Raw genomic sequence first — 72,089 nt, 5'->3', positions numbered from 1 at the left:
CAAGAGAGGAGGAAAGAGAAAAGACAGCTCAGAAAGAAATCAGCCTATGAGAAAGTGCAGGAACATAACCTGAAAATATGATTCAAACTGTCACTATGATTAATATTTTTGGCCTTCCTCTCACCTTCTACTCATCAAAACTCCTTTTGCCTGTGGTCTTGGAACCAGCAATATCACTTACTCTTCATTCTACTTTACCTCCACGTCTTTTACCCTTTTGCTCTCTCCTTCTGAAGTTCTGCCTTGCTCTTTTTCACTGTTATACTCTCCACCTTTTCCTTTTCATCACCCACAGGCCATCTTGGTGACTTTGTTCTTCAGCACCATTCACCTGAGAGAGAAAGGTGACTTGGGTTATCCCCATGTTATCACCAAAGACTCTCTGCTCAGCCTGGTGACCATTTCTCTACTTAAGCACAAAAATCATGCCACCCTCCCCAGACCCTGTTCCTGCAGAAAGCTGGTCCTGCAAGTTTCACCTTAGCCTGAGTAAATGTGCTATCATCAACCAAAATACACTCAAGACTAAACACAAAGCTGAACAGAGGTTTGGGGGTTTCAAACCGAATTTCCCTGATTTTTATCTAATTACTCTAATTCTACTTTGGTAAATGAGGAAGATGATAGAGAAAAAGGATTCTGAACAAATGTAGGTGATTTGCAGATCTGGTCTACAGATATAACCCAAATCAGGTTTCAGAAAAACAAAAGCAAAGTTCAAACTTGCTCTGAGAACAATACAAGAAGACAGAGTAGCTTGACTGAAGGAATCTTTCCTAACACAACTGTTTAATTTTGGTTGGTTGTAACATTTATATTAGAATGATATATCAGAGCTTGGACATCGAGGAATCATAGCCGATTATTGCATTCCAAATAGGAGAGTGGAGAAATGCATCTTAAGGATTTACTTTTTTGATTTATTACTTTTCATTATCTTAAGTTATTTCAACATCTAAAGCATGAAACTCACCAGTTTGCCAGTCTGTCCTCCCTTTTTAAATCCATCAGCTGTTGTACCTTAATGTAACTTCTGATCAAGCATGTTACAGCACAGCTAAAAATGTGGATGATCAAACAATTTCATCTACTTGCATCCATAATTAGCAGATTAGGAAATAATCTCCTAAACTAATTCAACACATACCTAGATAGAAACATTCATCAGAATTTAGTATTACTACCGATCACTACAGTATTTAAAAGGGACTAGGGGAAAAAGATGGAACAACATAAGTAAAGGACAGAAATGATGATAAAAATGAACTTCTCTCAGTGCCATGCACTTCATACAATCAATTTTTGTTTTGTCTCTAAAGGATTTTCTTCTTGACAAACCTGAACTCTAGCAAGTGCTAAGGTTATGTTCTACAGCTGAATCAGCTGTAGCACCAATTTGTCACAACTGCACACACCTGGCAGACTGCTGTAGTGTTGTATTGGGTTTGCATGGCAAGGTTTTGGTGGGGGTGGGGCTGCAGGGGTGGCTTCTGTGAGAAGCTGCTAGAAGCTTCCCCCAGGTCCAGTAGAGCCAATGCCAGCTGCCTTCAAGACAGACCCACCACTGGCCAAGGCTGAGCCCATCAGTGACATTGGTATTGTCTCTGGGATAACATATTTAAGAAGGGGGAAAAAAACCCAAAAAAACTGCATCATAGAAACTGCAGCCAGAGAGAGGAGTGAGAATATGTGAAAGGAACAACTCTGCAGACACCAAGGTCAGTGAAGAAGGAGCGAGAGGAGGTGCTCCAGGCACTGGAACAGAGATTCCCCTGCAACCCATGGTGAAGACCATGGTGAGGCAGGCTGTCCCCCTGCAGCCCATGGAGGTCCACAGTGGAGCAGATATCCACCTGCAGCCTGTGGAGGATCCCACACCAGAGCAGGTGGATGCCCAAAGGAAGTTGTGATCCCATGGGAAGCCCACACTGGATTAGGCTCCTGGCAGGACCTGTGGACCTGTGGAGACAGAGCAGCCCGTGCTGGAGCAGGTTTGCTGGCAGGACTTGTGACCCCATGGGGGACCCAGGCTGGAGCAGTCCATTCCTGAAGGACTGCACCTCACGGAAGGGACCCATGCTGGAGCAGTTTGTGAAGAACTGTAGCCCATGGGAAGGACTCATGATGGAGAAGTTCATGAAGGACTGTCTCCTGTGGGAGGGACCCAGCGCTGGAGAGCAGAAGAGTGTGAGGAGGAAGGAGCGGCATAGATAACGTGATGAACTGTTCACAACCCCCCATTCCTCGTCCCCCTGTGCTGCTCAGGGGGAGGAGGTAGAGAAAATCATGAGTGAAGTTAAGCCTGGGAAGAAGGGGGGTGGGGGGGGGTATTTTAAGGTTTGGTTTTATTTCTCATTATCCTCCTCTGATTTGATTGGTAACAAATTAAATTAATTTCCCCAAGTCAAGTCTGTTTTGCCTGTAATGGTAATTGTTGAGTGATCTCTCCCTGTCCTTAGCTTGACCTATGAGCCCTTATTTTCTCTCCCCTGTCCAGCTGAGGAGGGAGAGTGATAGAGCGGCTTTGGTGGGCACCTGGTGTTCAGCCAGGGTCAACCACCACAACCATTCATATAGTTTATTTGCTTGCTAAGGTAGCTAAAAACAAGTTTATACTTGAAGGGATTATCTAATGATGTTCCCTCTGATTTAAAAAGTGTATATGTTTCCAGGGAGCTATCTCATTATTTAAACAGGGCTGTATCAAAAGCTGTGCACTGAAATCTGAGTGCTCAGCACTAGACAGTCAGGTTATTCTGGCTGGAAAAAATGCTACCAGCTGTGCCGAATAAGGCTGCAACTGAATACTACCTAGTAGAAGAAAGCAGGAATGGCTTTTTCCTTTTTTGTTGTTTTTGGGTTTTTTTGTTTTTCTAGAAGTCCAGCCGAAGTAAGTCCTTCATAATTGTTGGTTGGGTTTTTTCAATTTAAAAAAAAAAAAGTAAGAATAATCTTGGATAAAGGGAAGAAAATCCTTCCTTCCTCTTCCCCGCCTCTTCTCAGTTGCATTGATTTACCTATTATCTGACCTCCTTCTTGCCCTGACATTGCCGTGCTTTTAAGTATACATAAAAAGATGAGAAAGAAGAGGTTAGGTGTAGGAGAAAGAAACTTCAGCCTGTAAAACCTGTCTGGCAGAAACATCTCTGATAGAAGCTGCAGGAAAGTTGAAGAGCATCTGTGGTATATCAGGGCTAGGTCAGAGGGAAGAAGTTGTTAATGGTTTGCTCCACACTAGTGCTGGTACCTCTGGCCAAAATAGATCTGATGGGCCCTCTTTCTTTTAGCAGGGTCCCCATCTCTTCACCTTGGGTATGCAGCTGCATGCATTTTGGTTCTAAATGCATGCCCATGTTTTGATTCCTTCCCATTTTCCATTCTAGGCTTCTTGACTAGTTATTTGAGGCCAATACATTTGTGGTTGTTGTAGCACCTGGCAAAAAAATTTGCTCTGACATCTAAAATCTTTTAGAACTTAGAGAAGGGGAAATGATAGCACCTCACACTTTCTAGCTACACTACAATTCATGAACAGTTAAAGTAATAATCCTTTAGATATGTGCAAGTATTTAGTGTCCACAATACAGAAGTGAAAACTGTTTCCATTACAATGGTATTCAGTTTTCTCTCTCATTTGGGTAGCTGAAATTATCACCCACTAAGATTTCCTGTTAAGATAAATAATAATCCTGGTATCTACCACAGCTATTCACCATTACAATGTTAAGGTAGACTTGCAGGCAGATGAAAACTAGAGAAAAACTGTCTTTGTGAGAAGAAGAAAAAAAAAATGGCCTTCAAGAGAACTAAAAAGTATTTATTATACAAGAAGCTTTTGAACTACTTTTATTCAGCTTGACAGAACAACAGAGAATTGTAAGGCCCAGCTGCCCTTGAATTACAGACCTTGGCTCTGCTGTTGTGCAAGAAGATGAGGCTGCAACAGGTAGTCTTATGGCAGTAGGGTTATAAAAGTTGAGTCAGTCACTTGTGCCTGAATGATTTCTGCTGCATTATCTCTAGACCTAAAATGGCCTGATATTGCATGTTTCTCCCCCTATCCCTTTGCTTTCTCCTCAGAGGGTAGTTACTTGGGAACTGAGACTAAGATATAAGTGTTTTCAATGGACCGATGACTTTATTAGATGCTAGTTTGTGTTATGTTAGAATAACCTGGTCACTCATTTTAATATTTTCAATATGTGTGAAGGCATAATCTTATAACATAATCTTATAACACTTTAACTATGACAAATGACTACTTTCCTCATGTTATGCATTGCTATTTACTTATTTAACACAAAAGGCAGGTTCTTTATTTTTTTAAAACAGGTACCATATAAGTCATTTATTTTATCACCCATTACAAACTGTAAGAACTTCTTCCGAAGTACTACTGTTCAATCAGGTACCCCATGTGCCATACCTGCCTATTGACTCTCATGGTACTCCCACGTGAAATTTTTAGAAGGAACAGTTCATCTGCTGAGACATTGGTATGAGACAGATGATCGCACAGATGACCAGAGCTGGAAAATAATTCTGAGTTCATCTTTACCCTCTGAATGCCATTCCTCTTCCTAAGCCTCTTCTAATTTCCTTTCATTCTTCAGCCTTATCTGACACTTGAGCACTATGATTATGTATATCAATGTACATATTTAAAGCTCAGTGAAGTCATGGGACCCTCTCCTCTAGCTGAAGTGGGCATTGGATCAGGATTCACGTGGGTCAGCATAATATCACCAAGGGATCCTTTACTTATATGCAGACTCCTACCTCACGATCTGCCAACAGAAGTGAAGAATAGCACTTATGGGGTAAAGCTCTCCCCACAAAGGAGATTAAAGACATCTATTTATTGTTAATGAGGAGGGTACATCTAATCTGTCATAAATACCATGGAGCAAACATCCTTACAACACTCTTAGTTGGCAATCTTTCCCTTCTATTTCAAAGGTTTCTTGAGTGTCCCTACACTAAAGTGGAGCTGGAAAATTAGTGAAGTTCTTAATACTGCTGGAAAGACTCTGGAGCTGACTGGTGGGCTGCCCACAGGAGCTGTGCATAAAACAGGCCATCCTGCCATAGGCTGACAGCTATAGGAACTGCATCTGATGTAAGTGTTTCTATTCTTTCCTGGTTTCAGGTTGTTCCATATTCTCAAGACAGTTGTAGGCTTTTGCTTCTTGGAATGCATGTTGCTCTCTGTCAACTACAAAACTGGTCAGTACTGCTGCCCTGAAAGAATGGGCAGTCTAAACCAATAAAAGGGAGGTAAAGTGCCTAGCCAGGAATCACCCAGAAGGCTGGTGACAGGATTCAGGTTGCTCCAACCCTACACCACTGCCCAATATATTATACTATTTTGCCTTTCATCATTGGTGCTCCTGAGTTCTCATCCGTTTAAAAGGAAATGCCGTTCATCTAACAAATTACCGAAGTGCAGGCTGCACAGTCCTTAGTGTCTTTACATACACTTCCCTCTAGTGTTAAAAGGGAGCAACTCAACATGCTCCCTGGAGCAATTAGCTTGCCTTTGAATTTACACTCAGTGTGAACCCCAAATTTCTCTCTGCAGTGAAATAACACCAAAATAAATAGTGCCTTAAGTCTCACCGAAAAAAAGGTAAGATTCTATCATTTACTGTCTTTCCAGGGATATTGCAAGTCATGAGAAGAAACACAAAGTCAAGGTAAAAGCCATAACATATTCATTAAATTCTGTCAGACATTTGTGCACTACAGCTGTGTGTTAATATTGGACCTGAATTTCAATCATCACCTAAGACAGCACTGCTGATATTAGGAGTATTCTTAAAGTAGAATATGTTTGTGTCTGAAGATCAAGTAAGGGCATACTGACAAGTAATGCCCTTCAGCATAATAACCTTGGCAAGCCAAATTTAGAGGACACATTTTGCAAGTCTCTTATTCTAGCTGTCGTCAAACAAGTCAGTTTTTGCTAAGTCAGAGTCAAACAGTCAGAGCTTGCTAAGCCATATGCTGGCTTAAAATTTGAAATACTGTAGGATAGGCATGCTAACCTATAAACATGAAGTGAAAAACTCTTGCTAAACAAATGCTGAACTTTTAAAGAAATTTGAATATTGCAAATAGAGCACTTGAGCTAAAAGTGCATCTACCTGAAAACATCAAATCTTCTCGTGGGTTAGCGAAATTCTTTCAAGAACAAGACCAAAAGTTTCTCAATATTAAAAAAAAAAAAAAAAATCTTTATGCCTGAATCAGTGGGTGTATGATTTGACTGGTCACTTTCTGAAGCTTTTTCTACTTGGGAAACATATTTCAATTAACTAACGTGACAAAGGTATCACCTTAGCTACTCTAAACACTATCCTTATGCAGTTTGTTCTATCTTTTTACATGTTAATAAAAAAATGCTCTAATTAAACCCTTTAAAAATTGTCCATGGATGCATTTTAAGCAATATGAAGGCTCCTGCAATTCATCACAGTAAGATCAACATGAAGTTTCCAATATTCTGATGCTTCTTTCTTATTAATCTTTTCAGCTCTTATTTGGATTCCCTGTTGTCTTGCATCCCTGCAGACAAACGTGCTGATGCAAATGAATGCAAACTGTTACTATTCTGATTAGCTAGTGCTTGCTCCATCCACCTCATATAGCTGTAAACATCCAAAGAGGACCAAAGGCACAAGAGATTTAGCTTCACTATTCACAGGACTGTGTTACGATATATTCAGGAACCTGAACACAACAGTTGAGTAGCACAATCACAGAAAAAGTCTTCTGGGATTCATTTAATTAGTAAGGCTATAGCCTTGCAATTCTCTCTGCAGGGATGCGCTTGTTGCAGGTTTAAGACTTTGGGAAGTCACGTACATACCATTTGGTTCACAGTTCACATCAGACAATGAAACATACAAGATCAGGTCCTAAGTTTAGACAATTTACCTCATACAAAAAGCTGAAACAGGCAACAACTAAATCTGGATCTTCTGAAGAAAGGCTGGGCAACATTTCTTGGACTGATAATTTGTGGGGAAAAAAAAAAATTGGAGAAATTGGAGCAGTGGACTAGGATTGAATTAGCAAACAGTTTTGGTCATAAAAATGAGAGAATGGAGTTGAAACATTTCTTTTCAAGAATTCCTGAGTTAAACATGTTGACATCAGCACGTGTCGTGGTTTGATTTCTTTAAAAAAGCACATTAAAAATGAAACCTTCTTGTATTCCTGTCAGTTTTCTGGATTTTTGTTTTGATCACAAAGCTGAAATGCAATCCAGGGCTGTAACCACACAACTCCTCCTGTTTCTGACTTTCTTATCCTTATGTGGCCCTCTAGACTTTCTCAGTAATTGGTACCTCCAAACCGATAAGTCTGCAGTTTTTGTTTGTGTGAAGTATAAAATACAAAATTGTCTTGAATTCTGCAATTACAGAAAGCTGCTTAGATAAAGAAGGCAGAGCTAGAAAGACTCATAAGATGTATTTATACTTTTATATGCATATTTATACATGAAAGTGGAAAGGAACTAGTTGACTAAGGGATATGGTGGTATCAGCTGGAGGCAAATGGAGATGTTCCCTTCTCAGCCACTTTTATGAATGCTGCTTAAAAATGCTGCTATCATTTCACAGTTTTCTCTACTTATGCAAATTGTGTGGCATTTTACTCCTTGAGTAATTATTGTCAGAGGGGCATAGCTTAGAGGAAAACACTCAGCAATACGTCCCAACCCAAAATTTAGTGACCCACTGCACACAGACATTAACAGTCTGCCAAGAAAACTCCCATTGGTAATTCTCCTGCAAAGTCTCTAATTTTAAGAAGTTTACTAGTTAAGTAAAAAAACTCCGGGTGGGATTCATCTGTCTTAACTGACCCAAGGGTAACAAACTCAGATATACAAGTCTAACTGTTGGATGACATTAGTCATCCTAAATTATTAGGGCAGATGAATCCTCCTATTAGCTCAGCTATGACAGTGGCTGTTCTAGCCAGGTGAGAGACTACTCAGAAAGGTAGTATCTCTTCTTTGTGATGCACCAATGAGTTTGTGCTACAGTGGTCAGTCTAGCTAGGGAGTTAAGTCACAACAGACCTCATTAATCCCAAATAAATTCAACTGACCAGGTGGTTTTTGATGGCTAGGGTTGATGGAGGAAACTTGCTGGGTTTTACAGGTGGGTTTTGGGGGAAGGGACTAAACTATTGTTTTTTTAACAATCTAAAACCCAGTTTCAATAGAAAAAAAGATAGCAAAGATCTTCCCACAATACTGTGCTTGTGATGTGAGTTGAAAGCTTATAATACAGATTTTCTTTTCTGTTCATCCAAACTGAGGAGCAGAGAGCATTGTATTGTTAATAAAATTATAATTCAGATTCATTGCAGATCATCTTTTCCGGTTAACTATAAAAGTTTTGGCCTTCACTGCAACTACCTGAGTTTTATGTGATGTACTCTGAATTTATAATTTATGAACTGCTGCACACAATTGGAAGCATCAAAATATGTTTGATGCATCTCAGAAAAGCTGATTTTTTTTATCTTTTTTTTTTTTTTAATTGCATTCAGGAGAGGTTCAGAGAAGCTAGATGTCAGTCTGTTTTTATCAAACTTGTTCAGATCATGTCTGCAGCTGCATTTTGCTTAAGACATTAGTATGCTAAAAGTAAGGGATGCTTCTGGGTAACGGTATAAAAGTAGGTCAATATAGAAAGACATGCTCTCTGTGACAGTTTTATGACTTAAAGCAATAGAGCATTTTTTGTTTTGAAGTCTAATATTGAATTTTCAAGTAAAGATATGAAATTAATATATGATCCTTCAGCATTTGGAAGCAGTAAGTTCTCTTCATTTAAATCTGCCAATGGACTTATCAGTTCTAGGTAATACCTTTTCTAAATGTTCACAGTTAGCGGAATCACTAAATTGTCTTATTCCTTCTTTCTTCTCAAAGAAAGTTCTTGCACCTTTTCATTGTACTGACTGGTGCTATCTATACAACACCAAAGAATTGAAAATGACAAGTTTAACTATCTCTGCAAAAACTGTCAGAAGTACAACTGTTGGGCAATTAATGAGTAAGTTAATATTCATGAATGTAGACTCATATAGGTGTTTGAAAAGGAAATATAATGTTCCCAGTTGTTGAATCCATTCTTAAAGCCTGCAATAGCTTCAGTAATATAAATGCTTAAGAACTGGGGCCAATGGAGAAATAGGTGGTTAAATTACTTGTTTATTAAAGAATGTTGAGTTTATTTCACTTTTTATTTTATATTTGCTAAAAATTTGCAATGCCATCTCTTCTCAGCACGTATGGCTTATTTGGAAGCGTTACTAAGGGATTCGATTTTGAATTTGTTGACTGAAATTATTCATTTTAATTATACATTATGCTACCCAAGCCTGTTGGTATTGTTCTTGCTTTCTGCCTGTGACCAAACTTTTTTTCATGTTGAATAATGAATAATGAATGAAAGGCACAAGTCCAAGATGTTAATCACTAGCAGAAAAAATAATACTGAAATGTTTGAGGGATTCACAGACATTTGCATACAATAGACTCTAGTCACAGTAATATTTATGCACAATGGACCACATGACCACACAAAAAGCCACAAACTTTGGGCAGCACCAGGTATTATGGGAAAACTGCAGTCTCAGCTACTTCTCAGGGAAAACGCGTTTCCTGACATTTCTGGAGAGTGTTACTCTGCTTGGCCACTTCACCCACCTCTTGGGTCTTCAGATCACTGAATGCTATGAATGAAAATATCAGTAGCAGAGTACCATTCTTCTTCCTTCAAAACTCTTATTCATAAGAGGTTTTCTTGCACAGTAGGAGGAAGCTAAGACCTCAAGAAAGAGCTGTTGTCATTTCCATGGTTATTTTTCACACTGAATCTGGGTCATGCAGCTAGTATGATCTGTTTTCATTCATTATCTGTAGTACAGTAAGTTCTCAAGGCTTGAAATAGAGTGTAATCCCACTGTGCTAGGCATAGCACAGATACAGAAAACAATTGTTTCACTTCAGAGCTTACAATATAAAGAGGAATATAATTGTAAAAAAACCCTCACCAAAGTATGATACAATCAGGCTTGGCAAAATGAAGTAATAAAGACTCTTAGCAGCTCAGGCAGCATAAAGTCACAGAGACATCAACTTTTGGGTTCTTCTGTGATCTATTGAACAGCAACAGTTTTGATTTTGATTTCCTGCTTTAAAAAAACATGTCAATAGTCAGAAATTTCCCCATTAAGAACCTTAAAATTTGAATGCCTACAAACTTTACTTTTGAAAAAAAAAAAAAAAAGAAAGAAATCATACTACAGTACATAATGTGGTCCTTTTTTAAAAAAGAAAGCTACATCAGCTAAGGCCTCAGCTGGAGCACTCTGTCCAGTGTGGGCTGTGCCAATCCCGGACACAAGAAAGCCACAGACCACTTAGAGAGAGTCCAGTGATGAGCAGTCAGAGTGAAAAATTGTCTAGAAAACAGTTTTGGTAAAAGCTGATTGTTTAAATTGACACTGATGATCATTTGTACTGTCAAGACATGAGAAACTCCTTTGTGATTACACACCAGCTAACATATCATTGCCTCACATAATGACCTCCCCAGACTGAGAAAGTACAACAACAAAATGGATACACAGAAAAGGAAGCGATGAAGGCAGGAAGGCAGCAAGCTGTTTCTTTCACGAAGAGAAGAAATAGGCAAAACACCATGTTGTGAAATCCTAGTGGCTCAGCTTGCCTGCCTGAGGAATGCAGGAACAGGCTCTGGAGACAATAAGCCAGAATAAACTTTCATAAAAAATGCATTGAACTGTGCTGCCACAAGAGGTGAAACTGGAAAAAGATTAAAAAGCAAAAGCTACGAGAAAAGTGATTTTCTTGCATGCTGTCCATTGATGAGAACATTGGTGAACTGAAAGTCTGCAAACTCCAAATGTTTTTTTGCTGTAGAAGTGTATATGTCTAATGCTGAATCAGACAGCAATAACTCATCAATAGTATAAGTGCAGCAAATAAAGCAATTAGCTTATGAGCAAAGGTGAGTTTCTTTTGAAAATGGAAGAAGAGGGTCAATATGAGCAGAATCTGAACAGTGTAGCATTTGGGCAGTACCACGGGAGGCTGAAAGACTTCTTGCCTGAAGCTCTCGCTGAGGATGCTCTTGGGTGAAGAATTATAGAAAACAACACTGGAAGGAACCTTGGGCAGTCACTTAATTTTTCGTCTGTCATGCCCAATAGCAGGGTCCACAATATCACATTCTTCAGAGAGATTGGTTTAATCTGTTCTTTAAAACCCTCAACAAACAGTGATTTCACAGCCTCCTTATACAGTCTATTGAGTTCTCAACTCTCCTGTCTGCTAGAAGATTTTGCTCAGTATCTATCCTAAATTTTCTTTGCTCCAGTTTAAGCTTCTCAGACCTTGCCCTATCTCCAGTGTGTATGAGAAGTTTACTTGCTTCCCCTTTGGAAAGACCTTTAAATATTTCAGACTGTAGTTATGTCTCTTGAATTTGTCCCTTCTCCATATTAAACAAAGCTACCTCCTTCATTTTTTCCCTCCAAGTTTTGTTTTTTCTGATTTTTTTCTGATGGTTTCCTCTGAAATTTGATCTACCTTTTCCATGTTTGTCTTGATCTGCCATACCCCACATGGACACAATACTTCAGTTGAGGTGTTATTTACTGCTGACTAGAATGAAAGAAATATTAAATGGGCTCTACACTACTTCCTATTTATATAGCCTGCTAAAATTCTGTTTTGGTTTTTTTTTTTCCTGGAGAACTGTGATTCTTTCCCTGTCTTGATTTTGTGCCATTAATTATTCCTACACATATCTAATATTTTCCACTTTTTCCTGTTAAATAGTGTCCTACTTTTTAAGAATATTTTTCAAATTTGTTGAGATCACTTTGAATTCTAGACCTCTCCTCCAAAGTGCCTGTAGCCCCTCCCAGCCTGAAGTTGTCTGCAGATTTAATAAGCAAACTCTCAATTCCTCCATCCAAGACTTTAATGAAAATATTAAATGGACTCAGGACAGAGCTCCATGGAACCCTACTCAATATGAAAACGTTGCAGTCTGACAGTTAACTATTGACAGCTGCTCACTGATGACTAAATTGTCAGAGTCTTACCAATGCATGAAGAATTATTGAGCAGATGCTGTGAGGAAGATACTAGCCTAAAATTTTATAGATATGGGAAGAAAGTTTTAACAAGAAACACAAGTTGTTATTTATAATGTTCTTCTGTAATTCTCGTTTTACATCTCTAAGGTGTCTTCTTTGCATTACAGTTAATAAATAGCACTCTGAAATACAATGTCTGAAATGCCATTGAAGCACCTTATTTTTTATGCATTTGTACACTGTATATGTGATAGCCAGACTTTTTTGATTAAAGACCCTCTCTTTGCTGGGTGCAGTTCTGTTGAGAACAGAGCCACTGGCTCCCCTGTTACTGTTCTATCAGACCTATCTCCTGTGCCACAGGGTGCAACTCTCACAGGACACTTAGAAGGTGGCAATAAGATTATGCACTAGGAACTGCACTTTTTGAGAGAGTGATCTCTACATAACCACAGTCCTTACCTGTCCCTCTAACTCATAAGGGAATCTCTCTGCCTTGTTATAGTTTGACAAACTGGAGGACACAAAATGGATGAACACAGGAAAATGGAAGGACACAAAACCGATGTACACAAAAAAGCCTGACTGAAAGTCACTCAGTATCAGTAGAGGATGCTCAGCCCCAGAAGGCAGTACTTTCCATAAGTACCAAAGCTGAGTGCTGCTGGGTACCCCTGTCCTCCCCAGCCTAACAGCCCACTCAGAGTGGCAGAACTTTGAACTTCAAAACTTTTATCAAGATGCACAGAAAAGGCTCACAGGAAAGTGTAACTCAGGCAACTGAATTTTTTTGAGCATGTATTATTCCTCTGTGAGGTTTTTGTTCCCCCTAGGAGACAATATGGATGAACAAGATAGATCAGGATTCAGGCTAACCAAATTATAAGTCCAATTCAGCTGTTCCTCTTTTTCCTTCATACAGCTTCCTTCACTACCACATGTGACAACCAGATACCCTTTTTACCCATCTGACACTACTCCTCTAAGCTAAGACAATACTGTTGTTCCCACTAACAGATGGGAACTGAGATAACTATCTGGAAATGGGGTTAGGTGTTGCAGTGCTGAAAGCCACAAAGCTCTTGCTAATTGCCTGGACCCTGGACAGGAATTTGCTGCTCAGAAGTGCCTGAGCAGCGTGTGGGGAAAGTAAAGTATCTCCAAATAGGGTTGACAAGACCCACTATACTGGATAAGGGAGCTGCCTAAGATAGCCATTAGGAAATGCTAAAGAGAAAGGTTTATCTAAACTCTAACTTTTTCTAGAGTTTTGATGCCTAACTCCAGGATCAGGGCAAGGACTCAAAGTCCCTCCAAACTAAAGTATCTATGTCAAAAGAGCATTTAAGATCTGGAACTCTCTTTCAAGGGACAACGCCATCCTGCAGATAAGAACAGGATGACATGGATTTGATGCCCTCCTTGACCAAGGGACCCCAGTGATTTGGGATGAGCACCTGGGGTGCACCATAGGGTCCTGGGAAACTTCGTAATTGAAATCTGCACTTCTGAGGGTTTACCTAAATGTTTTGTGGCTCACACTCTTAAACTAATATTGAGGCATATGTGACTAGCCCAAAGCCACACAGCACGACCTAGAACAGATTGTCCAGCAACAGTGCCCCATCCTGTCTGACAGTAATACCAGATAGCTCTTTCTGGGAACATTGTAAACGCCGTCACACACACAGCACCTCTGAAGTCAGCAGTGTAGATGCAAGGGACTGCCTGCAGCCAGACAGGGTCCCAGTCTGCACGGCACCAAGCTTTCCTCCAGAGATGGAGACAAACGGAAGAATTTCACGTGCCTCGTTTTGTACAGTTGCTCTCCATTAATGGGGTTGGTTTGTTTCCAGATGCTTTCCACTATAAGACTTATTGACTAAATAACAAAATGTACATATGTGAAATGTAATGGGGAATAATATCAGCACAGTTCATGCATCACCAATTAATGTGACCATAGCATCCACAACATATGGTTTACTATCAGACAGATAGACACACCTCTGGAAGCTCATATTGGTGATTTATCTCCAGGTAATTCCCCTTCTTAATTACCAATATAAAGTACAGTAAGACATATATGAAAGTACTTCTCATGTCCAAATAGATTCCCGGTGGCTAGATGAAGGTTAAAACTCCTGTTGGCTAATTGCCTCAATTTAATACTGTTAGCAGATGCATTTATAGTTTTAAAACCCTTTTTATGATGTCTAAGTAATTGCATCAATTTGGCAACCATCTACTTAATTTTAAACAGCTTTAACAGAATGCCTACAGTTGAAAACAATTCTTGTCAATGCTACATAAATTGGCTCATTTTAACTGCATTTTTTTTTGTGAAAGGGGGCAATTTGAACAATTACTCTGCATTGAAAACAGCTTTTGTCACTGCTAAATTGAGTCACTTGAACTGTTATTTACATGTGCTATAAAATTTTATTTACTGTCAAAGGACTTTTCTTGCAATTGAATTTTCATTGTAACTCTAGATTTTGTTTAGAGTGAAATGGTTAATTTATTGCCTTTTATTATTCACTCCTAGTTGGCAGCACAGTGATTAGAAACAGACCTTTTTTTAATAAAATTAATCTCCACCCAGCACTACTCAGGTAAAAATCATTACCATTATTCACTTCCAGAAGTAAAAGGACATTTTTTGAAAGGTGGGAGAGTCACTGATTGAGTTTTCGTCATCTTCCATCTCAAAGTCTAGCTTCCCTCAGCACTTTGTAGCCATTTCCATTAGGCAGCCCTTATATTCACTGGTTTTGACAGGTTTTTGTTGTTGACAGAACTGCCAGAGTAGCTGTAGGTGCAGCAATTAATCTCAGACAAGATGCAAAATATCCACTGCTCATTAGCAACTAGCTAGTCCATGAGAAAAGACACCCCCATCAGTACTGACATTAGTTGTGTCACTGATATATCTTCACAGATGAATTCAAGTGGTTGTCAAAAGTGCCAGCCTGCCAGCTTTGGTGAGTAAAGCCTTATTTGACTAGAAAAAGATGTTATACAGCCTGTTTTCTCTGCACTGCCCTTTCAGCCTGCATCATGGATCAGTGGAGGACTCATCCAAGATGAACGGTTTGTCCTCTGACCACTTGCAAGGTCCCCTGACAGAGGGAGTCTGCTTGTGTCAGTCACAGTGGGGCTCTGCACATGGGCTTGCCCACATTAGGAATGGACATCTGTCTGATGAGTAGTTGTCTTGTCTGACCTCAGAGCTGGAGTTGAACTGATAATTCACAAAGTGAAAGGTCTTAATAAAGAGAGGGACTGCAGTAGTTGTCTGACATTTTAAAATACCAACTAGCCTCCACGGTAATGCAAAATGATCATATTTGGTTCAGTGAAGGAGTTGGGATTTCATGTGGATTTCAGCATCCTTGCACCCAGTACAATGAGGACTTTTTTGCTTGTCCTGGAAGGTGATGGGAGGAAAGCTTGATTGTGCCTTGGGCTAGTGGGTGGATTTACTGACCTTTCTAGATCCCCTTCAAAATGATTTTCTCTGATAATTCTTCAGATTATTCTACATGCATCCTCTGTAGCGTACCCTGTCTCTTGCAACTTTTCTTCAGTCCTAGAAGTGCTTTATCCCCATTGCCTTGAATGTGCTGTGAGCCCACCCAGTGCACACATCTCTACCTCTTCTGCTTCTGGTTGACAGTTTCTTCATTTGTTTCTTGCAGATCCGCATGCTGTTTCATTGATTTTCTGATCACACACACATTCTTTTCACTCATATTATAGGTGCAGCTTGTGGAGGGTATTGTCAAGGTCCTTTGTCCTCATCTTCTTGAGGCTGCTGTCTCAGGGTTTTGCTGCAAATTAAGCACAGATCTCTGTTTGTTTTCTTCAATGCTGTGGTATGAATGATTCTCTTGTGCTAATGGCAGAACTGTCACAGGCAGAAGAATCTGTTGTGTTTACTCAACAGCAGCAGTAGCAAATTGCTATTATTCGGGACAGTTTTACATTTCTTTAATGCCATTATCTGTTTTGCTACCAGAATCCCAAATGTTTTTCATCTTGGTTCCAAGGACTTCTTTTACTTTTTTTGACTTTTTTCCTGTGTTGTTGCAACTGTGGCAGCAGAAGAGCCAGATGCCATCTCTTGCTTTCAGTTTAAAGAACTACAGCTTTTTCCTCTGTGCCTGGCCATGCACAGTCACCGTGTAGGCATACAGAGACAGGTATGCTTAATTTTTACAAAATAATGACTTACTGTGCACATTTGGGAATTTTCCAGTGAGTCAGACTGATATAAGGTAGGTTGTTTTGTTTTTTGGTTTTTTTTAATCTCTGTTTACTATCAGATCAGAATTCAGTCTTAAGCTGTATCATGTATTAAAAAAATGTTCTTTTCATAACCACCCACTGAAGTTACTCTACACCAAACAGTGAAGCTAGTTGGCATGGCAAACCAGTCCATTAATTCTGAGTCTTTAAAATGTTTTGCAGTTCTAGGCTTCTTCCTAATTTGCTGAAAATCTGGTGCACATTTGGGAAGCTTTCCTATACACCACAAATCTGCTGTCTGTTACAGGGTACCACGTAGCCCATCTGCATGTCTGCAGTATACAGGCTCACAGTACATACTCTTCAACGTGTACTGGTCTCAGCCAGAGGATGATTAACCTCACGTCTGGTGTTAGACAGAGGGCCTTCAGCTGAAGTCTCTAGGGGATGATAATGAAGATTTTTAGCTTCCAAAATGTGAAAGGTAGTTTTATTTGAGACTAAAAGAAAATCTTTCAAATATTTTGCTAAAAAGGGAATTGTACTGAACTGTCCCTTGAGGTGGAATATGACAGGCATAGTCATATAGCCATAATATTGATTCAAAGTAATTTTTCTTTTACTGCCCTGATAACTTTCAACCAGAGAGGCTAGAAAATTAAAAGAATTCTCCCATCTCTTCCCCTAATGCCCAAATCACCAAGCACAGATTCTCTGAGGAAATTATTAAATGCACTTCTACACTTCCGTGAAACATTTTGGCTTAAATGAAACATACTTGGGAGACATTTTATCTAGCAAAAGTATTCTGAACTGCTCTGCAAACCTGGTACCCCCATGACTGGAGTCCATTCAAGTGGAGAAGCTTACCTTCCTCTTTCAAATGAGCAATATTCTCTGAAACTCAAGAAACTCCCCTAGCCACCCTGGTGCTTGTCATCAGCTCCTCTGTGCCTCCCTCTGTTCCTAACCAAGCACTTACAAAAGCTACCAATGCTCCTCTACTCAAATGTAATAACCCATGTTTATGTTTGGCCCTCTTTGGATGCAGGCAGGGCAAGACACTCAAACAGCTTTAGTAGCATGGGAGGATAATCTGCAGCTGTCTGTGGATATTGTGCAGATATCCCTTTCCATCCTCCTGGCCTTCTGCACCGTTAATGCTATCAGCATGAGGATACTTCTGCCTGGCATGAGAAAGACTAACAGGTTTAGGCATCACAGGCCATTCCCAGTGCAGTGTACATAAAGGTCCTCTAAAAACAGTATGTGCTCCCATAAGCAAAGACTGAACCATGACATCTCTGAACAACTGGGAGTGTGTAGGTATCCTTGACACTAACACCTTCAGAGTCCTTTGTTTTGTAGCTTAACACTATTAAAGTATTGCTTTGTCTTGTATAATTAGATCTAATTTGGATTACACCCTTGAGGGTTTGGGGGGTTTTTTTGTGAGACACTGTGGTTATTTAAATATCTTTAAATCTTTAGTGAAGTGGTGTTTTAGTTTTTGCAGCAGGTGCATCAATTTCAATCTTGGCAATTAAGCATGGAGCCCTTGTCAGACTCATGAGGCTGCATTTCAAAGACAGCAGATAGCTGAGAGATGGGAAATGAAAGACTTTGATTATTGAATGGTTTCTCTGTGAGCATTTCCATTTGTAGCATCTATATTTGAAAGCCACTTTAGTCAAACAGGTAATCTAAGAATATCCTGGAAAATTCAGATAGGGACTGAAAAGCCCAAATTAAAAGGCAAAGAAGTTACAGGAATAGAAGTCCTCTCTATGTCCTTGTCATAGCCTCCTTAAATGGTAAATGCTTTTACATCTGCATGAATGGATTTTAATTAAATGTATTCATAAATAGAATACTGAGATGACATATTTAGTTGCAAATACAATCTGTCAGCAAACAGCATCTGGAAGAGTTGGTGCTCTGTCAGCTAAAGCAGATAGAGGAAGCCTGAGCCCCTTCCCCTGTGAAGATGAGAGGGCTGCTACCTCTGCTAACTGAAGACGATCCACACAGTCCCTTATTTCTCCAAGTTATGCTGAAGGACCAAATCTCTGATCTTAGAGCCAGGCTGACTGGATTTCAGTAACAAATTGCTGATACCCCATGTTTGAAAACTATTCCAAGAGATTGTCCATCTATCAGCATCCATCAGCTGAGGCAGGAAGCCTATCCTCCCTTCATCATTAGCTGGAAATGTCTTCATGGCAAATAAAAGAAGATGCAGATATATGCCAACAAAAAAATAATGTGGACATCTGTTGCAGGCCTACTTGCATTTTAACATCATGGACACCTGTTAAAGAATAGGATCATTTTGAATAATAAATTTGAACAAGCGAAGGATGGCACACAAGATGGATGGGCTGTGTGCCAGTACCACCACTGACTGCCACACTGCACACACAGCCACCTGCCGTGTATGATGGGGGTGTTTTAAGCCATGCCAAAAGAATGGCTATTTTCAGTATTTTTTTTTTTTTCATTCTTTCATGCAATAATACTTCTTCGACTGACTACTTTAAATCATATCCAAAATGTAATACCAACCACTGCAGGTCATTCATTCTTAAGCACAAAAACTCCGTTGAGATTTTTCCCTCAGTTTACATATCTGAGACAAAGTGAGTTTGCACGTTAACAGGCTGTAGGTGTTCACCTTGGTACGTGGTGTACAGTGCACATTATCAGAGCAGGGCTTGCAGACTGACGCCTCTGAGGTCCACTGTCCTGTAAGAATAGCACTTACCACGTCTGCATGGGTATGGGAGAAGGGAAGAAAAGCATAAAACTGGGCCCAGCAGGGATCTGGCAGGTTTTTTTGTGTAAGATACTAAGCAATGAATAGTGACACAAGGGTTTTGAAGATTACTTTGGTAATAAGTGCAGGTTTTGGTACATGTATTTAATTAGCATGAAGTGACACAGGCAGTAGGTCTACATTTTCCAGGAGAGAGCTATTTACTAGGCACACCAACTGTTTCATGTTAGGCTAAATCTGAGGGGAAGTTGTCTAGACTCAGCATTGCATTCCTCCATTCATTAAGACAAAGTAAGGCCCTTCCTGAAGTCTGCCCACCTTTCTGCAGTTCCTTTCTTCCCAGACCATGAGTTTACTTATCATCAGTGCTTTAATCTCTTCTTAAAAATAAGCACTCTCTCCTAAACCCTTTTGGATTTTACTCAACTGCCTAGCTTCTTTGAATGTCTTTCCTAACAAAACAAAACAACAAAAATAATTAATTTTTGTAAACTCGAATACACCATACATCCAGACCTTGAAAAGATTGCCATATGTTTTTGAAAGCATATACAGGCTAATAAAAGCCAAAGCCAAATACATAGGGAAGGGATGGGAGATAACATTCTGTCATCAGTGTCGGGAGAGAGATAACATATAATCCCAGAGACTGTGGTGTATTTTAATGAAAAGCATTTCTTAACAGTTATAATGTTTGACCTGTAGCCCTTTATTAGTCTTTTATTATCCATCTGGAGTGCTAATTACCTGTAACATTACCTTGAGTCTTAAATACTTCTAGCTGATTTGTCTTTGTCTCAGAGCATATTCTTAAACAAAAAGAAGCAGAAAAAAGCAAAAACAGGAACCTTGAGCGTTATTACGAGTGCGGTTATGTGTGGTTATATTGTGTCCATCCTTGCCGTGCAGCACAGTGCAACTTAGTGCTAGAGTAAAATGCAAGGGTATGTGCTGTAACTTTGATATACGTTACTGGTTGGGCCCTGCATTGCAGAGCTACTGACCGCATGAAACTGCTGAATTCAGCTACAAATTCAGTATTTATGAAAACTGAGCCTCAGAATGTGTATTCTTATTCCTAGATATCTAGGCATATCCTTGGGGAACTGGCATCCTTTTATATTCTTTGTTTATCTGGTGAGCTGCCAATTAGGCTTCTGGATCCTATTAACAATTGCTAAGTGGCATATGTGACGTTTCTCATGGAAAAGATTGCAGTGAATACAGCCTGAGTAGAGCGGTTCCCTTCCACAAAATTTTCATTTCACCAGTAGCCATAGATTTGCAATCATATTCCTGTTATGGTTCATTAAAGGCACAGAAAAGATGTAGTTGGATAAAACTGCTTCAGGCACTAGGATTAACAGAAAAATATAGCCCAGACGAGCTGGGGGTGTGAAGGGGTTCAGTCTCTCAACTGTAGACATCAGCACATCAGTTTCTTAATGTATACAAAACCACACAACTTCCATGCAGAGTGTTGTCATTTCCATTTCACAGGTGGAGAACATAGGCACAGTGAACTTTAATTGGATTGCACCCCACCCCAAGCTTATGTCCAAAGTAAGTAAGTTCATCTTAAAATAAGGCAACTGTCCTTTTAAATGTAATGCAAGCTATGCAGAAAACATGCCCAACTGCTTTAAATGCACAACAGACAGAACAAGACAGCTCTGAACACCTCCAGAGAGCAATTTCAAGAGCCTAAATTAGGAGTTTGCATCTCTCAACTTCTCAATGTACATAAAGACTCAAAGTGCCACTTGTCCCCGCACAGCTGAGCAGGCAGCCAGCTAGAGCCGATCAATAGCAAACACTAAGTGCAGGCCCTCAGCCCTGCTCTTACCATATGAAATGCAGCAGTGCCGCTGCCTGTCTTCCCGCATGGCAGCCTATTGTCCGGGGACCCTTGCCCAGCAAAGGCAAATCCTGAATCCAGGCTGCCCACAGCCTGGAAGAGTTTCTGCCCAAGCTCCCTGGTCCGGGGAGGGTACCCATGCATTGGAAGACGAGGAATTCATGGTGGGAACACTCCTCTGTCTCCCTGCTCAGTCCAGACCACTATGGTCCCCACCAGCTGGGGAACGTAAGGCTTGAGCTGGGAGAATGGCAGCTTGAGAGAGTCTGATTTTTACTAGAGGGTTACGCTCTTATTAGAAGGTAGCAAAGTCATGTGATGTCTTGCACTCTTTGGATTATTTCTGCTTTTGTCCTACAAATGTCAGATGCATAAATACTCTCATAGATAGGTATGACTGACCTGCAAGTGGTATTCATGAAGTAACCTTATGCATCCAATTGCTTCTGCCTGATAACATGACTTTCCTCAACATATAACATTACTTCATTGCTTGTATTTTGCAGTATCTGGGTCTGTGTGTCTAAATAAGATCTTTGTCTCTGCTGTGGTACAGCAAGGCCAGTATGGGCATAAAGATCTGATGACTCTACAGAAACCTACAGAAACCTACAGAAATTCTACTATATTAGTGGCTGTTATAAAACTAGTGGGTGGATATGCTGTTTTTCCTCTTCCGAACTTTGTGGTTCTCCTGCCAAAGGGATTACCCCAATAAATGGGCACATAAAAGAAACCAACACTTTGTTCCTTTTTTCCAGACTACTGTAGCATTTTCTTCCCTTTACCACACACCAGAGAGAAATTAATCTCTTTCAGAGGCTATATTGGTTTTGTTTTCTTTTTTACATGCTGTCTTGCCGCAGAAGGACTCCTGTTTTAGCAGAGGATGCTCTCTGTTTAACCTGTAGCTATAATGTCTCTCTGGAAATATTTCTTTCATGCAACAGGGTGTTTGACTTGGCCTTTTAGAAGCTCCACTGAAGAGGGAATTGAAAAGAAAGCCACTTTGATAAAGCAAACAGTTACTTTCTTATGATCACTGCCTGTTTAATCTGTTTAATAACAGAGGAAAAAAACAGCTGTGATTATTGCAGAGGAGCACAGATGGATAACCAGCCATTGTTTAAAAAGTAAAGATGCAAAGTAAAACTTCCTGGGCAAATCTTGAACTTAAATTGAAAAGGGATCTGGTTGCTTTTCACAGCAAGGTCAGTATATTTTAACTTTGGGTTTAATATATATATATTTAGAAGTCTACAGAATGGCAAAAACTTACCAGAGAGCCTGCCTGATTTCTTTATTGATATAAAAATATATTGATAACTGAATAACTACTTGATTAATATAATAAGACTGGAAAACTTAATTTATCCTTGTAGTTCTTTGATTATATTAGTTTATATAATTAATGGCAAAACCGTGAACTTTGGTGCATACCTTTTTGAAATTACATTTGTCCCCTTTTGCAACATTAACTTAGTGCCACTGACTTCTCAGAGAAGGCAGAAAAGTTAATTCCTCACTCACAGGACTTTAAAATATCATACTCTGTCTGTTGGTACTTCACTGCCAGTTCATCTGGGCCAAAAATAACAGTGGTACATACTGTATTTTCTGGATTGGAGCTCAAGTTATTGGAAACATAGGAAGACTCAAGTCCTGTCTGCTAACCTTAATTATTCTATAAAATATCTTGCCGTAATATTTGATTATATGAATTAATTCTAAATAGCAGTTTAGGTTTCACTTCAATGCACACAGCCTGATATACAGATTAATGAAAAAGGAGGCATGATAATACTTCTACACAAGTCAAAATTTCAGCAGTATTTCTGGCACTGATAGACTAGCTGGTTTTGTCGGCGGATCACTGGATACACCCACCAGCAGAATATTTTTTTTCCCAGTTAATTAGCTGTATAAAACAGGAAACATATTTTTAATATATATGAAAGACTAACTGAAGATGTTTCCCAGATGGAAGCTTCTCAAATTCCCTGATGTCTCTTAGTTTTTGGCAACTTGTCCATTTTCCATTTTAGAACAATTTCACATCTTCCCACCCACAGCAAAGAATTGATCTCATTTTGACACAGATTATTAAAGATGTTGTGGATGAAATCCTGGCCTTATTGAAGTCAGCAGGCATTTTGCCAGAGATTTAAGCAAAGTCAGGATATTACCTGGCTGTCTATAATGCCTGGAGCTTTATAGTAAAACTAAAGAAGTTGTTCATTTCTCCCATCAGAGATAAATCTGCTCCCCTACTCAACAGTTCAGGTCTTTGAACCATGCAGTAGCTTCTGAGATAAAGCTCCCCATGACAGGAGAGAGATGTACAGGTTTTTAAGGGCCCTCCCACAACACACCATTAGTTTGTGGAACTTACTTAACCTTACAAGACTTTGCTGAACTTAAGGAAATTACTGAATAGTTATAAAGTTTATATGAATATCCATAATAATTTTAGTTAAATAAGAAAAGTTTGGAAGGATCTAAGCTTTCAGGCTGTGGACTACAAAGAATATTGGCAAGGGTTATTTGATCACAGTATAATTTCATTGCATCTTCTTCAGAATCTGCGCAACAGGGAGGATTGCAAGTAATTGGAAAAAGTATTAGAATTTAAATCTGCAACAATTATTCACCTATATCCCTATTGTTCTTACTTACCCCTTTGAGGTTTAATATCCTTCACTGGTTTCTTGAAATAACACATTGGAAATACATAGATTTTAAATATGTACTGGTCTCCTGAAACATGATAATGACACGGTTGCCATTATTATTCCTAATAATATATTTTTTACTTCTATTCTGATAAAAACATAAGGAGATGCAAAAGTTCTTGACCTGTAGGGGAGATCACCAAGTAGAGGCAGTTGGAAAATGGTTTGCTAAAGCAACGTAAGAAAATACTCCTAAGACAGCTGAGTTCCCTCCCTTCTTCAGTCTCTTAATAAAACAATGATCCCCAGGAGAAAACTTGTAGAAAGAGACACTGAGGCCAGGCTCCCATCACCAGGTAACTTTCAAGACTGTCTGAATATAAGTTAGGATTTCCCTCTATTGTGTTAACACCTGTGAACCTGGCTCAGGATCCCTATTATGCTAGACATCATATGTGCAGATAACAGACTGCTAACGTTATCTTTTGGTATAAGGCTGAATGCCTGCTCGGAATGGTCACCAGGACACATTAATCAGTACCAGAATGGCTGTTCATCCCAGCTAGCATCTTACATGTAATTCCATGGCCATACTGACTGTGGTGCTTCTCAGAAGCAGCTACGGCACATGAACAGATAAATCACCCCATTTGCTCCATCTGTGCAGGCAGACAGTTGTTGCTATGCCATATGTTCAAAGACTCTGACTGGATTTTACTGTGCGTGTCATATAACCATCCTGTAAACATACAGGGTACCTGTTTGGGATAATGGAGACCCCTCCAGGAGTATTGTGCCCATAGCTTCCAAAATCCTGAATGCAGTCCTGACAGCTATTCAGAGAATTTACAGGTCTCTGTGGGTAGTCAAAAAAAAAAAAACCAAACAAAACCAAATCAAAATAGATGAGATGCTGGGGTAGGAAGCTGCAATTTAAAAAAAAAAAAAAAAAAGCAATGCAATTTAACAGAAAAATGAATCTTTGTCCAACTTGTTTCTGACTAAAGGATGTCAATTTTATCATGATACAACAGGCAGAGGGAACATTGTTAGTTTGAATACATCGGTGATTATAGTCTGCAAAATGGCAAATAAGAAGATACCCAACACTTTATTTGTGTTTATCCAAAATGTGCTAGAGGTATTCTAAATAAATGATTCCCTGCTTTGTCTGAAATGGCCTGAGCAGAGACAGTATTGATCCATCCCAAACCTGTGGGCTCGTTCATCCCATAATGCCTGAAGCGCCAGCAGGATCTGCCTGGTACGTGCTCTATAAAGTCTGCCTCACAATCAATTACATCCTCCACCAAACCTGTGTGTCACTGTCACACTGCAAACAAAGTCAGCTCTAGTGAAAGCTATTCTTTTTCCCCTTCTTTGAGTATTGCATGATTGTAGTTCATGTTGCAAGAAGGGACAACTTGTGTTTTACAAAGGTATTTGCTAAAAGCCACCATTCTAAGATTATGTATAAAAAATAATCTAATATTTTCAAGTAATTGTGAAGAACTAACAAAGTCCCTGCTTTCACTGCTTTTATCCAGTTCACTTAAGATAGGAATAGACTTTCCATAGAGTCCAAAGAGTTCGACTTCTTCTCTGTTTCTCCCAAATTTTAAATACAGAGCTATGGAGTGATGGTTCCTTTTCTTTTCCCTGAAGAGGCAGCATTTCAGCAAACTTACTGGTCTGTCCAATCATGGACATAGCATACACTCTAACAAACTGCCAAGCAGAGTCCAGGAAAGCCTACAGAAAAAAAAGTAGCCCCAAGCCTTACCAGAGATTTATGTTGTTTTAAATAGATTTATCTTGTTGCAATACCTGAATTTCAGTTCAGGGTCTTTCACAAGCACAAAGGCAATGGCAAATCTCACTATTAGTCTCAGAGGAGAATGATGAAGGTATATCAGCTGGTGGCAAACAGAACAAGTGAATGATTCTGGATAACCAATTTCTCTTTCTACCACTCAACCCTCCTAGCTTGCAAATACATAGCTGTAGTATCCATCCTCAATGCTGACTGCGTTATCAAGAGGAGCATGAAGTTTGCATTGCATAACTACTGCGTTTTGACACCTATAGATATATATATATTCACATATCTATATCTCAAAACGCCTTAGTTTATTTTTCTCCTCCTGAAAGGAGAACAGGGCACACATTGCATTGCTTACTGCTTTTGGTATAGTGCATTTATCGGGATAATTTCTTCAGATTAAGTTTTGCATTACATTTTTTAAATATTCAGCTTCTAATAGAGAGTAGAAAAGAAAAACAAGCAGTAAAACTAGTAGTCCATTGACTTATAAAGAAAATTTCATTTCTCTGTGACTGCAAAATAATATCTGCTGAGTCTCTACGTGTAACCTCAGCTAGAGCAAATGAGTGGTAAAAAATATCTTTGGTACATACATATCCCCTTGTTACCCCAAAGCTATCTATTTCAGCAATATCTAGGACAGCAGTTTAATAAACACAGCAGGACATAAATGTCTCTAGGTGCCAACGAAAAGAAGTTTCTCCAACAGACAGAAAAGAGTTCTTCTTGGCTATATCAACTCCATGTTATATGTATGTTAAAAGGATCATCGCTTGTTGAAAAAGAGACTGAATCAAGTGGATAATACTCAAGGGACTGTCAGATTAACAACCCCAAAGGTATAAATAACAGCTTCTGTTCAGTTGCTGAAACTTCCAAAACCAAATGATGGTTCAATTGTAAAAAGCATGTGCAATTTATGCACATTTTGGTTTTGTAATCTGCAGATTCTGAAGTCTTTTTCCTTGAAGTAGACCTGCCAAGGACCTAGGCAAATGTTATTCCACACATGTAGATTGTTAATGTTTCCGTTTCTACAACCAGCACCTGGTTAACAGCCAGCTGAACATGAGCCAGCAGTGTGCTCAGGTGGCCAAGAAGGCCAATGGCATCCTGGCTTGTATCAGGAATAGTGTGGCCAGCAGGACCAGGGAGGTGATAGTGCCCCTGTACTCGGCACTGGTGAGGCCGCAACTCAAATACTGGGTTCAGTTTTGGGCCCCTCCCTACAAGAAAGACATCGAGGTGCTGGAGTGTGTCCAGAGAAGGGCAATGAAGTTGATGAAAGGTCTGGAGAACAAGTCTTACGAGGAGCGTCCAAAGGAGATGCAGTGGTTTAGTTTGGAGAAGAGGAGGCTGAGGGGAGACCTTATCACTCTCTACAACTACCTGAAAGGAGGTTGTAGTGAGGTGGGCGTCAGTCTCTTCTCCCAAGTAACAAGGGATAGGACAAGAGGAAATGGGCTCAAGTTGTGCCAGGGGAGATTTAGATTAGATATTAGGAAAAATATCTTCATCGAGAGAGTGGTTAGGCATTGGAACAGGCTGCCCAGGGAAGTGGTGCAACCACAGTCCCTGGAAGTGTTCAAAAAACGTGTGGATGTGGTGCTTAGGAACATGGTTTAGAGGTGGACCAGGCAGTTAGGTTAACAATTGGACTCAATCTCAGAGGTCCTTTCCAACCCTAACGATTCTATGATTCTATGACAAAAAACTATGGATTTGGGGAGATTAATAAATAAGAGCTTTTTCTGTGGACTGGTATTGTTTTTTTTCTCACCCACTCAGTATTTAACAGAAGTCTTTGCAAAGAGAGTGAACACAAGTCCATGGAAGAGTTGAAGGTCTTTACTGTAGACTGTGGAGACATTTGCTTAAAAATTTTTCACATTCCCAAATCTTTTGTGAACACGGACAAACTCTTCAAGTTTATTCAATAGCAGATTTCACAAGCCTCCTCAAACATCTGATAGTGTGATTGCCATAACACCTTGAAACCCTTGCACTTTACATGCGTGCCTCACACCTTGCTATAGGTCAGTGAGCTTTCCTGCACTCTGCCAGGCACAGGAAGACACATCTACCTCCCAGACTCCCACACCAGTAATTTTCAAATCAACCCATGCAGTTTATATGAAAACATGTCCATCACTCTTAAACACTCCCCAGCCTAGAGCAATGCTCTGGGGAGTCAAGGAGTTGTTAGGTTTCCCAATCTCCTACTTCAAAAGGTGGTAACATATGCAGGGAAGGGATGGCTTGACATTTGAAACTGACCTTAAAAATAGCTTTATCTCATCACAGGCTAAGGTAAAAGCAAATAAAAGTGCTTATTTGCTAAACACAAAGCAGAAAACACCATTTGCAAAATACAAAGCCACACGTGCAGAAATGAAAATAAATGAGCGCTTATTTGTAATAGTTATCCCACACTTCAGTAAGGAATTTAGCAAGTTATCTAATGCTGATGTTTTTCACCACAACAGCCCTTCACACCGTGCTGTGAAACGCTCAGACTTCAGGCTGAAGCTCATTAATACATTATATCGTATATTTAAATCAAAAGTGCATCAGCTATCATACTACATATATATATATATATATGAGTATGTGTGTGTGTACCTGCACATGTATTTTTTACGTCTGTTTTGTTGCTTTAGACGAAGAGCAGATACAACAGTAACAAAATACTTTGGAACAACTTTTGGGGTGAGCTGTCCCTGAACCCTGTCTTTGAGGGACAAGGGGACAATGGCCTGGTTTTCCTCAGTTGTCCTCCTGTTCCCTCCCTTCTGCTTCATTCTTTTCTCAAACAGACCCTGCTCAATATCAATATCCAGAGAAATCCACCATCCATCTTACTTCACCGAGTAGGCTGCCTGTTGCCAATTGCCTCTCATCCTCAGGAAGTAGCTGATAGAACCATTCCCAGAAGGAAGGAAAAAGCTCTAGGATTAATTACTCTCCAGTTAAGTGCAGAAAACACATTTTCCGTGACATATTTATCATCTCACAATATTCAAAAAGGCTAACATCTTGCACTCTAAATGGAAAGCCAGGGACTCTATTCTAAGAAGCCTGAATCTTGTTTCAGATGCAGCAGCGCAGAGGTGATAGGGAAGGACTGAAAGAAGGAAGATGGAAGTAGAAAAAGGTAATCGCATCGTTTGTCAGCAGAGTTTAGCGTGCAATATGGTGGGACAGAAATGAGGGCTTGACTCATGTTTTGCTCAAGTAGATCTCCTTATTCTTTGTAAATGTCACAGCAGAATTGAGTTTTGTGGATAATCTAAAGCCAATGTCCTATTTTCATTAAAAGCAGTAGGAATCTTCCCGCTGATCTCCGTGGACTTTGGCTGAAGCCTCAGCAGCCTGGCTCTGCCTCACCATTTCTGTCGGGTTTAAGCCTGGCAGCCAGAGGCTAGCCGAGGAGGCAGTAAAACAGTTCCATGGCTCACTCACCTCACAGGCTGGTATATTAACTTAAATTGCCACCCATTTCTGTTGAACGCAATACCGAGGCTATGATCTGCAGCGGCTACAGTGCAGGGCTGCTGTTGGTCCTAACACCTATGCTGCGAGGAGATCAACTCTGGCAGAGAGGTGGCATGAAGAGCTGGGCAAAAGAGCTTCCTTAGCTGCAACTGCTCAAGCGCCATCAAAAACATCAGTGGGGATCAAGAATGAGAGGCCAGGAAGGTGCAGCCCAGTGTGACCCAGCACTAGTGGAGCCCTGCATACAGGAGCAGCATCGGAGGAAGAGCAGGCAGTGGTTAGTGAAGCAGACAGATGAGCATCATTAGGGAACAGCACAAAAAAAGGAAGCCAGATGAAAGGGATGAGGGAAACAGTCACATAAATCTTCACCCCCTTTGTGTATCATATTAATTTGCATGGTTGTTATTTTTGTGAGGACATATTTTTTTTCCCGAGGAGTAATCTGTCAGTTTTCATTAGCCCCTGGGCCAGCAAACCTCAGCCAGCAATGATGACCTCCAATTCTCCTCCCCAAAAGGTGCCATTCCCGCACTTCAGGTTTTACACAGCATGTTTCGCTGTTTGCACTGTCTAATAGAGCAGATTGGCTGCACTTGATGCAAAATAAGGGACTTGAGCCTCAAACAGTGTATCTGTGACTCCACTGACTTCAGTGGCGTTTCACTGATTTATAACAGCTTGGCATCAGGCATTGAATTTTATTGCATTAAAAACTAATGGCAAAGATTTTACTCTGCCCATTAAAAATCCTCTGTTAAAGACTTAGAGTACAACAATTAAATGTAATTAAAACTATCGACTACAAATATCAATATATTTTGTTCTGTACATTGTGAAAATATCTCTTGCTGTTCCCTCATCTTTCATCTCTTGTTTTAAAGACATTGATTTATTAGTTTACAGCTTCAGTAAAGTGAGAAAGCCTGATGCTCAGACTTCTTACATGTGACTTCTGAATCTCATTTCTCAAATGTACTGCACGATTATTTTGACAGTTATGCTAGATTTAATTAGGAATCAGTTTTCCAACAGTTAACTACTGCAACATTATTTTGTTACCGTTTCCCTCTGTTATGCTTAGTTCAACATAGACTGAACTACAACTTTGAACTTTGTTTCGGTACATGTAAGGCAGTATGACAGCTTTGACTTTATTCTCAGTGAAAACCAATTAATACATACCAGTAAGAAAATTCTTAGAAAAACGAAGTCCTTTTGAATGATAATCCCTCCCCTCAATAAAGCCTTCCTTTTTCCCCAATTCCTTTAATTTGCCTTTTTCACAACCTATAAACCCACCTGTAAAATATTTCATGATATAAAATACATAAATATAAAGGCAAAAAGGGCTTCAGTGCCCTTACTATAATTTGACTTCAAACAAATACTCTAAAGGAAGCTTTTAAGCAACAAAATTGCAAATGTGTATAGGATTAATTACTAATCGTTTTAGCAGTATCTTTAAAATGTTCTTTCTCCATTCCTATATTTAAAAAAAAATGTTTTCAGAAAGAATGGTTGGTTCTAGCACTATAGATCTTTCTGAGTAGTCTTTATTAAATATTGCTTTCTTGAAGCATTAAAGGTACCATTCTACCTCCACTTACAAGCCATTCAGCTCTGATTTTCGTGTAATTGATGCAAATGAAGCATGTAACAGTGGTTTGTCACATGCATGAAAAACAGCTTTAGGACTTTATAGTTTTAGGAGAAATGAGAATGAAGACAATTTGAGAAGTTAAAGAAGGTTAAGAACATGTTGGGTGATTTCATTCTTTCAATGCACAAAAATACTTATGCCTTGTCTATCTCCAAGCCTGAATCGATATGCTAACATTAACTTTTTGCAGATAAAATACCTTTACTTCCTAGATTACCCAACAAATAGATCAAGTATATTAGCAGCTATATGGATGATATCTAGAATAGGTCATGTGCATTTGCTGATAGTTGTGGGCAAAACACAAAGCACTTCTGGGTCTTAGGCACATATTAAAGCATCACTATATTAACTAAAAAGTATCCATAAACACTGAGAAAATCTCAGAGTGCAGGGAGGACTGTGTAGAGTCAAAGAAGCAAGACCTGAGGTAATAAAAAGGTTAAAAGCTCACTGCCTGGAATACTTGGCTTCCTCACAAGGAAAACTAACAAAATCAAGCTCTCAGGTCCTGGAAATAGAACACAGCCCTCCTGAGTAGTTTATAATGAAAACATATTTTCTTCCATTTAATTTCATGGCAGATTTGCTTTACAGTGCCAGTAATCCACCTTTCTCAAAGATGATGCAGTTCTGTATGGCAAGTAAAACTCACTTTTGACCAAGCCATTTCTCCACTCCTCAGGAGGTCCTCTGGCAAACCGGTGGAGTTTTCTGTACAGCACAAGGGAATAAACCGGATGATAAGCAAGTGCATGATAAAACTGTTTTCCTTCACTCAGTATGGAAGCTGAGGTTGTGGAAACATGAAAGGTGTCTTAATATGTCAGTCTTCAGATTAACACTCAGCTCCAAGATGCTCTAGGCATCTTCCATCTGCTGCATACGAAGCACCAAGGAAATAGGCAGAGTGATGGTTTGGGAGCTGAGCTTTGGAGTGCCGAGGAATGGGACTTTTGATCCAAGATGGCACATACTGAAGGCTGTCAGATATAGAGTGGTATCACAGGCTCTTAATTAATCTGATCTGGAAGCTGAATTTTGTGGCATGGTGTATAATATTGAAATTTACCTGGACCATCTTGATAGGTTCTTTGTGGAGCACTTACAGACCTCCAAACAGCATGAGTACAGCAAAAATACTTACAGTTAATCCACATTAATCTCTACAGAAGAGAGGACATGTTGGGCTCTTTCTTCCTTGTGCCTGATGACCTGTCCTTCTAAAAATCTGATTAATTTTGACCTTATTCAAATAGGCAGGTAGCCAACTACATGTGAAGTAAATGAATGTACACTTGTACATCCAATCAAAGTAGCTGCATGTGTGTTTGGGGTTTTGCACGGATCAAGACCTAGTGTGTGGATTTGGGTTAAAGGTTTAAAAATAAAGGTAAAGCGTAAGTCTTCAAAACCCAGTTTACTCCTATCTAGGGACTGAAAATTAATGACTGTTTTCCTAAAGGTCTCATTTTAGCTATTTTTTCAAGAATACACTTACATATTGTCCAACAGATGACAAGAAATCCCTTTCGTCTATAACTGATATACATTCTGCCACTTCATGCACTAATACATATCTTTCTATGCTGTCTTCTGAACTGTAGAGGCATCAGATCACCTCTTTGTTAGCCAGAAAGTTGTATTTCTGGGTACAGAAGCAGCTCTTTGTGTGAAATCTACTCATCCCTAGGATTTCTGTGTCCATATGCAAGTAGAAAGGGGAAGAAAAGCTGACGCACAGTATCTCTCCACTAGGCTTCACCACACCTGCCAAAACCAAAAATACAGCTATTTGAGTGTTTTAAAACACTCCATTCAAGTCCTACTGCCATAAACTTGGGGGAGAAGAAGACAGCTGGTAATAAAGACAATAAATGGTCTTGATTGCCTTGGAATGTACTCCAGTCTCTTTTTCAGATTGGAGGGTACCCTCTACATAGAATATAAGGGGGACAACCTTGCTTAGAGATTACTTATAATGCTATCAGCATTGGGGGGGACAGTGTGATTCAAAACATGGAAGCTCTTTTATTCTTGAATCTCTGTAATAACATTCTTGGTCCAATATGGCTGTAGTATGCAGCCTCCAAATCAAGTGACATGCTGCAAACTTGTATTCCCTGTCCTTTAGTTGGTAAATAACTTTAAATACCAGCCGTGCATGTGCCTGGTTTTACATTGAAGGATGGATTAGGGAAATATATTGACTTGTTTTCCACTTCAGTGAAAACACTTTCCATGCAACCTATAGGTAACAATGAGCAAAGAGTCAGGCAATGCTGCTTAACAAACCCACTTACTTTAAGTGCACTTATCTGTAAATACCTTATTCCTGAAAAAGCATAATGCCTACATAGATGTATCATAGTGCTTCCATTTCTGAAACTGGAAAGCAGATAAGCTACCCTCCTTGGGGACCATTTTGCAAAATTATGTGCACTAGGTGCAATCTGGTCCACTCAGTCAAAAAACAAAAGCATTTTCTAAATGCCTATCTGTGAGCCCCAGGGATGAGTTGTCTCTGGCAGCAAGGATTAGGTATTCAGAGATGACAGAGAAATTGCCTCCCTCTTTCTTCAACTCACGAGTGCTGAGCTTTGAATCCATCACAGGATTTGCTGGACACTGCATGAAAAGCCATGAAAAGTAGAATCGTCCAGAGCAGCAGTTCTCAAACAAGGGCTTAGGTGCCCTAAGAAATATTTGAATTGCTATGAGGCCCCATACCTTGTCCACACTACCGTGGCCTTGAAGAGCCTTTGGGAAAATCTATGCAGAGGCGGCTAACCGTTCTGAACATTTTTTTCAGTGCAAATTCAAATGCTTCTGCTGACACAGCCCCCTCCAGAGGGGCCAAGGCGACCAGTCCACACCCAACAGCAGCAGGGCAGAGCCTGTACCACTGGATGTCACAGGACTGCCTGTCCACTCTCTTAAAAGCTGTGCTTCTTCAAAATCTCTCGGACACAAGCAGTGATCCCAGCCCCTTCCTTCATCAGCCCTAGTGCGCTCCCATACCGCAAGGAGAATTACCAAACCGTGCCACAAAGAGCCTGGCACCTGGCTCACCCCGAGCGGGGCAACTACACGGCAGGGCAATAGCCTTCCTCATCCTGCTCCCTCCCCTTGCCTTTCCTCCCAAGTGAAAAGCAGAGACCCACAGATGGCTGCCACAAGCTGCACATCTCCTGTCCTTTTTGCCTTTTCAAGCCAGCAGGCTTGCAAGGCTCAGCAAGACTTGAGCCTTGAAGGGCCGGCTGGCCCCAATCCTCTTAGCGGCCACATGGCTGTGGTGGCATCAGCTTTCTTCCCTTCCCTACCAACCAGCAGAGACCTGCTCAGCAGCCACACCTGGAAAGGCAAGAGAGGCAGCATTTGCCAGAGCTAGTCGGCATAGAAGTCACAGTCACACAGGTAGAGAAAAGGCTAAGAAAAGCGGGGGGGTTGGACGCTGTATGCAGCACACAGCTGCTGCCATTGCCTGCTGCTTGGCTTTGCCCTGGCTCTCAGTCTGCTCTTCCCACCCTGCTCCCCGTTCTCCTTCAGGCCAAAGTTGCTGACATGCTGGGCACTGGCTATAGAGACTATGACCATGAACAACCCCCACAGAAGTGCTCCATTTCCAGTCTAAGTGCTGACTACTTCAGACCACATCAAAAACAGAGGGCAGAACAGTTTGGGTCATCAGGGAATGGCTTTATGCCCCTTTTAGAGGAACTCAGGGGATGGGAACCAGCAGAAGGCACCTTTTCACCTCATTCTGCCTGCTGCCTCACACCTACCGCCCACCTGTCTTATCCACATACCCAGGCTGATTTATGAGAGTCTTCCTCCACAGAAAGTCCACTTTTCAAGAAACATTTGGCTACTCAGCTTGCAAATGCTCATATTGCATGGATAGCTCTGGAATGTATATCTTCTCACTCAACTGACCATGCTGACCAAGGCAAAGGAGACAAAGAAGTGCTCTGTATTCAGGCTGAGAACATCCATAATCATCAGTTCATGCCATGGGTCAGCTGTGTTGCTCATGTTTATCTATTTTGAGATTGTTGTGACAGAATAGTGCTACTAAAACAGGATCTGTTGCCTGCCCAATCTTCAAACAGCTGGCTGAATGAGCCAGCAGTGTGCCCAGGTGGACAGGGCGGCCAATGGCATCCTGGCTTGTATCAAAAACAGTGTGGCCAGCAGGACCAGGGAGGTGATAGTGCCCCTGTACTGGGCACTGGTGAGGCCGCACCTCGACTACTGTGTTCAGTTTTGGGCCCCTCACTACAAGAAGGACATTGAGGTGCTGGAGCGTGTCCAGAGGAGGGCAACGAAGCTGGTGAAGGGTCTAGAGCACAAGTCTTATGAGGAGCAGCTGAGGGAACTGGGGGTGTTTAGCCTGGAGAAGAGGAGGCTGAGGGGAGACCTTATTGCTCTCTACAACTACCTGAAAGGAGGTTGTAGTGAGGTGGGGGTCGGCCTCTTCTGCCAAGTAAGAAGAGAGAGGACAGGAGGAAACAGCCTCAAGTTGCACCAGGGGAGGTTTAGGTTGGATATTAGGAAAAATTTCTTCACCAAAAGGGTTGTCAAGCATTGGAACAGGCTGCCCAGGGAAGTGGTTGAGTCTCCATCCCTTGAGGTATTTAAAAGACAGGTAGATGTGGTGCTTAGGGACACGGTTTAGTGGTGGACTTGGCGGGGCTAGGTTAACGGTTGGGCTTGATGATCTTAAAGGTCTTTTCCAACCTTAACAATCCTATGATTCTATAACGCTCACATTCTGTGAGAGAGCAAAAATGCTGCAGGCCATGCCATGAGGCACATCAATAGTCTTGGCAGAACTGGGGCTGGGGAAGGGACTGTCTCTGGTATACACAAGCTCATTTTTTCTCACATACCCATACCACTTGGACTGCATTTCTTCTTCAGCATTCCTTGTTAGCCCAGTTCCAAACTCCCTTTTCTTCTTGGGATCCTGTATGTGGTGCCGCAATGAATACAGTGCCCTCAAGAAGTGGGACATGATGTTTTTTTTCAAGGTGACTTCAGCACTGAGAAGACTGTGGACTATGCCCATTTTGCCAGGAAACAATTTAAGTGCAGAGAGAATGGGAACAACAGGACAGACTGTTCATCTTGTGCAAAATCCACACAAAAATGAGTCCAAGACCTTCCCAGACCTACCTTGGAACTGACTAAGTCCGAATCTGGCTCTCACATAAGCCAAGCCATGCAAAATGTGCTAGTGCTGCAAAGGGGTTAAAGCCAGGACAGGCAAGTGTGAGGTTGCTTGCCTGAGTTGCAAGAGAAGACAGCTGTCCTGGCAGGGGGCCAACCGAGAAAGGCAGAGCTCAGTATTTTTGAGGGTAACACCATTGCCAGTAGGTCACAAGTAATCTGGAAAGGCTTCCGTTGAAAGCTGAAAACAGGACAGCACCCAGTCTGTCCAAACTTGACACACTGCAGTCCGTCATGGAGCCCATGAGAGACTCCACCTATCATGGAGACCTTGTGTCTGTGCTGAGGGAGAGATGTGTGTCTCCTCACAGATGTCCTGTTCCCATGTCTTCTGCAGTGAAGGAAGAAAGTTGTTCCACCCTGTCCCACGCCCTGGTAGCTTTTAGATGACCATAGCTTCCGAGAACCTGGAATGCTGTTTTCTTTTTGTTCACCAGTGATGGTCAGTCTATGCCTCTAGCCTGACTGCATGACGACATGAATCATTTTATTTAGACCATAATGCAACACCATCTCTTGCCAGGTGTCCTGGTTTCAGCTGGGATAGAGTTAATTTTCGTCTTGGTAGCCGGTATGGGGCTGTGTTTTGGGTTTAGGATGAGAACAATGTTGAGGATACACTGAGGTTTTGTTCTTGCTAAGTAGTTGCTAAGTGGCGCTCACAGTGGTAAAGGACTTTTCAACTGCCCATGCTCTGCCGGGTGCACAAGAAGCTGGGAGGGGGCACAGCCGGGGGGGAGGGCTGACCCAGACTGGCCCAAGGGCTATTCCATACCATATGACGTCATGCTCAGTATATATAAGCTGGGGGAAGAAGAAGGAAAGGGGGGACATTGGGCATGATGGCGTTTGTCTTCCCAAGTAACCATTACATGTGATGGAGCCCTGCTTTCCTGGGGATGGCTGAACACCTGCCTGCCGATGGGAAGTAGTGAATGAATTCCTTGTTCTGTTTTGTTTGCGTGCACAGTTTTTTGCTTTGCCTATTTAACTGTTCTAATTTATTTTACTTCAATTATTAAACTGTTCTTATCTCAACCCACGAGTTTCCTCCCTTTTACCCTTCTGATTCTCTCCCCTATCCCGCTGGTGGGGAGTGAGCGAGCGGCTGCGTGGTGCTTAGTTGCTGGCTGGGGTTAAACCACGACACCAGGGATAAAATTTGATCATATCACATTTGATGACACATGATGTTGTTCTCATTCATTGTCTCACATATCTTAAAACCATCCTTCCCCATAAGTAAGGAGGAGGTAAGGACATCTCTCCTCACACTTCCTTGCTTTCAATATCCTGTCCTGCATCACTCCATGCTGATGACCTCTGGCTCTAGCCCAGGTTTGCAGGCACTCCCTATAAGAGAGGGTGTCAGTGTGTTAGGTCCCAAGCACAAAAATACAATGGAGAGATACCATGGCTCCTGTCAGTGTACCCCAGGATCTTTGAAGGGAAAAGTATAAATGTGTCCTGCTCTTTGAAGGCATTTGAGTAAGACAAATCCATAGGAAGAAGTGCTGCACAGACATACTGTATAGGCTGCCACATATTGACTCCAAGGCATAGACGGGCCTGGAAACCATGGCACAGAAAACTAATGGTCAGAAGCCAGCCATAAGCCTTGCATGCTTTTAAACCATGACGCTATGGCCTGAGTCAGGCAGAGTTTGTTATGCAGGCCCTTGCAGGATCACAGTGTGAGTGCTACAGAGCAGACTGGGTCATAGCAAGAGGCAAAAGAGCCTTGCGGGAGATGCCAGCCAAGGGTACAGTCTGTTCTGTTTCACAAGCCTTAAAATTTTGGGGTCGCTATACACAATTCTTGTATATGTTCTATTGGCCTGCTTGAAAGTCTCGTGACAGCCGGTACATACACCCTGTCCTAAAGCACGGAACAGAGGCATTCAATTTAGTATGCTGCTCAGGTGACTGAAGTACCAGCGTTTTACAAAATAGCTTATTCAGGAACAAATTATGTATGTGTCACTGCTCTCTGCAATAAATGTAGAAAGTTTTATAGTGCACTTGATAAAAAACTCGACTTTGATTCGGTTTTTTTTGTATCATTTAACTAAAATTTTATGTTCATGATTACTTTCTAGAATACGCAATGCAAATGGAAAAGAAATATGGGGAAAACTACATTGCTAGCAAGAAAAAAATATTAATAAATAAAATGTGCTGGAAGTAAAACAGATGGTTGGCACCTGGTGGTTCTGTATAGCCCTGGGTGACAGTTAAGCTGTTCCTACGCTTGGAGAAGGAAAAAAAGGGAAGGGAAACACATCCGTATCACTGTTGCACTTGTGATATTTTAGTGCTTTTGACATTGTGGGGTCCGGGGTTACTACCTGTGCCTAAACTGAAGGTTAGTCCTAGTTCCTCAACTGTCCACATCCCCCAACACTGCTCTTTTCCCATAGCCTGGAGGATGTTGTGCATGTGGGCCACATTACCACCATCACGCGTGCTGAGGGATCAGGACCTCCCAGCACAGCATGGCACTTCGCACCTCCCAAGCAAAGCCAGAGCACAAAAGCAGCCTCTGCTGCTCTGTCTTGCAGTCAGCTTCTCAGGAGTGCTGAGAAGTGGAAAGCAATCACGGTGTGGTCACTCCACATATCTCCATGTCCTCCCTGCTTCTGAAACACACCTAGTGCGGATCCACCCAAGGCACTACATTATACATTGCTGTCTGAGCAAGGGGACACTCCCTGCAGAGGCTCCCTTGCAGAGAAAGTTTGTGACCTCTCCAAACAACTTTGCTCAATACTGTCTCCAGCGGGCTAGATCTCTGTAACACTTTATGGCCATATACCATCTCAGAAATAGGGTGTCAGAGTTGTCAGGCAGCTACAATTCATTTTTCCCACAAAGCTATCGAGTGTGACAGTAAACACTCATCTTCAGCTAAGCCTGTTTTGAAAAATGACTTGAAGGCAAGTTCTTGAAAAACTGACAGGCTGTTTCAAATGGGAACAGTGAGGCCAGTGCCTGTGCTGATTTGCCTTAGGTTCAGATACAAGGTCACGTAGTAGGAGAAATGAGAAAAAAAAAATCAGCATATGCTGTATAATAGGATAATTTTAGTAACAAAATTGCTCATTCTGATCTCCTATTCACAGAGATTCATTCAGCCAACCTGGGTCCTAACCTCTTCCCTCCACAGGTTGTCTTTAGCTTGCACTGGGACTTAGTGATGTGCATGCCACATATAGGAAGTTCACTTCTTTGGTCGCCTCCCAGGGAAATACTACATTGAGCAAAGCACAGGAAGGATAGGAGCCAGCACCGCTTTTCTCACCAGTGCTGTCTTGGAAAACTGGCTGGTTGCAATCAATCTGCGAAGGGGTTGCATCCGCTCCCACAAACCTCCTGCAGCAAAGGGGCAAGAGAGGTCCAGATTAAGGAGTGATGCAGTAAGATTTGATACGGAGCTCCTGTGCCAGCAGCATGACCTTGCATGCCATGACAGTACGTTGGAAGGATGAGGCACTACCATCAAAAAGCACAACTACAGGAAGGATACTGAGATCACTGGTACAGAAGTGGCTCTTCTCTTGTGTTGTATGCATGACTGCAATTCCAGTGCATTTTGCGATGGCTCTACTACTTCAAAAGTCCATGCACAAAGACAGCATTCAAAATTCATCACCTTAGCCATCTAATGCTGGTTTTTCAGCATACAAAATATCACTAGATGTATTACACGTCAGATTGTGGAAGGTCGTTTCCAACATCCCATTTCAGGAACATCCACTATTTACTTATTTACTGAGCACTCAGCACTTAACACATAGTCAAATTATTTTCATGTACCCATAGAAAAATTAGCCCCTCTGGCCAGACTTCTGCGGGTAATACTGCAAACATTTATGAACAAGCGCTATAACCTGACTATCATGCTTGCAGTAGCATTCCTGGGACACTTGAGAAAGATTTTATCAGGTCCGTGAAGTGTTATGTTTTAAGCAGCTTATCAGAACCACTAGACTAAAATCATCCTCAAACAGGCATGACAAAAATTGTTGCTGTTTTTATAGTTCATACACTTAAGTGCAAGAACTGCATAAACAACTTACAACCTTTTTAATACTACAGTAATGAGTTGATTTACCACATCTTTAGACCAGCATCCTAGAACTTTTCCCTCCTAGATCTGCAAGTAACACTTGGCCACTGAGCATCTATCTTGCATAAGTTTTAAGTCTATCTACTATTTCTTGACATGAACTTTCCATACTTAATAGAATTTCCAAACTCACAGAAGAATTCCCATCAGAGTGCTTCTAAGCGAAGCACTAGGAAGCAGCTATCTGTAAGATGTTAGCAAAGCACCAAAATTTAAAAAGTGAATTGCTCCTTTAATCTGTTTCAAAAGAACTAATCCTACTTCAGACCCCAGCTATATTAGGCTGTATACTTGAAAATTCTGAATGGAAAGAGTAGTCCAAAAGCACTATGAAAATTATTTCATTTACAATAAAAATGCCTAGGAAAGCCATGAATTTTGGGGGTAATAATGTCAGAAAAGATGCACAGGATCTCACCTGCTCTCTCTCTCTGTATTTTGTTCTCTGTTGAAGAGGGAAAAACATTCGCTGCAATTTGAGAGTCTTTCCTTTCCCAATAGAGAAGGACAGGATTGTCTAGAATTTGCTTTATTTTTCAGTTCCCAAAGAACAGTCATATGAATCATTTACATTAGTGACTGGAAAAACTACATAACTACAGATATACGACTTCAGTAGTAACTTCTCAGCAATCGGAGTACTGGAAAGTGTTCTGATTAACAGCATTTTGTTCAAATAAGATGCTTTTAATTATGGTTTTAATTGATTATTGATACTTAACTACAGGTGTCTGCAGGGAAAATATTATGCATGAATAATTATATGATAAGTTCAAAAAACCAGTCATATCTGTTTTCACTGTGCAGTTTATTCAGTTTCAAATTAGAAAAAAATTATTAAGTATTTGACAATTCACATGCATAAACTCAAACATTTCAGCCCAAAAAAGTATTGATTTCTTTCAGTCTTATATTAAGGCGTTCAGGAATTTCACCTAGGCAGACAAATATCTGGATTTTTAAAAAAAGAACCAAAATAGAGAGACAAGCTATAACTCAGTTTTACTACTGTTAACAAATACGACCAAAGTGAGTCCTGGTAGTATGCAGTTGCATTCTTTATCTTTTCAGTTGTGTATAGATGATAGGAGTCAAAATAATTGGGAAAGAGTTATCTTCAGCACAAGTTTTCTTCAACAGTGTCTTGATTTGGAGTGCTGAATAAGCCATTGTAATGTTATGTCTGCCAGGACAGATAAAACAAAATTAAAAACTCAACAGCCTGTTTGCAGAGTTTAAAAGGACAACAGAACACCAGCAGGTTAATACAAATTAAAAAAAAAACAAAAACCACCAAACAAAAACAAACCCCAGAAACCACAGGCTCTCATTTACACTTAATTAAAAACTCAGTACTTAAAACTCCAGGTAGGGTTTTTTCCTGTTGTTTTTTGTTTGTTTTTAAATTATGTGCACTTTGTGTTCTTGAAATATGATGACTGACATCAAGTTCTCTAAGCCACAGATGAAGAACTATTGGAAAAGCAAAGATTTACGATGACTGTAACATGAACTGTAAAATCCAGACTAGAATGAAATGCAGTGTGAGAACAAAGGCAGAAATACATAACCAGAAGGAAAGAGAAGGGCAAACATCTGACAAAGCATTAAGAAGCCATTTAGGTAGGTTGTAGGAGTCCAAGGTCTCCAAAAGACATGCAACACTGGACTAAAATTTGATAGCTGAAATTGGTACCCTGCCTGATACAACCTAAGGCATTGGGCTGAAAACTGCAGCAGTTCACAAACTGATTCATAAGCAGCTTAGATGTTTTTGCCTCAAGGCAGTAACATCTGTCACCGAGGTAGGAAGGATGTCAGGGGGTAGCAACAGCTCTAGCTCTCAAATTTAAATTTGATGCCACAACTGTCCTAAGTTCAAGACAGCATTCTATGAATATCCTGGCAGACCACCTTAGGCACTGAGACTGCAAACAAAAGCATGCCATGGCATCTAAAACAAAGCTAATAATGATAACGCTAATCTTCCACAGTCTCTCAGGACACAGAAACTGGCAGCCTTACACCTACACCTCCTGATGAGACCAGCTAGGCTGCAGTTTGCACTGAAAAACAACTATCACCTCATTCAACTGCATTGGCATCAATAAAAAATGCAGAGGAAGACGACAGCTCCCAGTCTCCTCCTTAACAGCCTAGTAGTTTCATCACTTTAATAAGCTAAATATATTTTCATTATAGTTTTCCATTATATTTTCCAGTCCCTTGATCTCCCTAGGTTCTTGCCCAACCTCTTTTTAGTTTCTCAAGGTCTTCCTCAAAATACGGCACACAGTGCTCCAGCAATGCCCGCACAGTTCCAAACACACGATATACGCAGTCTGCTCTCATTTGTTATTTCTTTGGGCAAATATTCAGGAACCAGGTTAGCCTTTCTAGGCACAATGTTACACTGGAAGATACTTGAGTGATTCTCAGTTAGGATTTGAGTCTTTTTCATCACTACTCCCAGGACTTCCACAAGTAAGTCATCTACACGGTTCTGTATTAGTGATCATTATTTTCATTATTTTCCATTTCCAAATTTTAGCATGCTTTTTTGCATGCTTTTCTCCTTCAGGCCACCCATATAAATGAACCAGGATCAAAACCTATTTTCTCCAGGATTGTTTCAGAAATTAAGCTGTTTTTACCAGTTTCTAGTCACAATACCACTTTTTAAATCCTCCACTGCAGCCTTGCAAATTTGATGAGGATGAAGCACTGCATTTCTAAAACCTCAATCACCTTCACTGCCCTTCACCTATGCAGATAATCCGGACTATGTTGTCTTGCTCAGTCTTTATATCCCAAAGTCTAATCTTCCCCAGTGTAACAGCACATTTTGTGTGTTTCCCTCACTCAGAGATAACTGTTACACCCCGAGCTGCAGCAAACCTGTGTCTGGACTCCTTCAAACCAACATACCCAAATTGAGTACACCATTTCCAAGAGAAGCCCTCACTGCCTAACACATCCCTGCACACCGCTGAAATTTTCCCCAGCTCTCTGAAGCCCAGATGTCATGGCATAGTCTCCTCACCACTTCCACTACCTGGTCCTCTTGTCCTAGGATAGAAATTTCCCTTGCTGCTGGGAGAAACTGGTTTTCTCCCATTCCCACTCCCACCGTCTCTCATTCAGCTGAGCCCTATAGAGCTGCCCAGCTCTTCTAACGAGTCTGGCTTCCTCAAGAAGCAGCTATAAATATCTACCCAGGCTGTATCCCTCCCATCCAGCACCACTTGTCTCAGCAGCGTGCAGGGAAGAAGGGTGACACAGAGGCAGCATTCCCCCAGGCAACTGCTGCTGCTGGCTCAGCCTGTGCTTCCCCCCTTTCTCCTGCTCTGCGGAGGGAATGGAAGGGGAGAATGTGACAGAGGAAAGGGACAGGAAAGCAGAGGAAAGTGGGGGGGGGGGGGGGGGGGGAGAGAGAGAGAGAGAGAGGAAAGGGCAAAAAGCAAAGACAAGGTGGAAAACAACCTCACTGAATTCAGGATACGCTCTGCACATCTCCAACAGGACAGAAGCACTAGTCCCTCAGTTTGAGGAACGCTACCATACAGCCACATGCATGCAAGGCCTGCTTACAAAGTAAAATCATGCATGGAGCAAAACACTTACCAAAATTCATTAATTATTCATATTCAGTTACTATTTTTTCAAAAGTAACACAGTTTTTGTGAGGGATTCAATTACTTTGGGTTTTAAATATGCTTTTCCAAGGCCCCATCAAATTAATTTCTTAACGTCTCCTGGAACTAAATAATCCTACAAGTGACTTTTGAATTACACATAATTCTATATTAAAACAAATACAATTGCATGCAATATTTGCAACAAAATCTTTCAAAGTAAATTGAGATTTTCAGTTATATATTGGAGTTAGATATTCAAATCTCATTAACATTTTTAACATCTGATCCAAAGTACAAAGTATACACTGACGATGCTGTAAGAAAAAGAAGCTTACCAATGTTATCCTTCTCTTTACACGAAATAGAATAGCAACAGATTTCTCTGTCTTGAATAGCTGAAAGGTTTCTACAGAAAAAAAATTATAAAATAAGTAGTGTTATAACTCCACAAAAACTGACAACAGAAATTTACATTAAATTACATGTTTTCTGCTTTTTACTCAGTGGGTTCAGTTCTATCCTCAGATATTAAATTTTTAAAATATGCTATGGCACACAAAACCCTCACATTTCTTAAATGATAAAGACTAAAAGGATATAAAGTCATTTCACAAAAATTCAAATTTCTCATTAAGTCAGTATAATAGTGAATAATAAAAACACAGAAATACATGAGCTAAAAATAACATTTTGTAGTGGCAACCAAGTAACATTATCACGTCTTCGCATTCACCTTTTACTCTTTTCATTTAGAATTCAGAGGTTTTATCTGTAGTAACTGTTATGATCAAATAATAGTACTCAAATGATCACACCATTAATCTTCAGGATGTTTATTCTATCATACGTAAATATATCAGATCTGATTCCTATTGGAAGGATGCCTCTACATTTAGGAAGAAACTGATTCTTAATTAACTTCTGTTTCTTTCTGGGAATTTCCCTATCCCCCTCAAGAGTTTCTGAGCACTTACTTTGTTATTTTTTCATTTACTTATCCTCACACAAGTGACACAGACATGCAGGAAACAGATGGGGAGCGAAGGCACTGAGAAGGAAAGAGTCTTGAGATCACACAAGAGACTCTAATAAAGAAGAGAACTAAATAGTGACCTCCCTGGACTTCGGGAGAGTAGACTTGGCCTCTTCAGGGATCTGCTTGGAAGAGTCCCATGGGATAAGGCTCTGTAGCAAAGAAGGGCCCAGGAAAGCTGGTTAATATTCAAGGATCATCTCCAAGCTCAAGAGCAGCCCATCCTAATGAGTCCGGAAAAAAAGCCAAGAAGCATAAGTGGATGAACGACAAGCTCCTGCGAAACCCAGTCACAAAAAGGAAGCATACAGAAGGTGGAAGCAGGGACAGATAACCTGAGAAGAATACAGAAACATTGTCCAAGCATGTGACACAGTTAGGACAGCCAAAGCCCAGCTGAAACTGGATCTTGTGAGGGATGCCAAAGGCAACAAGAAGGGCTTCTATAAGTACGTAAGTGACAAATGGAAGACAAGAGAAAATGGGGGCCCATTGCTCAGTGAGACAGGGGACCTGGTTATGCAGGACATGGAAAAGGCAGAAGTACTGAATGCTGCCTTTGCTAGCAAGATTAGCCTTCAGGAATCCCACGCCCCAGAGACCAGGGGGAATGTCTGAAGCAAGGAAGTGGTAGCCTTGATGGAAGAGGATCAGGTCAGGGAATACATAAGCAAACTGGACATAGAGAAGTCCATTTTCCCTGGTGGGATGCACCTACGAGTGATGAAGTTGCTGACTGATGTCATTGTAAGGCCACTCTCGATAACCTCTGAACGATCACGGCGACTGGGAGAGGTGCCTGAAGAGTGGAGGAAAGCAAATGTCACTCATCTTCAGAAAGAGCCGGAAGGAGGACAGACCAAGGGAACTACATGACAGTCAGCTTCACCTTGATCCCTGGGAAAGTGATGGAGCAACTAATCCTGGAAACCGTTTCCAGGCACTTGACAGTCAAGAAGGTGATCAGGAGTAGTCAGCATGGATTCACAAAGGGGAAATCATGCTTGAACAACTCGACAACCTTCTACAATGAAATCCACAGCTTGGTAGATGAGGGGAGAGCAGTGGATATTGTGTACCTTGACTTCAGTAAGGCTTTTGACACTGTCTTGCATAATATCCTCATAGACAAGCTGAGGAAGTCTGGGCTGGATGAGCAGATGGTGAGGTGGACTGAAAACTCGTTGAACAGTTGGGCCCGGAGTGTGGTGATCAGTGGCACGAAGGCTACTTGGAGGTCAGTAACTAGGAGTGTACCCCAGGGATCAATACTGGGTCCAATCCTGTTCAACATCTTCATCAGTGATCTGAATGATGGGGCAGAGTGTACCCACAGCATGTTTGCTGATGACACAAAACTGGGAGGAATGGCTGATACGCCAGGGAGTTATGCTGCCATCCAGAGGGATCTCCACAGGCTGAAGAAATGGGCTGACAGGGACCTCATGAAGTTCAACAAGGGGAAGTGCAAAGTCCTGCCCTTGGGAAGGAACAACCCCAGGCACCAGTACATGCCAGGGGCCAACTCCTCCGGGAAAGCAGCTTTGCAGAAAAGGACCTGGAGGTCCTGGTGGACAGTGAGTTGAACATGATCTAGCAATGTGGCAAAAAAGGCTAATTAGGAGGAATGCTGCCAGCAGGTCGAGGGAGGTGATCTTTCCCCTCTACTCAGTTCTGGGCTCCCCAGTACAATAGGGATGTGAAGCTACTGGAGAGTCCAGTGAAGGGCCACTAAAATCATTAAGGGACTGGAATATCTCACATATTAGGAAAGGCTGAGAGAGCTCGGACCATTTAGCCTAGAGAAGAAAAGGCTCAGGGGGGATCTTATAAGTGTGTACAAATATCTGAAGGGAGGCTGTAAAGAAGATGGAGCCCAGTGACAGGACAAGAGGCAATGGGCACAAACTGAAACACAGGAGGCCCCCTCTGAACATAAAGAAACACTTTTTACCTCTGAGGGGGACTGAGCACTAGCACAGGTTGCCCAGAGAGGTTGCAGAGTCTCCATCCTTGGAGATATTCCAAAGCCATCTGGACATGGTCCAGGGCAATCAGCTCTAGGTGGCTCTGCTTGAGCAGGTGGGTGGACAAGATGACCTCCAGAGGTTCCTTCCAACCTCATCCATTCTGTGTTTCCTAAGTCCCTGTTTAGGTGCTTAGCCTTTGGACCAGGCTTCTATACTGAAACTTCACTTCCCACTGATTAAAATTACGTGATTTGAGACATAGACTCCTATTCTGCAAAATTAGTGCTATACTGGCCATTTTTACAAAATTGTATACTTCCTTTACAATTACCCTTAAAATGCATCAGTTTAGATTAGTTTCAGTAATCTATAAGTATATGCTTTGGATAAATGCCAAAAATATCTGAATTGCTCACATTTACAGACAGTAATTTGAAATGGTTCTGTTCTAATGCTATTCAAGCATTAAACTGACACTACAATGTACTCTGAAAAGTGTAAGTAAGTGAGCCTATTACTATCTATAGCAGTTGTATCTTCAGGGATGGGAAAACAGGATTATCTGAAACAACTTTATACAACCGAAATAATAATCAAGAGAAGTTCAAATCTACTGCAGTCAGTTATCAGCCTAGATTGCTATTTCAACTGCCAGCAGAGCTCGGAGTGGAGTATCTGAGAATGTAAAATGGAATCTGTTATAGCTGGTTATTGCCACAGACTACCAATGATTTTCTCTTATGTATCAAATTTCAGTGTTTCAGCTTTTCACACAGGCCAGCTACTTACAATTTCTCAATTAACTGCTTTTCATCCAGTGCACCTGGGAGGTCTCTTTTATTTCCAAGGACTAAGACCTGAAAGAAATCATTCATATTCATGTTAAATCCAGGAGCAATAGAAGTTTATTTTTATCTTTAACCCTTTGTTGGCATTATTTTGGATCTTGCAGTCAAGAATTTAGAACACAATAGCGGACATATTCAAAATGACCAATGACTGTAGGAGCATGATGGAAATCCGGCTTCTAGCCAGGGTCAGATGCTGGATGCACACCCTCTGAAAACTGGATCCAATTATTTCTGGGTGTATCAGTATCAGAAGTCTCCTCTGGAAGTGAATCTCTCCATTCTGGATGGCTTTATGGGATGGGGTCAGACTGCACCAAGTGGATTCCTTTTGCATGCAACTAAACCTGGAGGAGAGCATGCACCAGGTGCACTCAAGCCACCAATGAACATTCAATCCACAGGACCAGACTAAAAGAAGAGCCCCGGAAGTAAAGGCCGGGTCCTCAAGACGCAGACATGATTCTCTCTACGATTTTGCTCCCCTGCTTCTTAATGTTGACATACTAAACAGCCGGGCATCCAAACCATGTATCACCCAAGCACCAGTCACATGACTGATTCCTCTCCCTCCCCTTTGAGCATCCATGGTAGAAATCACAAGGACAGCCATCAGGAATTAAGTCTGAGAAATGCAGAAAATTGACTGAATAGATGCTGGAACTTAAGAGTTCCTACGTAATACTTAAGGCTTCGAGCGTAAATTAAGATCAGATGAATGGGTTGAGCACATTCTAAAATAAAATAAGCAATGGAAGGTTTTTCTAATTATGATTGCATTATTGTTTTCCAGATGCGTTACAATTCTGAGTCAAGATTATCCCATTATTTCCCATGAATCTGGAACACGTTAAAACTCGTTATTTGCAGTCTCAGATTAATACAGCTACCTTAAAATCTATAGTGCCAAAGCCCAAGTACAATAAATTGAAGGAAGTTCAATACTCGTTACTACCTATGAAGCAAAAATAAGTAAAAAATACATTACTGCACCTTGGAAATTACTCTGCTGGTCAGCCTGGGCAATTGGAATGTGATAACATTTAAAGGAAAGGAACTTAATTAAATACTTCTGAAGATATGAGACACCTATCATTTCAGGAAGGAAAAGTGCGAAGTAAAACAGGATGTGAAGGCAGTACAAAGGACAGACAATGTCACTCGCCATGAATAGCGTGACTGTAGATTTCTGTAGGATTTGTTCGATATCTACTTAACATAAAAAACCGTAACAGTAATAGCAAATCTTATAAAAAAGACGGAGAGTCACTTGAAAAATTCTCTTTTGAGAACAGATATGTGCGAACTTTATTCTCACAATGATTTCATGTTGGCTGTCTGTCTACTCATCCTCAGATGACTTTGATTACTTGCACTGGCCAAGCGTCCAAATATTTGCTTACAAAAAAGGGGCCAAGCAAAAGCCATCAAGTTGTGAATAACTTCTTCCTGATTTATATGTACCATTGATTTCTTTCTTATGATCAAAGGTATGAACTCTCACTTGGTGATGTCAGCATCAATCATCAATGCTAACCTGATTGATTCCTACTAGCTCTACATCAGCAGAGTACATTTAATTAAACAACATTATTCTCCACGTCCATAATTCCTCACTAGAATTTCAGCAGAATATACTATTATTTGACACTTCCTACTGGAGAACAGATGCATATTTACATTTTTTCCATACAGTTTAGTTTGAAAAACTAAGAAGTCAAGAAAAAGTCAGGACACAGAAAAAGTCAAGCTCCTCCACAATCTCTGGAAGCAGAGAACAGTATTTGATATTAATGTCTGCCAACCTTCAGAAAGACAAGTCTCACATGCCTTAAGATACTGCCAGAAACATACCTGGGTCACTGATTCAAACCCAGCCAACAAGGGGACTGACTGGAAGTAACTACTGTCTGATAATGCCACATGTGAAAATGATTTTTTTCCAAATCTATTCTGGCCTTTAGACTAGAAAACATACAAACATACTGCAGCACTGATAAGATGTTGCGTCCTCTGAAAAAATGTTACAATAATTTTTGTAAGAACGCTCAGTGTATCAAGGCTGCACCATATTTAAGCTAGTATTTTCAAGAGTCCAGAGGAACCAATTCATGAGGATTTAGGCTACACTGTCCACATTCAGGTAAGAATAATAATCAAAATACTTACTGGAATTCCATGCAATTGTGGCTTATCTATCAAACTGTGTAGCTCATTCTTTGAAGCTTCTACTTTTTCTATGTCTGCTGCATCCACCATGTAACTGCAATGGCAATATAGTTATTTATGGTATTGTCCATTACTTGCAGAAAGTTGCATTAAAACATCTGAAATGTGACAAATATATTCGCATTGACAACGGCATTAAAACAATTCTGAGTTGTATAAGCCCTGCATTTATTAATACAGGAAGATACAGAATTAAATACAGGCTGTAGGGAAAAAATGGCCCGGAACACTCAATTACTTATATACCTGGGCTGCTGGATGTGTAAAGCACGCTATTTTTATTGTGTTGGGTCTTCTTATGTGATTGAGGTGGACAGGAAGAAAAGCATATCTATATTAGCAATATATTTTTTAAAATACATTTTCTATGGGCATACACAAGAAAACTTACACAACTGCATTGACTCCTCTGCAATAACGCTCCCACATGCTTCGAAACCTTGGCTGCCCTCCAATGTCCCATACCTGAAAAAGGTAAGAACACCCCAACCCCGAAACTTTTTTGAACTACACAGTGCAAATAGAACAGAACAAAAGAACTCTTACGTGCAGCATGCAGGCTGTATTGACAATGCCTAAGTGTAGGCGGGTTTTTAAGTGACCTTCCTCAAGAATTCATGAATTCTTGCAAATACACAGTGTAAAACCCATAAAGAATAGCATCATTGTATGAAAACAGTTATGAAGTTGCATTTTTTATGGGGCTAGGGAGACCTGAGTTAAGAATGCATCAGGCCTTCAGCAGGATAAAGACAGATATTAAGTAAATAAAGAGTTGGTTGGAGAGCAGATTGAGTCCATGTAAAGGACAATATACTCTAAGGAGCTCCAATACCTCCACAGCTCTCCCATTTGTTCATCAGATGTGCTTTAAAAGACGCGTGGATTAACTGATCAGAACCAGAAAGGAAACAGCAGTGTAGGGTAGGCCTGAAGTAATTAATCAGTGAATCTTAAGGAAAGGAAGCTCAAATTCTGCTTAGGATTTTATAAAGCTCCAATCCTGCAAATACTTATGCATGCTATTAGTGTCCGGCAATCCCACCGAATTCCTTATCATTAAAAGAATAGCACATTGTGTTTCTGTACAGGAGTTATTCTGCCTTGCTTGCAAAAATTCAGTATTTTTGGTTGATGACAATAATCTTGTTTCAAAACTGTTTCCAAGATAAAAATACCAGGGAAAGGATCTAAATCATGCAGGCAAGGGCTGCATGCCGATGTAGCTGTTGCAGCTACATCCAAAGACAGTTGTGTTACAAGTGACACACCTATTAAAATAGTGATGAATACTGAAAAATAAAAGGAATGGATTTGTTCCTATGTCAAGCACAAAGACAAGTAATTATTTCTTATTTTAATCAGATTTAGCTATCAAAACAGTATGTACCATGTACCAGATCTAGGAGGCATATCCATTACAGCACAAACTAAATTTGGAAGTAACATACACAGAAGCAAAATTTTCTTAAGAGATGTTTTCATATTTATACTTTATAAATCCAAACTTATTAAACCTGCTGTGGCAACAAAGACTTGCACAAACGAGCGAGACTTACTAGGCCCTTGGGATAAGGCCTTTTTCAATTAATGTGGACTATATTTTTAATTCCACAATCCATAAATCATACTTATGCATTCATTTCTCTATCATTTTCAACACCTTATGTTCGTATTTTAGAAAGAAATATTTCCCAATTCACCATTAAGATCATTCCCTGATTGATATCTTACCATTCCTTCTGGCATAAAATTAGTATATCACCTAAATGTAGATTGCCTTTGATCCCCTTTATAAGATCAAGAATTTTACATATGAAAGAGAGTTGAGTGAACTTCTGACCATGAATTGGGTATCAATTATTATCTGCAGTGACATGTGAAGCGCTGTTTCAAAAGTTTTTATAAAATAAACCTTTTCTTTTAAAAGCTTGAAAGAGATGAGTATACAGTTCAGTATTATAGTTAGATGACAAACCTCACACCAACACTAATTATTCCAATAACTCATCAAGACCTTGGAACTATCAGTAACCATCTGGTGCACATCTGTGTGTCTGGAAAAAGAAACTAAATTATTTTCTTGATAGATCAGAGAAGAAAGAAGGGGAAAGAGGACAGCAAAGGCCAGTAGTAAGATTAGATTTTTGGAGACCGACAGCGATTATTCCTGGTAGCCACATAAAACTACAAGATGATGTAGCCTGGACTAATCACAAAATAAATAATCCAAGATAAAGAAATACCAGTTTTGTCCTTGTTTGATGATCTACTGTATCTATACTATATTAAATTGCACTGCAGAACAAGTATTATTTTCATTAGGAGAAAAAGTCACCTTGAAACAATGGAAAGATAAGTCATTTCCAGTCAGTTTCCCTAATAAGGCTTACAGCTCTTCATTAAAGTACAACATGAAGGACACAAGATAGACTAGGTATCTTTAATAGTGCTTGGGAACCCAGTTTACATCAATATATTAAGTTATAATTATCTGAAATAGGGAAAGAAAATAAATGCATGAAATTATTTAATTTAACCATAGCACTTTCACAGAAGAACTGGAAATGGACTTACGACTTGCAACACAAAATGGCTGAGTATCATCTTCAACTCCTGAACACAAGTGCAGAGACATTTTAATGAGAGGGGGTATTTCTCAATGATCAGGGTATATTTGTCATTTTATCAGAGACACAAGGTACAATGTTGGAAGGATCAACAGGTGGATTTTAAACAGGACACAAAAGCAAAGTCTGTTCTCAGAAACCATTTTCTGAACCTCGTGCTGCTTACCTCCACATTGTGTTCTAAGGCAGGAGGGCACCAGGGAACCCATCTTTAGAGATAAGACTGTAATCCCTTCAATCAAGATGTAACACACCTCTAAACAGAAGGAGCTAATCCATCCTAGCCTCCACATTGTGTCCTCCCTGAAGCAGAAAGGCACGATTCTGTGTGACCAGACGCAATCCTTTGAACCGTCTTTTCACATCATCACGAATCAGTCTCTAGACATCAAAATCCAAGAGATTCTGGTGAAAGTAGGCATATAGAAGTTATAAGTTGTAGGCAGAAGGAATTGGAAGACTGCATTGGAAGACTAAGGGCAAGGAGACCAGAGGCAAGGACACTGATAACTCAAAACAGCAGATCAATAACTACTGTAGTGATTATTAATTTTGCTTGTCCTTGAAGAAAATATAACCATGAAAGCAAAACTGAGTATTTGCTCAATAGCAGAGAAAAGCCAGGAGGATGCACAACAGTGTGTATGCTGGGAAAAGGTAATCTAATATTGATAGATTAGACAAGAGAAGGACATTCTCCCATGACAGATTTAACCCTGCAGAGCAGTTCCCTGGCACTCTCCTTGTGTGCCCCCCTTGCCCTCTACCTCTCAAGTCTGAGCAATCCTGACAGATTCCCAGCATTTATCAATGAGACAAAGCTGCTGAGGACAGAGCTAACCAGGGGCAGCATTTATGGTTCCCAGGTGTCCCAACAGGATGTTGAAATAAAAGACGTTTATGTAAACTACAGATAACTTCAAGCTGGAAGTGGATAAAAAGAAAAGATCAGAATCATAAAGTATCCGGAACAACTATAGGGATGGTCTGAAATAAGGCAGCTGAAATTTAACACACACAAGTTCAAAATGCTACATTTGGACAGAGGGAACCAAATGTACTAGCACAAAATTGATAATAACGAGGTAGAGGTGCAGGACAAAAAGCTTGAGCAGATCACAAACTAAATATGTGTTTCAACAGTGTTGCAGATCTTAAATGAGCATGTACTAGCAGAAGCATCTTATGTACAATTTTGGAAGTATGTACCGCCCTGTCCTCAGTGTCAGGGAGGGTCTGGTTTTGAGCATCAGTCTATAGAACAGACACCGACAAATTTGAGAAAGTCCAGATGAGAAAAGAAATGGTGAGAAGAGATTTTGAAAATATGACCTATAAAGAGGGGAGGGGAGAGCAGAACCATAATGTTTCCCAGGAAATGGCTGCTAGATATAAAAGAGAAGAAAAAAGCAACTCAATTTGTGATGACAGCAACTCATGTCAGATATTAGGAAAAAAGCTTTCTAACACTTAGAGTGAAAGAACATTGTACAAAACAAGGGATATTGTAGAACCTTCTTCATGGAAGAACAAATTTTAAGAAACAATTACCTACGATATTTAGGTAAATACCTGACTCACCTCAGAGCACAAGTTTGGTTTAGATGATTCCTTGAGGTCAACTCTTGGTCCTCATTTTTAGGAGTCCTAACAGTTACTCTGAATGACTGGTGAGACATTCAACACTGCCTGTTCTGACTCAGAACATGGCTTCTGACCCCATGTCTTTCTCCCAACCACTGTAGGGGTTCCTATCTAACGCATGATCCTGTCTCACACTCTGCAGTGCACAACTCCCAGCACAGATACAGTCTCCAAGGCTTCTATTCCCAAGCTATCAGATGGGAGAGTGCTTTCATACTTTTCCTTCTTAGTTGATCATTGAGTAATTCTGAATATGCTCCATACTTATTCTCCGAGCCACTCTCTAACCCTCATTTAACTCCTTTTCACAGAACCACTGAGGCTAGCAAGGGCCTCTGGTGATTGTATAGTCCAACTCGCCCTGGTCAAAACAAGGTCACCTAGAGCAGACTGCTCCAAGGATGGAGACACCAGAACCTGCCTGGTCAATCTGTTCCAATGTTCAATCACCCTCACAGTAAAAACACTTTTTCTTACAGTTTAAATGGAATTTCTCATATTTCAGTTTCTTCCCATTGCCACTTGTCCTGTCACTGGGCACCACGCTAAGTCTTCTGGCTACTTTGATGAGATCCCCCTGAGCCTTCTCTTCTCTAGGCTAAACAGTCTCGGTTATCTCAGCATCTCCTCATGAGAGATGCTCCAGTCCCTTAATCATCCTCATGGCCCTTTGCTGGACTCTCTCCAGTAGCTCCACATCCCTCTTGTACTAGGGAGCCCAGAACTGGACACAGTACTCCAGGTATGGCCTCACCAGTGCTGAGTAAAAGGGAGGGATCACCTCCCTTTACCTGCTGTCAAAGCTCTTCCTAATGCAGCCCAGGATGCCATTGGTGTCTCTGCTCAAAGCAAAGGTACACTGCTTGCCAATGGTCAACTTGGTGTCCTCCAGGACCCCCAGGTCCATTTCTGCAAAGCTGCTTTCCAGCCAGTTAGCCTGTAGTGGTGTCTCGGGTTGATCCTTCTCAGGTGCAGGACTTTTTGTACTTTCCTTTCTTTAACTTCATAAGGGTCCTGTCAGCCCGTTTCTCCAGCCTGTTGAGGTCCCTCTGGATGGCAGCATAAGCCTCTGCTCTATCAGCCACTCCTCCCAGTTTTGTATTATGAGCAAACTTGTTGAGGGTGCACCCTGTCTCATCATCCAGGTCACTAATGAAGATGCAAAACAATCCCTGGGGTATATCACTAGTAACTGGACTTCCTGCTGTGGATCACAGCCCTTTTGAATCCAGCAGTACAGCTTTTCCTTACACACAGATATCATAAATCACTGCGACATCCCACAAAAATTCTTCTTTATAAAAATAACCACCTTGACTTGAAATCAGCCCAGATATGGCACAGCCTTTTCAGAGCGACCCAAGCTATTACAGAATAGCCAGTACTTGCTGAAACACTACTGGAGCTATACAGGCAGTACACACAGAGGCTTGCATTACTGCATGACACATGAGACGGTGACATGACAAGTAAGGTGGCTTTTAGTTGCTGCTGAATAGCAAGATGAAGCATTACAAAGTAAGAGGATTCTGTTTCTATGAGGATGTTTGGAGACTTGGAAACTCTACTGTCCAGAGGAGGGAAGAGTGCTGCAACGAAGGAAGCTGGAAGAGGAACGCGCAGAGCCAGGATACTCCTCCTCCTCCCTCTCTGCCACATCAGAGCAAGTAGCAAGAAGCTTGGCTTTGCCCTCCAGCAGACCGGCCTGCACTGGCCCGGGCTGCAGCTCCCGTGGAAGGACGCTGGCCTCTAGTGGTGACAGCTGGCGTGACCGCAGTCCAACCTCTGCAGCTCCAGTCCCCTGAGCAGCTGCTCACTGCTCCCTCCGCACTGCAATATCCAGGCGGGGTACGGAAACTGGCTGGCAGTGCTATTTGAAGAGAGTAAGCTTAAACGAACTGCACGAGCAAGGAAAATGAAGCTGCTACATTGCTTGTGCGTACGCATGTTTTGTGTTGCTCTATTACTTTTTTATCAAAAAGACCATCGCTGTGAGAATTAAGGTTGATTAGTTGGAGCTTGACAATCATTTAAAATAACAGTTCGCAATGCATGTCTTCTGAGGGTCTCGAAATTTGTTTTACTAGAAGAATTTTTTCAGCTACTGTCTAGCTTATTGAACAGTAAATCTCATCAAAGCAAAAAGATTATTAATACTGAGCTAATCCAAAAACAGAGCAATCCCATCAAAATCAAATCACTCAGGAAACAAAACTTGCTTGGAATTAAAATGCCAAATCAATTCACTCATAGAATTTTTTGTCATTATAAAGTGATAGCCATCAGTTTCATTATGAACTTCATCAAAATAGTTTTAACAGATCGTATCTTGTAGTACCTTAGCTATTTTGATGCTGGAAATCATTCTGTAATTTAATACCTCAACCACGATCTAAAAATCCATGATGTTTCCTGCTTAGACTTCAAATGCTGCCTGGTAAAATCCTTTCTCTTTGATTCCTTTCTTTGGAACTAATAGGCGACAAGTTCTATGAAATACACTGACAAGCCAAAATTTGACAATTCATGGTTAAAGCTGACAGCTTTACGTTTCTGATCACGCTCAACTTTGATTAAAGAGCACATGAAATTGGCATTTTCCTACAAAATGTTTAGGCCTGCATAAATCAGTGTTTTTCTTTCAGTGTAGTTCAAATAAATACTCATACACACAAGCATGCCAGTGATGATACTTTTATACTCTAGGATTAGAGATTAAGTATGAGAATAAATCTGCTAGCTTCTGGAAACAACTGCCAAAATAGGAAGAAAGTAAAGAAGACCGTGGGCTCCTTAGTTCTTGTTGCCTTCTGCAAATGTATGTAACCTAGAGACAGAACTGTCGTCCAGAAACCAGGCAGTGACACTGCACTACCACAGTACTTCCTTCTTAGTGGCCTACCCCAAAGTCTGGCAAAAAACAGATAAAGGATTAGGATCACCTACTTGTTGGCATTGTTACTTTTTTTGCCTAAGGTGACCAGTCTTAGCCTTCTGGAATGCCATTTTTTCACTCGATGACTTTTTGACTCAGTTTCTCAGCCTCATTCTTACAGTAAGTTTAATTGATTCTGCTTTGCAGTGTCCCCTGAGACCTTTGAAAAAGGCCTGACACAAGACCTATCTGCTTACCATGAAGATCATTCCTGTCATGTTTGAAGGACCTCATAGGTTTAGTAAAATAACACTTTATGCAGAAATTTTAATAATAGCTGACAGTTGGATATCATAATATTTCTATGAGAAAGGTAGCCTGCTTTGTTGGGATAAAAAGGTCAAAGCAAATTTCACTCTGAATCCTTGTTGACCAGGCTGCAAATAGCTCATCAAAGGATTCCAGCAAGAAGCATCCCCCTCACCATTCTTCAGTCATCAACTTACCACCAAATGTCATTCTTCTCACAGGAAAATAATTTTAGAAACTTTATCTAGGAATTAGGCTGTAAGATTTTAACAGCCTACCTAGATACAGGAATAGTGACGTACAAGTACTTCATCTTGACAGGCTTTTAAGGAAATAAGCATCTATACCTAAGTGTTATATTCCCCTACACCTCTTACTTTCACTGTATGCTCTTCTAGCAGAGAGACCATGAGAACTGGTTAAGATAAATTATTTTCCTGTGCACATTGGTTTCCAAACCAAGTATCATTTTTGAAACTAATGAACATATTAATAATGTTAGCATTATCCCCTGATTCTTAACAACTCTATTATAACAACTATATATAACATGGCTTTTGAGATCAAAGTGTAAACCAAGGCACGGTTCCACAGAAACTCACACCTCCTCCCTGCATGAACTTGATCTTACAATATCATCTGTGCTGACAACTCCAGTCAAACTTATTAGTCATTTCCTTCACCTACTTGAACTCAAAAAATACTTTAGTTTGAAGACTGTCTACTTGTAAATGACTTTTGTTTGCCCAGCTGAATGAAACATCAACAGCTTTCTCATTTTCTTCCACATCTGACAATTCTGTAGCAGCTATCCAACTATCCTTATGCTTTCTCTACATGAACTCTAAATCATGGCCTTATTGTTTCTATGCAAAAGACAGAAAACAAGGGAACTGAAAGGGAATTCCTATTCCTGTGGATTATTTATGAACTATGGTTGAATCCGGTAACTTTTGCCGGATGCCTCTCCAGTGGCATCTGTGAACTTCTTTGATCAGTGGTAAAGCAAGGCAGATGTGACGAAAAGTGTATGAAACTGACATTTAGGAATAATTAAAATAGAATCCTCTCCTGGATGAATTGGGAAGCATTGCTAAAGCTCAAGTGGAAGGTACTGCTTCAGTACAAAGGTACTCTTCTGAAAGAGAAGGGAAGGCTCAGGCAGGAGGACAAAGAACGCCTGCATGCCTGAAAGAACAGTAAGAAAAAAATACCTCTTTGACTAAGTGAAAACTTACGACAGTTTGACTACTTAAACTGAAACAAACAGCTTTTGCTTGTGAGTCTGCATTTGCTGCTTCATATCACAATGCTAATCACAATTTTGCCACTGGTCCCGTTCTCCTACACATCTGCCACTGATGTAGAAGAGGTCAAGAAAGCATGGGATAGCCTTAGGATGCATTTGGACTTGTAAGGCAGTACCTCTGATGTTCCTGTTGTAAATACACTATTTGATTTGCTGTCATAGCTAGTGTACATGTTAATTTGTGCATTATAAACAGAATCCTGGGGGAGAAAATCTATACAATTAGCACATCAATCAGACTGTTCTTCTGATATCAATGCCCATTGACTTCTCCATAAATTCTCTTTCACAACTAATATGAATCATGAATTAATCATAAGGACTAGAAAACTTAACACCATCCAAAGTTCGTAAATCCTAACAATACAGCATTAAACATTTATTTTTTTAAAATACTGTCACTGGTCCATCTGAATCCACTATCAGTCTATGTGTGCATATTGAACCCATAATTCTTGCAGCCCTCTAACAACAGGCTATGTTAGTTGTGCTTAAAAGTTTGCAGCTACCAGAGTGGAAGGATGAAGGAAAACTTTGTTTTTCTCACCAAATGGAGAGCGCTTTCTTCCTGTTCAGATTCTGTGCTCTATGGTGTTTTGCAGCTAAGTCAATCTATCCAGGCTGCCCCCAAAATGAATGATTTTGCATGTGTCTGTATCCTGCTTAACCACACCATGGTGGCACCAGCAATTACGCAGCAGTTTGGGAAGTACACTACTTTTAGGTAATTTGACTGGGTAGAAGCTAACATGGGGGTGGGTTTGTTTTGGTTGGTTGTTCCTTTTTTCAAAGGTTGCTTTCATTTAGATCAGTTGGCTGATCTGACTACTGCTTTGCCATGGGATCACCGGTGCTGATGGAAAAGGGGTGCAAGGGTGCAGAGCCAGGCTTAAAGCAGAAGGTAAAACCTCACACCATGATCTACTTAAGCTGATTGTAAAAGCTGACCTTTAATTCCTGACACCTCTTGCAGTACGTGCTTTTTTTGCTACAACATATTTTAATAAAAATATTAATATAATAATTTGTATTTCTTTTAAAACATTAAATTGGACATTTTCTCCTACTATCACACAAAAGCTGGTTGTTCAAGGCTACAGAAAGGCATTCCCTACTGAAAAAATTCTCTACTGAAATTTTTGTATCCTGGAAGGACATGCTTTTTACTTCAAAGAAGAGTTTGGCCACATTGCATTGAGTATTGTAGCGCTCATCGTGTGACAGTTTGGCTTTTTTAAACTCACAAACACATGCACACCATCTACACTGAAAAAAAAGTTTAGGCTTCTATCAATCATTTACCTTTCAGGAAATGCGTGAATTAAAAATGCTCATACGATGCTACTTTGTCTTCTTGATCACCTGCTCTGTCATAAGATTGAGGTCTGATTCTCTCCCAAAGTAGGCTCTAATCATGTACTTATGATAATGATCATGCACAAAGTCATGGTTACCAAGGCAATAATGATTCTCCCCAACTTTACTTTTACTCCATTTTACATTTTACTCCATTTTCCTTTCAAGCCTTTCACAGTCTTTACTGTGGACCTAGTTTTAAGATACTCACCATCATTTATTTTTGGCAATCTGCCAAAATGTCCTGGGAAATTAAAATCAGACCAAATCATGGGTAACGTTAAGAGTTTTTATCTCAGCCAAACCTGACATGAATTTCGAGAGGGTATATGGGAAGGAGAGTTGGGGTGATGATAGGAAATAGTTGGGTGACATTAGACTTTCAATTTCAGTAGATTTCAAAAGACTGGCTTATTAGGTGCTGTAACGTATAAGCAGTTGTAGAGGAACCTAGTGATTATTCTGCAAGCCTGTAGCAGAGACATAGATACACAAGTGAAATGTACAGCTGAAGGCCCTATGGTCATGTGAAATTTTGAAAAAGTATATCAAGAAACTAAGACCAGAAACAGACAGGCAGTCACAGTATCTATATCCCTACGGTCATTTTAGGTTTAGGTTTTTTTTAGTTCAGCTTTAACATCTCCCAATCAACGGAAGTCACTTATCCCTTTTACCACCCTTTACCTGCTCACTGTTTAAAGCGAGCGGGTAGACAGTTAACAACTGTTTATATTCACATCACAAGTCATTTCAGAAAATCCTCCCTAGGTTTAGGAGTCACACCAAACCAGAGGAAAAAGACTATCTTTAGAACTGAGGGAGAAAGGAGAGGAAATGAAGGAAAAGGAGGGAAAAGTCAAGGTAAAAGCAAAAACCTATATTGCCTTCACCTAATTTTAGATACACGTTATGAATTCGATCTAGACTAATCAACCAGGCTCCTTGCATAATCAAACAACAGAGAGACCTCAACGCTACTGGAGTGATTTGTCTATATATTGATGCCTATGGTATGAATCACAACCAAACTGGCATCATCTATATTTCTCTACAGGCCTAAGAGACGGTTCCCTGACAACTGACTTATATCAGATGTTCTATTTCCATATAGCTCACATTATGCGAGCTAAACTGCACTCTCTGCTGAGATGCCTAAGTTAGGAGTGACGTTGCTGGAGATTTCAATTAGAGTTGTGAGAGGGGGGGCGAGAGAGAAGACAGAGGCACCTGCAGGAGTCAACTCAGCTCCCTTAACACTGCAGAATTTTATGACCTTCCTAACCCAAAAGAGTGCAACAAAGTTTGTGCCTGGCATGGATACCATGAAATCAAACAGATTAATGTAACAGAGAAATATATGACTATATGCTTTTAAAGTTATTTTTGAGCTAGAAAAAGAGATAAATGATCCTATCACCTTAAAAGAAATTTCCTACGCTTTCATATTCCAAGTTGAAATCACTTTGTCTATTAGTTATACACTCTGTATTAATTCAAACATGCACACCTACCTTTATGGTAACGTTTCCTTTTGTTATTTTTCTCATATTGAAGCCTACTGTAGGAATCATATCTTCTGTGAACTGCCCTGACTAGGATACAAACAAAAAAAAAATTATATTATTATAAGATAGTTGATATACAGCAGATGAGTTTCTCATTTGCAATCTAAAATTTTTATTTTACAACACTGTAAAATATGACATTAATTTTCTACAAGAGCACTGGCCAGCACTTCAATTAATGCATTGTCACACCAAGGAAGACTGTTCATTTCAGTCTCTTTAAACGATCTTTTATTCTCCTCAGCAACAAAGATCACCCCAGAAATCACGAGACTTCAGATAATTCTTCATCTGATCCCTAAGCAAACCAGAAAGCAGCATGGTCAAAACACAGAATCACAGAATGGTTTGGGTTGGAAGGGACCTTTAAAGATCACCTAGTCCAACCCCCAGTATGATAAAATATGATAGAACTGACTATATCAGGATTTTTCCCTGTAGTTCTTCACTACTGTTACCAACGGTTTAACTCCAAATGTAATAAACAGTGAAGGAGTACTCATGTAGAGAGTACTACGTGCAGACCCTTTCCTTCTGAGTAGGTGACAGCAGAGGAGTCCTACTGTAGAAGCTAAGAGAACACCACTAAGACAGAAAAATACAAGGTACTAACTCAGCACACCATAAACCCAAACTATAAAGCCAAAGTGCTGCCTCCTCCCCCAGTTCAGAGAAATGTTTTTACAAGACAGATGCTTGTCATCATGCCAACAGGAACCTTACCTGCATCTACCCACTACAGAAGACAGCTTTTGAGGAGAAAGGTGAAACTCAGATCTACATAGACAACTCATTATTCATTCCGCCTTTTCAAAATGTATCATTAACATGGTACTGTGTCTCCTAGGAGTGGTGCATTAAGATATGCAGATGGTTACTTAAAATTTATGTCTACACAGAGGCCCAGGTGCTCTCTGCAACACACACAGTAGTCCTGGTTTTCCAGTCATCCACAAAGGACAGCAGGACCTTAGAGGCTTGCCATTGCTCTTCCATATCCATCTGCCCATATTCCCTTCACCCATCTCATCATCCCATGTGCCCTGGGGTTTTTTTGGAAGAAAATACGGATATGTGGACAAGGAGTGAAGCAGGCATGCTCCAACAGGTCCCTCCCATCTGAGAAGTGGATGATCAGAGCTTCAGGGTGCACCAGAGCAGCTACATGCCTCACAGTGCACACACTGCTACCAGCTACCCCTAATGCTACTGCTGGTCTCTATATGCTTTCTGCAACTTTCCTCTTGACGGTTTGTGGCAGAGTGGGAATATGCTATGCCTCCAGTCTGTGTTCACAAACTAAGATTAATTATTTTTAATCTGAGACTTTAAAAGGTGTATAACCTTTGACAGTTACTTGATCCTCTCACAAGATTTTGGGGTTTGGAATTAGATGCTTCAGGCAAGAAACAACTTCCATCAATTACTTGTTCAACCTTACCTATGGGAACCGTCTTGCTAAATTCTGCACTATACATCTTCCCCATCTTTTGTTTCTGGAAGTCTCTTTTCTCCCTCGTCTTTCCTTGCTTCAATGACTTGTCAACAGCAGTAGGAAAAGATAGTGAAGACAAATGCACCTGCAGTTTCATACAGATACACATACCCAGCAGTGACAGAAGTTTTTAATTGGATGGAGTACGACAAAGCCAATCAGTAACCATCTCCTGTAGCAGGTACTGGCCTAATTTGTTAAAATACATACTACATTTATTTGTAGAGGACAGACATATAAACACATATGAACACACAAACCCTGAGAATGTAGCATCGCTACACAAGCACAGGAATGCCTGGAAAAACAGCCAGCCAACTCAGGAGGCTACTGTTTAAACAAACTCACAGAAAGTCAGGATTTGACTTTTGTTAGCGAATTATAAACCACATGTAATATGCTCAACTGGAAGACAAAAATTAAAAAAAAATCATCATAACCGCTCTGGTATTGGGGATATAATGCAAAGAATTACTGTCCCCTTTATTGGTCTTTAGTCTTTTCCTCTAAAAATTTTCCATCCTGGTTGAATGAAACCAGCTACAAAGAAAGTGTTATATTTACAGTTCTTTATTTTCCCACACAATGAAAAGAAAGTAATATGTTGACTCTTTTGCCAGCATTAGTCCAAAACCTCTAATTACTGTCTTTTGTTTCAAGCCCTGTAAGCATCATAAAGTAAAAAATCTGTTCCATTTTGCTTCCTAAGGAAGTTTTACATGACAAATTACCTATTTTTGTGAATATTCAAGACGTGCAAACAAGTTTATTGTCATATCTCACTAAAAAAGAGATTACATCCTGACACAGATGAAAACAACTGATGTTAAGAAGTTTGTAATGTCCTCTTTAAATGTTGCTGAATATTGAACTGATAATTAATACTGCCATAACTCCTTACCATAACAACCATGGGCCTGATTCTACTCCATTACATCAGTGCACATCCACAGTAAAAGGCAGTGACGTTATCCAAGGTTTCCACTGGTAACAAGAGGACTAGATATGGCTCAGTCTCTTCAGGGAGGAGACTGTCTCAAAGGGTGTTTATTCAGTGTTAGCATGATAGAATCTCTGAATACTATTGCAAAGTGGAAAAAATAGCAATTTCCTACCATTTTTTTTACGATCCATTGCAGATTGCATTTTAAGTAGCCACTATTTTGTGACAGTTTTTTTCATCTCGTCACACTCTAGCCACACACACACAAATGCACACAGAGTTCTCAATCTCTTTGCCATCCCATATCAACTGTATTCAAGAGTAAGCTATTATCCATTGCCTTACTCCCAAATTCTTCAGCCACCCTTCTTCAGGGATTATCATGGTGTGTCATCTCCAGATTGAAAGATCCAAAAACTACAAAACCTGCAATCTGTGACACTCCCCAAGTCAGAAAACATGGATGTCTTGTAGAATATTCTTAAGCAATATGTTTGCTGGCAAAACCAGACCTGCAGTAACAGCAGTGCTCTGGTATTCAAGATATTAGCACAAGAGAGACAAACATATGATGCCATTCCACAGGTGGTGTATCATAAATAAGCAGACAAACATTTACACATACAAAGTCTAATACCCCACACTACTGTTAGAGGTCTCTGAACTGCTGTGTTCTTCTTTGCTCTGTTTATGAAATCAATCCAAGAAGCAATACAATCTGTCACGCCTTTTCCCCCTTCCTCAGCAAAGCCTGCCCTTGGGAGATGAACACTTCCAATGGGCATGAGGAGTGCTGAGGCCCGTGCTACCAGGATCACGAGGGTAACTAACTAACTAAAATACCAGTTCCAGGTATTTTCTGTTTATTGATTGCTGATGTCTCCCAGCGCATACCTTCATTGCTTTCTGTACTTTCCTTACCCCACTTCTTTTTCTCCTTCCTCTCTCCACTTCTTCACTAACCTCCTACTTTTCCCTTAATCCATAATCATATATGAAAGCAAACAACAAATATCGTATACTCATGTTTGTCATTGTCTCAATCTCTTTGACTTTAGGCCATACACCTCCCAGTCTGGTTTTGACTCTTGACCCAGTAACTTTTCAGGATAAGGACTGAAGAACATCTGGAAGCCCGTATCTCATGGCAGGTGAAGATGCAATACATCTAACAGCAACGATCACCTCACAGAAAAGGGTAGGTCCTGAGAAGTTCCATGATTAGTACTAATCATATTTAACATACATATTTGTTTCCATCTTCCGATGGAAAGTAAATCTTCGGGATGGACCCAAATGCAGAAGGGCGGAGAGCATAGCAAAGAAAGATGAGGAATGTATTTCAGCATGGCAACAAAATGGGAAACGTCATGGTAGGTGTCAGCATCAGAGAGGAACAAGGCTGCAAGGCCATCGTCACAGTGGAAAGGGAATGCCAAAATCAGGCTTCAGTGCTGGCAAAGAGCTATCAAGGAACTGTGGGAGGCATCAATATTGATGCAACTGATGGGAGGGGAGAATTCAGTGACAGGAGAGTTGTGGCCTTGGAGGATGCACAACATATTGTGAGTGATTTTGGGATACACTGGCCGTGAAAAGCCAACTCTGAATCACGGGCAAGAGTCCGTGCCCAGGAACCGGCTTTGAGATGGGCACGCTTCACAGTCAGACGCAGGAGACATTTTCTTCCTCCCTCTTAAAACAATTTCACACCCATCCGAGCCCGCTGTGAAATTCTCCAGGTCGCACAAGCTGCAAGAGCTGCCTCACGCCCGCCGCCCCCCGCCGCGCCGCGGGACCTCATGACAGGAGGCGGCTTCGCCGCCGCCCGCGGAGGCAAAGCCCGCACTTGTTGCCGGGGGCAGCGACGCGAAGCGGCCGGCTCGGGGCGGGCGGTCCCCCCCCGGCCACGGCCGGCCGCCGGGCCGCCGCCCCCCGCCTCACCGCCCCGCGGCGACCCCCCCCCCCCCCGCCGGCCGCCGCCCTGAGCGCCCCCCGCCCCCGCCCTGCCCCCCCGCCTGGCCGGCGGGCGGCCGGGCCGCGGCAGCGTACCGCCAGCACGGTGAGCAGCGTGGTCTTGCCCGAGTACTGCAGCCCCACCAGGGTGAGCTCCATCTCCTCCTTCCAGAACAGCGAGCGCAGCCACTCCAGCAGCCGCGCCACCAGCGCCAGCATCCCGGCCAGCGCCCCCGACCTGCGGCAGGCGCCCAGCCCCAGCGGCACCGCCTCGCTGCTGGGCATGGGAGCGCGGGGCGAGGCGAGGCGAGGCGCGGGGCTGGGGACGGGGCCGGGGGTCGGCGGCGGCGGCGAGGCTGCGCGGGGAGCCGAGCGCCAGGCAGGGCCCTCACGTGATGGCGCCACCGCCCTTCTCCCGCTGCCACTTGCTGCAGGCAGGGGAGGGGTCTGGTTCGGCTGGTGCCGTGCGGTGCCGTGCGGTGCGGCCCGGTCGGCGGCGGGCGAGCGGCGGGGGCGACCTGCGGGGGGCCCGGGCGGGGGGGCGAGCGTGAGTCAGGGCCGGGCGCTGGCCGGGGGCGGGCGGGGAGGCGGCCGTCGTGTGAGGTGACGGAGCCGCCTCCGCAGCGGGGGGCGGGCGGGGCGGCTCCCACACGAAATGGCGGGCGGGGCCGGGCCCCGGGCGGCAGGCGGACGGGCGGCCCACGAGTGTGAAGGGCCTGAGGCGGTCGCATGAAGGCACCGCAAGCCCAGGGAGGAGCAGGGTGGTGCCGGGCCCCGCGGTGGACGGATGTGGCACCGCGGGGATCGTGTGAGGTGAACAGCTGGTCCCTGGCGGGAGTGTGGCGGGACCGGGCAGCCCGGCGTGGGTCTTGACAGGATCGATTTTACAGGTCCTTCACCTCTAGTGATAGCGGTTCTCACGCCCCTGGGACCTCCGCTCTTCCCATGAAACTCTTCTTGAATTGTTCATCGTGTAGGGACAGGCTTTGAGATCCAGGGCTTGCCGTGGTTTTATTTGGGTTCTTCTCTGACAGTTTTTAGAGAGTCTCCCTTAGCATGCTTCCTTGCCTCAACAAAAGACACTTGTGATAGTGGTTTTGGATAGCGGGCAATGACGGGACATGCCGCTTCACCAGGAATCTTCTGCCTGCACTGGATAAGCAACATTTAGTGTGTAGTCTTGCCACACAGCATTAGAGAAGAGCTTGTTTTCCTCATAAATAAAGAGCTAACACTTAGGCAGTATCCATCTGCCAGTCTCTGAAGTTGTCCCTGAAATTATATGTGATGCTCTAGAAGGTTACAGTGCTGGTGACATTGATTGATGAAGGACTTTCATACAGGTATAAAGAAAGCACTGCAAAAATATAGTATTGAAACTTATATTGAAACATAGCAAATTCATCAAAACATTTTGAAATTTGTTTTTCATGCTCTTTTTAGAGACGTAATTCAGCATTTTAGAGAATGAGATTTGTGACAAACCTCATTGGTTACGTCAGTCAGACCACAAAAACTGGAAGCTCTTGTGACACTGCTGTCAAGAGCGATTGGTTCTGGGCTAGCTGTAAAGGTGAAAAACTTTATGTCTTTTCATGCTCTGGTTGTCAATACTGTCAAAATGACTCAGACTGTAATGCTGAGGTTTTTTTTACAGATACTCGTTTATTTACCCTTGTAAATTTAATTGAACATTTCCAGAAGGAAACTGGACACTGGAGCTGGTCCTGCCACCCAATGGTAATGTTAGGGAATTATTTTTCATTGTTTCTCTTAATATAAAATCTGGTGGAAAGCATACAGATTTAAGTAGCGAGTCCAAAACAAACAAAAAGAGGCTCCCCCCCCCCCCCCAGTAGTACAACGTGCTGCTCTCAATACAGGTACTCCCTTTGTCCCTAGCTTTGGTGGTTTGGGTTAGAGTCAGAATTTTGGATGCTACTCTTAAAACTGAGGCATTGATGGTGTCTTCAGCAGTTTCAGACCATGGTACAGGTCTCAAAGTTTCTTAAAAATTGGCGGCACACTGAAAGAGAGGAACCTGATCAGGTCCTGCATTGAGGGAGAGTGTAGCAGAACTCTGCTATTTTACTTGCCTCTTGTAGCAGCTGGATGTTCAACACATACGTACATCCTTGCCTCAGACAGCACTCACAAATTTACTGGCTGATTACCATTTACTCTAAACGTAACTGGGGGGATCACTGAAGACATGGGTGGAAAAGTTGACATTGAGGAAATGGGTTATTCTGTTGGACAGGTAAAAGGACCTCAGGAAATAATTCACAAGCAAAACACTATTACTTTGTTTTTCTGCTGTGTATCTGGTTGGTTTTAAAAACTTGTTTCAGCCAAAGCAATTATCAGATTTTGAGTGAATAGGTGAAATGTTTCTGGCTGCCTTAAAACTGAAAAATAGAAGAATTTCTCCCATCTCCACATATCATCCAGCTGGTGATGTGTGAAATAAAGACAGTCCATTTGTGAGAGTGGTTTCTGTGAATGAAGAAGTTCCGATTACTGCACAGGGGAAAACTCATGTAAAATAGAGCAGTCTCTGTTTTTGCAAGAATTTTTGCACGAATTTTTAAATTCTGCAATAGTGCTTAAGGCTCATAGTGATGGAAGCTTAAAGAAACAATATATTGCAGATACAGTAACATATTCTGAAAAAATACATTTCAGTCATATCCTCATAAAAGGCCAGCAGAGAATGGGCAGGTAAATTCTAAAACATTAATTCACCTGTACACTCACTGAAGTCTTTTACAATGTCTAGGGAGTCAAAATACAATATATGAAAAAGTCTTGGAGGGTTTGTCCAATTTCAAAAATTTGTAATATTGTTCTAAAATCTGTTATACTTTTTGCAAAACTATATGATTATGAAAGGCAATTCTTTATTTTGCAGACTGTTTGATAATAGAATATTTTATGTAAAAATATTGTTACCTTGCTACAGTTAGCAGCTCAGGGGACATTTGTTCTTGTAGCTAAAAGCCTGAGCTGGGGCACAGAAGGCTCCAGCTCATTCCTCAGAATTGTGGTGCACACAATTCATTATCCCATGTGACTGTAGACCAGCCACTTAATCTTTCTGGGAAACATTTAACCACTGATAATATATTTCACTTTTCTGTCTTGCCTATTGAGATTTCCACACTTCAGGACCAGTTTAGCAGTGGTATGGGACCATGTAGCACCTAGCATATTGAGTCTTCTGAGTGCTCTGTCTCTGAAGGGACAGTAGAGCAGCTTACTCCATCACAGAGCCTTATTTGTGCTATGCAAATTTATAACAATGGCTCTTACGTTTCGGATGACGATGGTGGTGATGCTATAAATACATAGTCAGCAAAACTTGACCTAAACCAACACTGCGTATCCAGATATTTCCACATTTGGGTAGAGACAAGGCGTTTGGGACCCACATCTCTAGTTCGGAGTACTACCAAAGAGATTACATCACATTATCTGTAGTTTAAGCATGGATTTTAGTGACAGCTGAAGATCTTAATGAGAAGAAGCCTTCAGCTGAATGAAATCTCCAGGGAGGAGAGCATGAGAAGAGGTGATATGTCACTCTGGTATTGTCAGGTTTGTCCTGATATACCAGATGTTTGGGAAAAAAAACCTGTAAAATAAGTCGTACATCTTTTCTGCTAATGAGGCACTGCGTTAGTGAGAGACTAGTTGTCTTTTCTGTTTGCAGGCCAGAGTCAAGCAGCTGCTTTGCTAAAGAGAATAGAAAGACTGTATTGAACTTTTCAGTGAAAGCATTGTAACGTACTCGCCAGTGTCTACGTGCGCCGTCCGTGCCCTCCGCTGGCTGGAGCATCAAAGACTCCTTAGGATGTATCTTAATAATTTTTCGCACGCTCCAGTGAAGGAAGGAGTGAAAAAGAATTCCTGTAAGGATTGTTACACTGACGGAGTGGGGCAGATTAAGGTTTTTAACTCAAGAACTCTGCATTTTGGATACCTAAGTTGGGTATATGCAGCATGAAAACTGAAACAATGGATAGGACTTACAGACAGCCTAAATCTGTGTATTATTAGTCCCAGCAGTAAGGTACTTCATGCTTTGTTGTGACATTGACAATATTATCGTTATGGGACTGCAGGGTGCCCTTAGCCTCCCTTTAAAAGGGTGGTTGTTACGTCCCTGCCTCAGGAAATCATCACAGGCAAGCTATCATCTTGTCTCAACCTGCTAGTAGCCTGAGGGAGCAGTGTGCTCCAGAAGGAGACTGCCAACATACGGTATATTTCTTCTGCAGGATCTTGAAGTTTTGTTGAATAAATATATTTTCTGAGATGAAAACAAAGGCAGAGAAGGGTGACTGCATATTGTCTGATGTCTGCATATATATGCAGCTGAACACCGCGCTCTGGAATTGCGTGCACAGAAACAAAATGTTGGCTGAATATATAAAGTTGTGATTCACATTAATTTTCATACTGTCTGTCTGCATGTGATTACTAATCAATAAATACCTTATCAGTTATAAACTAAGGGGTATACAAGCATACACTGAAAAATATCATCTAATTACTACTGGCGAAGGAGAACTATAATCAATACACCATGATGGTGGTAAGACATTAGTGAACATAATGAAATCCAAAGTTATTCCCTTAAGGAGGCTAATATTGATAGGTGCCCTTTACCTCCTTGCCCTTTACTTTCTCATGTGTAACAAGGGGACAACAAATGCAGGAAGATTTTTGCAGTCCTGAATACTACCGACAGCGAAGAGAAAAATCACTGCGAAAGGTTCAGAACACCTACAACAAAAGAACTGTTCTCTAAAGACCAAGATCCTTGACTGGTGTGCACAAAAACTTAGGATTGATCTCAAATTCTGTATGTTTACATGACTGTCATCATTAAGAAAAATACCACGATGCTGGGTTAAATTTCAGTGGAGTCTTTCCGGAAAAATAGAAGGGTCTGGGATAGCCACACATCAGGAAACATTCAGAAGTGTTAAGGGATGAAGTTAGACCAATAAGCTTTTTGAATCTGTTTCCAGCCTCCTATACAATGGTTTTCAATAGGACAGGAAAAAGACTGCCAAGAAAGAACAACAAAAAAGAAATTTCTTTAGGCAAGATGAAGTTATTGTTTAGTAAAGCAGTAACTTTTTTTAAGCCATGGAATAAACATTGTTTTGTATCAGTGTTATTCTTTGGAATGAAACTCATGACCCTGTCTTGAAATCTCAGACCCTAATTTTGCAGGCTGTTTTGCTTTGGCAGAATGGGTATTTGCCAGTGCAAAGGGCCCTGCATGAGCACACTGTGAAAACCTTTCAAGTAAGTTTTAAGTGTGTGTGCTTGAAGGACAGGATTTACTTGTCTTCTTAAAAAGGTCATCAGTGCTCCGTAACTGAATATGTTTTAAAATAATGTAACTGTCTTTGCTGTCTTGTTGTTTGTATTGAAAAGTGATGGATAGGTACATGTACAAATCTAATCTGTGTCTGGGAGTTGTCTAGTGCATATTGCACAGGTCTGAAATCTTCCACACAATTCTTTGCTGATATATATACAACAGGGTGTCCCAGTGTGATGCAGGGATTAAAGCAAATTTTGCTGGACTCCTTGGGATGCTAGTCACATCCTAGGCTGTCTACAAAGTGGTCTTATTGGCCTGTCTCTCAAAATCTCTCTCCATGTTGTTGTTTTTAATACAGAGAAGCAAGAAACTGTAAGGCAGGAACTAGACTATGATTTCTATTCTGTTCAGAGTCTATAACTGTCAAAAGCCATCTCTCTTAGAAGGGCCAATATCTTTCAGTCTCCCAGAATAAGCAATGCAATAAACCAGATCCAGATTCTTCAGATAGAGAAGCAGAATTTCAATTAAAATTTTAGCAAAATTTTTAGGCATTGAAGGAGGGCACTGGAGGTAGTTAAACAGCTTTTACTTAGACCACTTCATCAAACCCATTTTAGCATTTCCCAGTCCCTAAGTATTGCCAGCCTGAATTCTGCCTAGAAAGGAGGAGTACAAAATAACAAATGGCAATCAAACTGAAACGAACGTTCCTCTAGTATTTAATCTTTTGAAAAAGACAAGAACATAAGAAACTGAAACTATAAGGCTAGAGGCGACTAATGATTACAGGCAATGCAGTGAATGGAAGGTGAATATTTGGGGGGTCTGCTTTAGGAGAATACAGGTTTGGCTTTCAACATGGGATAGTCACCAGCAATGCAAGGC

General features: G+C 41.1%; 1 protein-coding gene across 1 annotated transcript; it reads right to left on the bottom strand.

The window, feature by feature from the left end:
• Positions 1–41,190: 41,190 nt before the first annotated feature.
• LOC309589527 (ADP-ribosylation factor-like protein 8B) lies at positions 41,191–66,145 on the bottom strand (the record flags this gene model as incomplete). The annotated part of the gene is made up of 7 exons (XM_082309750.1): positions 41,191–41,240; positions 44,031–44,101; positions 47,488–47,555; positions 49,716–49,809; positions 50,167–50,240; positions 61,413–61,493; positions 65,957–66,145. The coding sequence occupies 7 exons, from the start codon at positions 66,143–66,145 to the stop codon at positions 41,191–41,193; spliced, it is 627 nt and encodes a 208-aa protein (XP_082165876.1).
• Positions 66,146–72,089: the final 5,944 nt, after the last annotated feature.

This window comes from Platalea leucorodia, assembly GCF_965183815.1.
Source record: "Platalea leucorodia genome assembly, chromosome: 4".
NCBI classification, from domain to species: domain Eukaryota; kingdom Metazoa; phylum Chordata; class Aves; order Pelecaniformes; family Threskiornithidae; genus Platalea; species Platalea leucorodia.
Note: the sequence above shows the minus strand (reverse complement) of the source record. Positions and strands in the feature narration are given on the sequence as shown.